This window comes from Phocoena sinus, chromosome 1 (assembly GCF_008692025.1).
Source record: "Phocoena sinus isolate mPhoSin1 chromosome 1, mPhoSin1.pri, whole genome shotgun sequence".
Classification (NCBI taxonomy): Eukaryota; Metazoa; Chordata; class Mammalia; order Artiodactyla; family Phocoenidae; genus Phocoena; species Phocoena sinus.
In genome coordinates this window covers 25,678,799-25,729,289 of record NC_045763.1, presented here as the reverse complement: position 1 = coordinate 25,729,289, position 50,491 = coordinate 25,678,799, and the positions used below count along the sequence as shown (strand labels likewise).

The 50,491-nt window shown below is 53.2% G+C and overlaps 7 protein-coding genes across 11 annotated transcripts; 2 read left to right on the top strand and 5 right to left on the bottom strand.

The window, feature by feature from the left end:
• Positions 1–224: 224 nt before the first annotated feature.
• On the top strand, positions 225–7,654 carry LOC116759495 (myotubularin-related protein 9-like). Its single transcript, XM_032643334.1, is given in 12 exon segments — positions 225–731; positions 913–949; positions 951–1,022; positions 1,195–1,320; positions 1,436–1,609; positions 2,091–2,317; positions 3,626–3,783; positions 3,972–4,117; positions 4,199–4,416; positions 6,061–6,212; positions 6,294–6,587; positions 7,455–7,654. Coding segments are annotated over 11 exon segments (1,626 nt in total). The 5' UTR covers positions 225–546; the 3' UTR covers positions 6,425–6,587; positions 7,455–7,654.
• On the bottom strand, positions 6,671–14,739 carry EIF3I (eukaryotic translation initiation factor 3 subunit I). 2 transcript variants are annotated; one of them, XM_032643274.1, is made up of 11 exons: positions 14,654–14,739; positions 14,474–14,566; positions 13,103–13,190; positions 12,741–12,806; positions 11,465–11,614; positions 11,250–11,377; positions 8,506–8,616; positions 8,309–8,398; positions 7,919–7,992; positions 7,104–7,196; positions 6,671–6,974 (listed from the first exon to the last, which is right to left on the bottom strand). In XM_032643274.1, the coding sequence occupies exons 1-11, from the start codon at positions 14,654–14,656 to the stop codon at positions 6,893–6,895; spliced, it is 978 nt and encodes a 325-aa protein (XP_032499165.1). In that variant the 5' UTR covers positions 14,657–14,739; the 3' UTR covers positions 6,671–6,892. The 2 variants fall into 2 exon arrangements, with proteins under 2 accessions (XP_032499165.1, XP_032499156.1); XM_032643265.1 differs by having other exon boundaries at positions 14,474–14,679.
• A 2-nt stretch (positions 14,740–14,741) lies between these two features.
• TMEM234 (transmembrane protein 234) lies at positions 14,742–20,980 on the top strand. Its single transcript, XM_032643346.1, has 7 exons — positions 14,742–14,791; positions 15,081–15,232; positions 16,037–16,103; positions 18,628–18,720; positions 19,000–19,058; positions 19,436–19,719; positions 20,775–20,980. Exons 1-7 carry the CDS (start codon positions 14,776–14,778, stop codon positions 20,782–20,784), a joined length of 681 nt encoding a protein of 226 aa, XP_032499237.1. The 5' UTR covers positions 14,742–14,775; the 3' UTR covers positions 20,785–20,980.
• On the bottom strand, positions 19,940–24,410 carry DCDC2B (doublecortin domain containing 2B). Its single transcript, XM_032643284.1, is given in 11 exon segments — positions 19,940–20,118; positions 20,121–20,166; positions 20,442–20,557; positions 20,975–21,074; positions 21,717–21,759; positions 21,864–21,918; positions 21,921–22,000; positions 22,312–22,443; positions 22,685–22,761; positions 23,174–23,225; positions 24,145–24,410. Coding segments are annotated over 11 exon segments (1,014 nt in total). The 3' UTR covers positions 19,940–20,071.
• Positions 24,411–24,906: 496 nt separating this feature from the next.
• IQCC (IQ motif containing C) lies at positions 24,907–27,599 on the bottom strand. The gene is given in 6 exon segments (XM_032643251.1): positions 24,907–25,392; positions 25,394–26,038; positions 26,155–26,273; positions 26,507–26,771; positions 26,988–27,131; positions 27,542–27,599. Coding segments are annotated over 6 exon segments (1,407 nt in total). The 5' UTR covers positions 27,584–27,599; the 3' UTR covers positions 24,907–25,200.
• A 288-nt stretch (positions 27,600–27,887) lies between these two features.
• On the bottom strand, positions 27,888–32,366 carry CCDC28B (coiled-coil domain containing 28B). Of its 3 annotated transcripts, none has more exons than XM_032643298.1 (6): positions 32,172–32,366; positions 30,724–30,911; positions 29,420–29,586; positions 29,118–29,314; positions 28,872–28,894; positions 27,888–28,078 (listed from the first exon to the last, which is right to left on the bottom strand). In XM_032643298.1, exons 1-6 carry the CDS (start codon positions 32,346–32,348, stop codon positions 28,024–28,026), a joined length of 807 nt encoding a protein of 268 aa, XP_032499189.1. In that variant the 5' UTR covers positions 32,349–32,366; the 3' UTR covers positions 27,888–28,023. The 3 variants fall into 3 exon arrangements, with proteins under 3 accessions (XP_032499189.1, XP_032499196.1, XP_032499202.1); XM_032643305.1 differs by having other exon boundaries at positions 27,899–28,310; positions 28,844–28,894; XM_032643311.1 differs by lacking the exon at positions 32,172–32,366 and adding an exon at positions 31,061–31,679 and having other exon boundaries at positions 27,939–28,078.
• Positions 32,367–32,866: 500 nt separating this feature from the next.
• TXLNA (taxilin alpha) lies at positions 32,867–48,394 on the bottom strand. Of its 2 annotated transcripts, XM_032643217.1 has the most exons (11): positions 48,279–48,394; positions 47,530–47,739; positions 46,124–46,462; positions 44,721–44,812; positions 43,908–44,078; positions 42,088–42,282; positions 40,208–40,327; positions 39,899–39,973; positions 39,298–39,390; positions 38,888–38,983; positions 32,867–38,158 (listed from the first exon to the last, which is right to left on the bottom strand). In XM_032643217.1, the coding sequence occupies exons 2-11, from the start codon at positions 47,705–47,707 to the stop codon at positions 37,832–37,834; spliced, it is 1,686 nt and encodes a 561-aa protein (XP_032499108.1). In that variant the 5' UTR covers positions 47,708–47,739; positions 48,279–48,394; the 3' UTR covers positions 32,867–37,831. The 2 variants fall into 2 exon arrangements, with proteins under 2 accessions (XP_032499108.1, XP_032499116.1); XM_032643225.1 differs by lacking the exon at positions 48,279–48,394 and having other exon boundaries at positions 47,530–48,007.
• Positions 48,395–50,491: the final 2,097 nt, after the last annotated feature.

The window sequence follows — 50,491 nt, the reverse complement described above, 5'->3', positions numbered from 1 at the left end:
GGTGTGGTGGGGGAGGGGTGCCTGCTACACAGCTGCTTGCATTTAAGGTGCACCAAGGGATTTCCCCCACCCAGCCTCCGATGTAGGGGAGGATGCAGACAGTCCCCAGTTTCACACCCACCCTTTCCACCCCTTCCACCAGGGTACAGGAGAAGAGACGGTATTTTTCTTTATTTTTTTTTAATCGGTGAGAGTGCCAGCACCCCACAGTTAAAAAAACCAAAAATGTGAGTGCCTCCTGCGGCCCAGGCAGGAGGTAAAGGGCTTAAACAAGAATATTCTCCCCATTTCACAGATGGTGAAATTGAGGTTTCCTTAACAGGTTCTAACCCCGGGGTCTTCACTAAGAAGTGCTGGAAATAGGAGCGGGAAATTCCTGTGAAACTGTGCGATTCCTTTCTCCAAGGGGCCTCCTTAACTAACAGCTGTCCTGCCGGCGTCACCAGCTGCCCAGCCAGTTCCTGTCCCTTTCGGAGCCCGCGCTCACCCCGCCTGACGCTCCTAGAGTCTGTCCTTCTGCCGGGTCCCAGGCCCACCGCTGGAGGAATGGAGTTCTCGGAGCTGATCCGTACGGGCCAGGCCCAAGCCGAGCTCCTGCGGAGCCCGGAGATGCCCCCGCTGCGCGGCACGCTTTGCGTCACCGGCCACCACCTGCTGCTGTCGCCAGGACCCCAGGCGACTCCAGACCTGTGGCTGCTGCTGTTGCGTAGTGTCGACTCCATCGAGAAGCGGTGAGACGTGGCGGGGACATCCCCGTAGTCTGGGAACGCATGGCTCCGCAGGGAGAGGGGGAAGGGCAAGCGCAGTTGGAGCTGGTGCCCCCCTTGCATAACGTACAATCCTAAGAAACTCCTTTCTCCTCCCCTCTGGTAGAGGTCAGGGGACATTAAGCCTAAGTTTATCCATCCCCAGGTTCGCGGGTGACGCCGGCACCATCACGCTGCGCTGTTAAGGACCTGCGAGTGCTGCAGCTGGACATAGAGGGCGTGGAAGCAACGCTGGACATCGCCCGCTCCATTGAGGTACGCCAGGGTTGCACCAGGGGCACTTAAGCTACCCTATCCCGTAACAAGGGGACTCAGCATCCAGTGTTATCGCGGATGCAGGGTGTTCTGGAGTGCGTGGAGAGGCGGGAGCTGCGGAGCGGAGGGCTGGATTCCGACCTTTCCCAGATCCCTTGCCTTCGTTCCCCAGGCGCTGTCCTCCCTGGAATCGGTCATCACCTCCTTTCCGTTCTTCTACCGTCCCAAGGGCTTGAGATTGGGCGAAGCCTGGCACTTCCACCCACCCGAACGCTACTACAAGCGAATAGCTCGCGAGGTCGGCGCAGTCGTGGGGGCCTGGGGATGTGGGAGAGCCGGGTCTGGAAGGGGCGCGGGGACAGGGCACTCACTGTGTGCCCTAGACCTGGTCTTCGCCCCTCCCTGTGCCGCAGACCAGAGCGTGGCGGCTGAGCGAGACGAACGAGGACTTCAGCTTGTGCCCCAGTTACCCCCGCGCGGTAATCGTGCCTCGCGCCGTGGACGACGATGCTCTGGCGCGCAGCGCCCGCTTCCGCCAGGGAGGCTGCTTCCCTGTGCTCAGCTACTACCACGCTCCCAGCGGAACCGTGAGCCCCACCCCTCCCCAGAGCCCGCCGCTAGGACCCTCTGCGTCCCTCTTGGCTCTTTCTCTACACTGGCCGGCTTGTTGGTTGCCCGGCTTCGGCCCGGGCTCCAGCCCTATTCTGGCCCCGCCCACTCAGCTCAACCCTGCCTTAATTGATTCTGACCCCGCCCCTCTCCCTGGTTTCCGAGTCTCGCCAATCTCTGGCCCCACCTCCGGCTGGTCTGGGCCCACTGAAGCCTTGTCCCTCTTTTGTCAACCCATGACCCGCCCACGTTCTACCCAGCGGGTTCCTTCCCCCTCTGGCCACAACCCACTCAGACCCGGTCCGACGCTCCCAGGGCTCCTGGGCTACCCCCCCACCCCACGCCCCATACAGCTCTAGACCCGCTCCAGTGTGTAAACCCGGCCTAGGGATCCCCTGAGCGAAGTCCCTGAACCGGGGCCTGGTGGGTACAGTTTCCGAGCTGAGTCCCTGTCCGCAGGTGCTCCTACGTTCCAGCCAGCCCCTGACCGGGCCCCAGAAGCGGCGTTGCGCTGAGGACGAGGAGCTGCTGCGAGCTGTGCTGGCGGAGGCTCGCCCGGGGGCCCGGGGCTTCATCGTGGACACGCGCTCGGCCCAGGCCGCCAAACAGGCCCTCATGACTGGCGGCGACACCGAGGCCAAGGCTGCCTAGCCGGGCTGGAAACGGCTGCACCGGCCCCTGGAGAGGTAAGGGGCCTTCCCATCCTCTCCTAGGTTCTTTCGTGCAGGACTCTTCATGGATGGGGGCAGGGGGAGGGCTGTCTTGTAGGAACTTCCAGGACTGTTAGGTCTTTCCTGGTAGCCATCCTGCCAGGTGGGCATGTCCCCACTGACAGAGCTCATTCCTCTCTAGGCACCCCAACTCTGCCTGGGTAGAAAAAGCACTTCTTTACATTGAACTGAAATTTCTCTTCCAGGAACAACCTCACCATATACACACACACACACACACACACTGCACTGGTCCCAGCCCTGCCCTTGAGGGCTGTACCCGCACAGTTGTTATCTGCTCCCTCTGTCTCCAGGTGCTGGTAGAACCAAGAGAAGGTCCTGAGGGACTTTTGTGCTTTGAGATTGGACTGCTCCCCTATCCAGAATATAAAACTCTGTTTATTCATTGATTCGGCCAACATTGACCCAGCACAGAGGCTGAGATGGTGGCCAGCCCAGACATGGTTGGAAGATCAGCAGTAAATGGGCAATTAGAATTCAGTGTGATAAGTAGCAGCACAGAAGAGGCGCCCCTCTGTTAGAATAGGTCATCCTAAGAAAGCTTCCCTGAGAACAGGTGAAGGCACTGCAGGTGTGCAGGAGCAGGGAGCCTAGTCATTTGTTCTGTTTTGGAACTGCAAGCACTTCGGTGAGGTGGGAGTGAGGAGTGTGAGGTGGAGGCAGGGAGAGATGGAGGTAGAGAGGCTAAAGGGGTGATGGGCCAGAGCAAAGGTCTTGAATGCCATGATTATGAGCTCAGAGCTTATCCTAAAGGCAGTGGGGAGCCACTGAAGGCTTTTAAACAAGCCTGAAAAAGTCTCAATTAGACTTTCTGGCAGGAGGTTACTGGTGATCTAGAGCATAACAGGTCCTGGGAAGTAGGAGCAGATACCAGAATCTCAGGAGTATCATGTTTCTCTTGTTAGACTGGTTCTCCCCAGGGGGTACTGTGTTGCTCCCATCAGACTAGGGTACTGTGACACCTTCATCAAATTGGGGTTTCCCAGGGCATTCTGTTTCTCCAGGGGCTATGTGACCCCTCCCCAGGCATTGCTATGCTTCCCCAACAGACTAGGTCTCCCCAAAGGGTCTTGGGTCTCCTCAAGTTTGGGGAAACATTTCCATCAGATTAGGTGGGCTCTCCAAGGGGCCCTGTGTCCCTCTTGTCAGAGGGGCTCCTCTGAGGGCTCTATGTCTCCCTCACTGGTCTGGAGCATTTGTTCCTAGGCTATGCTCACCAGAGCTTGGGCTGGAGAAGGGATGACCAGACTCCCACTTGTGCAGGGGGCGGCCCCTACAGGAGAGCTTCGTGCGCCTGATGGAAGCCTGTGGGGACCCGGAGCAGAGCATGGACCGCTGGCTTAGTCGACTAGATGGCTGCCGCTGGCTGTCACATGTGAAGGAGGCACTAAGCACAGCCTGCCTAGCAGCCCAGGGCATGGGTGGTAAGCCCCGCCCCCCACCCCGCCCTACAAGAAAGAGAAGAGGGCAGGGTGGGCAGGGCTCTCAATGTCTGGGCACAAAACCACATCTCAGTAAGCAAATACAGGTTTCAAATGGGTCCTTTCTATTCCTGGCCTGGCTACCCCAAGCAGGGAAGGACAGGCCACTGTTGATAAGCCCTGGGCCCACAGGGAAGGGGCCTGCATCCTGGTGCATGGGGCCGAAGGCACGGACAGCACCCTGCTAGTGACTTCACTGGCCCAACTCATCCTAGACCCCTTGAGCCGAACCATGGCTGGATTCCAGGAACTGATAGAGCGAGAGTGGATCCAGGTAAGTGGCCGCCCAGCCCAGCCCTAACCCTCCATCCAGAATCTGTACTTCCTTGTGCCCATCGCTCTGCCCCCTCCCTAGGCCGGCCACCGCTTCCAGCTGCGCTGTGCTCATTCGGCCTTCTCCCACACCCGCCCCAAGCACGAGGCACCCATCTTTCTCCTCTTCCTGGACTGCATGTGGCAGCTGGGCCGCCAGTTCCCGCTGTCGCTGGAGTTTGGGGAGGGGATACTGTTGGCGCTGTTTGATCACTCCTATGCCTCCCCTTTCGGCACCTTCCTCTGCAACAGTGAAAAGGAGTTGAGCTAAGGGAGTGTCAAGGTGGGTCAGAGGGCAGGCACAGGACAGGGGTGGGTACCTGCTGCATTGGCAGCCTACTTTCTTAGAAGACATCTTCAGGAATTTGCTGGGGGACCGTGGTTAGGACTTGGTGCTTTCACTGCTGGGGCCCGGTTCGATCCCTGGTTGGGGAACTAAGATCCCGCAAGCTGCAAGGCGCAGCCAAAAAAAAAAAAAGACATCTTTCCCTTTCAAACGAGTTTCTCTCTTAGAAAAACTCGGAGCATCCTCTCCTCTCCTACCTCCAGAGCTCACACTTACCCCTAACTTCTGCAAAGCCCGAAATAAATGGGTCCATGGCCAATCCTTCAGACCTACCCCCCACTCTGTCCATAGCCAAGAACAAGTGCACTCCTAGCTTAAAAACAAAGACTGAAGGGGAAAGTTGCTGCCAAAGTCATTTCTGGGGCTCTCTACCACTTTGCAGGGTTGATTCTAGTGAAGCAATAGAGTAGAGGTTGAATGCTGAGTCAAATTGTTTGGGCTCAAATTCTGGCTTCACCGCTCACCTGATGGGCGATCAAAAGCAACCCTGAATCTGTTTCATCAGTAGCAAGCAAAGAATCATAATAGTCACAATAGCCTAGAGGTGGGGTGGGGGCATGTGTGAGGACTGGCTGAGTTAAAGTGTGGAAAGCACACAGTGGGCACACGAGTGGTAGTCATTTTTATTATTTGGTTGGCTTGTTGCATATGCAGCCAATGAGCTCCCATTAGCCATCTTTCTCTCATCAGACTGAGATGATGGGAGGGAGGGTTCACTGCTCATATTTAGTTACCTTTTGTTGCCCAGTGGCCTCCTCTCCACCATGTTGTCTTTACTAACTGCTTATCATCCAGGTTAGAAACATTTTTACCTCCCTTTCCCCCATCCTTCACATTTACCTTTTCTTCTAAGAATTTATTTTTTTTAATATTTGGTTGCACCAGGTCTTAGTTGCAGCTCGCCGGCTCCTTAGTTGTGGCATGCGAACTCTTAGTTGTGGCATGTATGTGGGATCTAGTTCCCTGACCAGGGATCGAACCTGGGCCCCTTGCATTGAGAGCACGGAGTCCTAACCATTGCGCCACCAGGGAAGTCCCTCTACTAAGAATTTCTTAGCTTAGTCCTTTCCTGTCCAAGGCCCCTCCTACTACCCTAATCCAGACTTTCCTTTCCAAGTGGACCACTGGAACAGCTTCCTCACTCCTCTTATTATCTCCACTTTCATCCTTTTTTTTAAACTCATCAGTCTAGACCTATCAATATTCACCTTGGGCCCTTTCCCACTTTCTTGCTTTTGCTCCTGCAGTTCCCCCTAAGTATTTCCATGTTTTTGCACACCTGGTGAACTGTTGCTGATAGACCCAGCTCAAATGGCACACTCTTAATTAGCCTTCCCTGATCCTTTCAAAGCAAAGCTAAGCAGAACTCCTTAAGAACTAGGACTTTGTCTTATTCCTGCTTTATTGTAGTGCCCAGTTCAGGATCTGACTGGCTACTGTCATCTGTGGGAGAGGGTATCACTGCCCTGGGGGAGCTGTCAACCTACTAACCAGTGCCCTCACCTGGAGTCCCAGAGGGCAGAGCTGAGTCTGGAAGCTTTCTCTCTCACTCCCTCCAGATGCCTGTGTGAAGTGAGAACTCGAACACACTCCTTGTGGTCTGGGCTCAATCAGCCAAAAGAGCAACGAAAACTCCGGAACCCATTCTACGTCCCCAATCCCTTGGCCATCTGGCCCTCTGTGGAGCCTCAGAGCCTGCGACTGTGGCAAGGTGACCCCCTCTCCCTCCTCCTCCCTGGGGGAGTTCTCCCCTCTGCTCAGCTTCCTTACCTGTCCTCCTCCTCTTCCTCAGGCCTGTTTCTGTGCTGGACCCATCCACCTGAGCCTTCAGAGGTAGCATGGGAGAAGGTGTGGCAAATAGCAACAGATCAGAAGACAGAAGGCTCTCAGCCAACAGATTCAGCCTCTGAGCCCCAACCCTAAGTACTGGTCCTTGGATGGTGGTTGAGATGTTCCTGAAACTTCTCCAGGCCCCTCAGCACCTTTGGACCTTGAATGACGGTGCCTGCAACCCAGTCTAGCCCATAATACTGAACTTCCAGGTTTGAAGTGTCCAAAGTGTAGGGAGAAGGTCCAAATAATAAAGGTATCCATGATTGGTATGAGCTTGCTGGGGCATCACTGAGAAGGGAAAGTGTTGAAACTGATGAAATTTCTGACCAGAAACCATTTATTTCCAAACTAATTTATTTCTCAGAGTCCAAAGCCTTCTGTGAACCTGGCCCATATGGAGATCCAGCGTGTGCGTGTGTGTGTGTGTGTGTGTGTGGTGTGCAGTGGAGATCCGGCGTGTGTGTGCGTGTGTGTGTGGTGTGCTGTGGTGTGTGTGTGCAGTGGAAGCTCGGAGTCCTAATCACTGGATAGCCAGGGAATTCCCAGAGATCTGGCTTCTTAAGCCTCAAACTCAAATTCAAAGTACTGTGGGTCGAAGTAGTGGATGCGGACATAACCATCTTCTCCGCCGCTGCTGTAGCTGGAAAGAGACAGGCAGGGCCCGGTCAGAGGCCTGCCCTGGGGGAGGCAGGCCTAGCGGGCAGGGCATGGGAAAGGGGCAGAGGCAGGCAGACCAGGGCTGAGCTCAGCTCCCTTCACTGGGCCCTACCTCTTGCCATCAGGATGGAAGGCAACACTGTTGATAGGTCCAAAGTGACCCTTGATTCTTCCAAACTCTTCTTCAAAGGCCAAGTGGAAGAACCTGGAGGAGAGAGCGGGGTGGGAAGTGACAGTTCATTCATTTTCCATCTCCTTCCAAAACATGTCGAGAGGTACCACTCCCCAAACACAAACTGTAAAGTGGGGAAACTGGGAAAAGGGGAAATGAATGTGAACAGAACAAGACAAAGTTGGGGGAAGATTGGACCCAAATGTCTTCCTTACTATGTGCTGGGCAGTGCTCTAAGAGCTTAACAACTATTAAGTCATTTATTTTATTTTATTTATTTTTTTTTTGCAGTACGCGGGCCTCTCACTGTCGTGGCCTCTCCCGCTGCGGAGCACAGGCTCCGGAGGCACAGTCTCAGCAGCGCTCCGCGCGGCATGTAGAATCTTCCCGCGCCGGGGCACGAACCCGTGTCCCCTGCATCAGCAGGCGGACTCTCAACCACGCCACCAGGGAAGCCCAAGTCATTTATTTAATCTGCACAGTTTTATGAGGTAAGTATACTATCATTGTCTTCATTATACAGTCAAGGGTAATTGGGCACAGAGAACTACAGTGATGTGTAGAGCTTCAGAGTGAGCCCAAGAGTTCATGCTCTTAACTGCTGTATTATACACTTGTCACAGGAGGGCCACAAATCTGGCTGCACTTCCTAGCAGCCAATGAATTAAGGGCACTCTCTTTAGTTTTATGGTTTGTGTCCATCATGAAAGACATTTCATGAAGTTTCAGTTTGGAAGAGCTCCTTCCCCCTTTACCTGGCCTCGAACTTGCCAATCCTGGTGGAAGTGGTGGTTACATCCATTGCTTCCTGACCACCGCCCAGCACCACCTGAAGGGAAGAAGAAACTCTAGACAGGCCCAAAGGGCAGGCAAATCCATTTTCTGTTTTTTCCCCCCACCCCATAAGCCTTTAATTATCTCCCACATCAGATTAGGAATATATTAAGGGTAAGGAACAAACATCCTTCAGCCACCTCCTACCCTGTCCCCTGGGGCTTCCCAATCATTCAGCCTTGTTGCTGCTCTGAGAATCTCCTCTCTGCCTGACACCATTTTCCCCCAGAGATCTTTTCTTAATTGCTAGACAAACTAGATCCTGGAAACATTCTGAGGCTTTAGCAAGAAGCTCGGGTGGGGTCCCTTACATGGTCATAGTTGGGAGAGAGGGCAGCTGAGTTGACGGGACGTTCTGTCCGGAAAGTCTTCTGGTGTTCAAGGGTTGTGGAGTCAAAGAGCTAGAGAAGGCAGGGGAGAAATCTGTAAAAGGAGCCTTCTTGGGGGGAAGTCGAGAGCCAGGCTGGAGGGTGGGATCAGCCCCACCAGACCCCTTGCCCAGGCTCACCTTGGCTGTGTTGTCCTTGGATGCAGTGACAAACATGGTCATGTCCCTGGATAACTGGATGTCATTGATCTGCCGGGAGTGCTCCTTAATAGTCACCAATACCTCCCCAGACTGCAAAAGAAAGAAGAGTGAGGCTCTGACCAACCTGATCCTCACTACCCCACTGCTCAGCCAGGGTTCTGGACTGTTTCTTGTTCCATGAAGGGGAGGGGTCTGGGCTGGGGCTGCCTCAGTGTCCCCTGAATCAACATTTACTCCCACTCCCAAGCCCAACCTGGCCCAAGTGTGCAGGTTTTGTAAACACTGCTAGTTTACCTAGGAAAACACACACTTATGGTGACAAATCTACAGACCTATTAATTAATCATCATGTAACAGTAGAGAAGTTTCCGTTTAATCCTTCCAACAAATATTTATTGAATGGCTACTATTTGCCAAGCATTGTGCTAAGCACTTAGCGACACCTATTTCCTTTAGTCCTCACAACGATCCTATGACGTACGTATTTTAACAGAAATTTTAAAAGGAATAAACTAAGCTTCAGAGAGGTGATGTGACTGGAGATCCTAAAGCCAGTCAGAGGCAGAATCCACTCGCATCTCCTTCCCTCGTAGGGTCTTGGTCACAGTTCACGAGGACCACTGCTCGTCCATCCTTTTCTTAGGTCTTTTCAAAAGGCCGTCTCATCTCCTGATTTCCCTTCCCACTAAAAGAACCTGCTAGACTATGTAGTACAGAGTTTTAGAGTCTGCCCTTAAAAGTACTTCTCGGGGCTTCCCTGGTGGCTCAGTGGTTGAGAGTCCGCCTGCCGATGCAGGGGACATGGATTCGTGCCCTGGTCTGGGAAGATCCCACATGCCGCGGAGCGGTTGGGCCCCTGAGCCATGGCCGCTGAGCCTGCGCATCCGGAGCCTGTGCTCCTGTGCTCCGCAACAGGAGAGGCCACAACAGTGAGAGGCCCGCATACCGCAAAAAAAAAAAAAAAAAAAAGTACTTCTCTGTAGGAGTTCCCTGGCAGTCCAGTGGTTAGGATTCTGCGCTTTCACTGCCAAGGGCCCGGGTTCAATCCCTGGGCAGGGAACTAAGATCCTGCAAGCCAAGCAGCGTGGCCAAAAACAAACAAACAAAACTTCTCTGTGCCTCAATTTCTCTATCTAGAAAACAAGATTATTAAAAGCCCTGAGGGCGGACTTCCCTGGTGGCCCAGTGGTTAAGAAACTGCCGGCCAATGCAGGGGACACGGTTCGAGCCCTAGTCCAGGAAGATCCCACATGCCTTGGAGCAACTAAGCTTGCGCGCCACAACTACCGAGCCTGCGCTCTAGAGCCCGCGAGCCACAACTAATGAGCCCACGTGCCACAACTAATGAAGCCCAAGCGCCTAGAGCCCGTGCTCCACAACAAAGAGGAGCCACCGCAATGAGAAGCCCGCGCACCACAACAAAGAGTAGCCCCCACTCTCCACAGGTAGAGAAAGCCCATGCGCAGCAACGAAGACCCGATGCAGCCAAAAATAAATAAATAAAATTAATTAAAAAAAAAAAAAAAGCCCCTGGGGTAATTCCCTGGAGGTCCAGTGAATGACAGGCACCTGGCCTGTGCTCTGTAAACATTTGTTGGATGATTAAAAGGCCTCAAGCATTAGGCCTCAAACAGAGACCCTCAGAAAACTGTTATTTCCTTTCCTGAGTTACTTTCACCTATTCTGAGGGAAGAGTGTATTTCTGTCTCCTCCATTAATTTGGACACATGGTAGGGACGTATCTGGCTCTTACATTTCAGGGAGCAAGTACCAGCTTTGCAGTCAGGCCTACCTGGGGGCACAGATCAGCTCACTGTTTGCTATCATCAAGCATTATTTATGTCTTTGCCCTTGGTTCCCATTCCCTTCCTGCAGGTAGGCCTGGTACTTTAGTGGACCACAGTCAGTGCTTGTTGAGTGACTGACTAACCTTTATGGTATTATAGTCCAGTATTCTTCAGAAACCCAGGCACCCACATCTGAAATCCGAGACAGCCTGGACTTTACCCTTTGCTCTTGTGGGTCCATCTCATCAGTCACCTCTGAACGTCTCCTGACCGTCAGGTAGTCCACATCCCCATGACTACTGCCTAGTTTATGTCCATTCTCCAAACTAGCCTGCGAGAGCTTTCTAAAGAGAAAACCTGATCATCCATAACCATTTGAAGATTACCTCCTGCCTAAGGGAAAATTACAACTCCTTTGTCTCCTGACCCGCAAACTATCTAGTCTTGGTTCCTCTCTTCCGGCTTGAAGCTCCATTTATTCTTCACAGATTAATGTACATGCCACCTCCTCTGTGACAGAGGGCACTTTCTGTACTTGGCTGAGACCTCTGTGGTGGCAAAACTCACAATCTGACCCACGTGCTAGCTGTTTGCCAGTCTGTCTCCCCCGGGGCAGGGCCCATGTCTGATTCACTTCTTTGTCCTCAGAGGCTAGGATGGGGCCTGGCACTCAGTAGTGGCAGAAGAATGCTTAACCGTGATCATTAGTAACATATCCTGAGTACTCTGTGACAAGCTTTTCAAACACCTGATGTCATCTGATCCTTGAAACACCTTACAGATAATAGGCTCCGTGAAGTTATGTAATACGCCCAAGATCACATAATGAGAAAGGGGTGAAATCTGTATGTGAATCCAGCCCTCTTAACCACTGGGCTTATCCTGCCTCTCATAGAGAATCATTCTGATGGGCTTAGGCCTCACCCACCCCCTTACCTTGGCACTATACTGGTTGAGCTCTCCGCCCTCATGGCCTGCAATGATGCACTCGCCAAGAGGTCCCCAAACAGCACTGGTGATCTTGGAGTCGTTGCACGGGATCTTCATGTAGGGCTCGTTGTTGTCTGTGTGGGGCAGCAGATGTCAGGCCCTGGGCTCTGGAGTCGAGCCCTTCACCTCAACTCTAGTCCTGAGCCCCAGCACCGGCTCACCAATCTGGCTCGGATCCCGCAGGTCGAAGAAGCTCACGAAGCACTGGTAGCCCATCTGCTTGTCCGTGGAGAACATGATGATGTTGCCCCCGAAGTCAAAGCCACAGGTCCGGACTGCTGAATTGGTCTTGAGTAGGGCCAGCTGCTTCCCTGGAGATAGGCAGAGTGTGGGCTAGCCCTTGCCCACTGCAGGGAGGACTCTCTCTACACTTGCCTATTGGGATTTCCCTCGTGGCACAGTGGATAAGACTCCGCACTCCCAATGCAGGGAGCCGGGGTTCTATCCCTGGTCAGGGAACTAGATCCCACATGCATGCTGCAACTAAGAGTTCATATGCCACAACTAAGGAGCCCACGTCCTGCAACTAAGGAGCTGGTGCAACCAAATAAATATTTTTTAAAAGCAAAACAAACAAAAAAATACACTTGCCTATCGTCACGTTGCACTGTTTCTCCTGCACTACTGACTCTAGTGCCCTCCCCCACTTTTTCCCTCACTGCTGTGCTTTGGCTCAAGTCTTTAACTTCTCCCCACAGTCCCTCCTCAGTCACAGTGGACTGCATTCTATCTGTCTCTGCCTCAGAATGCACTCTTCCACAGCAAAGTCCTGCTCTAATTTCTCTGTGTGTCCCCAGTGCCCAGCAAAGACCTGGGAGATCTGGATTACCAGTAAACATTTACTAAATGGAGCAGCTTAATAGGCTCCCCTGTCTTCTGTCTGTTCCTCCAATGCTCCCCACTGCTATCTGGGCTTGCTAAACACGCTCTTCCCTGCTCAGGGACCTCCACGGCATGCCAAATCCTACAGAACAAAGCCACGCTCCCGAGTTTGCATTCAAGGCCTGTTCTGGCCCTTGCCTGCCTCAGCTTCCCCACTGCTGTCTATTTCATCCCCCAAGAAGCAGGAACTCCCGCCAGATCAGATGGCTTGGATATGATACTTGCCCTGCTTTCATTCCTGCATGTTCCAGAGCGATGACCTCTTTCTCATCCTTCAAGCCCCAGCTCATATGACATTTACTTTGGGAAACCTTCCCAGGCTGTTCCCACCCCCATTCCAGGCATTCAGTTGCCCACCTCCAGCCTTCCACAGTGCTCTTTGCTTCCTCTAACATGGCTTATGTCTCACCGTATGCCTCTTTTCTCCTCTGTCTTCTTTATTTTCTTGTCTGTCTCTTTTTCCCTAGACTAAGAACCATCTCTGGATTTATCTCTATTTACCCAGAATCTGTAGGTCCTCACTGTTTGCTGTAAAAGTGAAGGATTCAGGCTTACCTGTTTCACAGTCCCAGAGACGACAGCTGTTGTCAGCTGAGCCGGTGAGGACATGCTTGGTGTCCCCTGAAGAGGGTGTTAAGAAGCATGACAGAGTTCACCTGAGCCCTTGTCCTCCTGGAAGGCCAACTGAATCACCTCCCTGTTCAGCACCAGAGAGCCTTCCTTCTTCTCTCATCCTAACCTCCTCATCCAGAACTGGAACTTGTCCTAAATGCTCCCCCAACCAATGAACAGACCAAGGAGGCAGGCAGCATCATTCTCTAGACCCACAAGAGCAACCCAAACTCCCAACTCCAAGTCAGCAGCCTCTCCATTGCTGGCAGACCCTGGGAGCACAGACTCAGCAAAGACAAGGATACAGTCAGCGTCCACACACCACACAGCTCCGGTATGGCCCATATAGGTGCCCAGCCTCTCACCATTCACAGAGTACCATACATTGACAATCTGGAGGTGTCAATGACAATATGACAGGGTGATAGGCATCTCAGGTAGAGCAACGGCCTCCTATTTTGCCCCAGGAGCCCCCAGCAGCCTCTACCTAGGCCAGATTCTGCCCTCTCCTGCTCATCTCTTGGGAAACAGCAGGTTGCTGGTAAAAAGACCAACTCCTGGATTCTCCTCCTTCCCACAGGTAAGCAGCAAGGGAGTCAGGAGGCTTGCAAAAAGTCTCCATTTGCCACTATACCGGCCCTTTCCCAGACCCCTAAACCCTCAGAAAAATAAAAGGTCAAGTCAGGTGCGAGCCTAGCAAAACATTAGCTTTGGTGTTCTGTCCAAATGGGAGCAGTTGGTAGTAGGGAAGCCTGGGTTCCCATCCCTGCTCTGCTACTATCTCACTGTATTATCTCAAAATTAAGTGCTTCTCCCCTCTGAACTTCAGTTTTCCCATCTGTAAAATGGTCAGGACAGTAATGCCTTCTTCAAAGGGTAGCTCCAATAAAATACTGTCTAAGGAATTTAAAATATAAGTGACTAACATTAATTAGGCACTCACACACACTAAGCTCCTTACTTGAATAATCTCATTAATCTTAAAGACAACCCCAGAAAGAAGCACTATTACTACCCATATTTTGTAAGAAGGGACACTTTTAAGTTTATAAAGATTAAACCACATGCTCAAGGTCACACTGCTAGTGAACGCAGCACTCAGGATTCAAATCAGGTCTGTTTGGTTTCAGAGCCCTCACTTTCAGGCACTCGAGTTAACTTCCTCCATATGGAGGTGCCTCAAAAGGCAGTACTGTGAGGCGCTGTCTGCAGTCAGTAAGCGGCAGGAAAGGACTGACTGAAATGATACCAGGGACGTCTTCATTAAGGCCTCTGTGTCCCTCGCCACCCAAGGATCAACTTTCCCTTTCTTCAGGTGGTCTGTTCCCCTATCCTTGTAGAACAGTTTTGTTCTTCCCCAGAATGGTCTCCTCTCCGCTCCCTGAGCAAGCTGACCCTCGTCCCCCTTCCCCTTCCACAAGGTCCCTTGCTTTTCTTCTCCCCGGCTAGTCCTTCCTTCTACCAACAACTGAGTCCTTTCCCACCTCTCCAGGTTTAATGTTCTCGCCCTCCTAATCCCGGGATGGTCTCTCCCTACTTCTCAGAATGGGGCGCTCTTTGGGTTCTCTCTCACGGCAAAACTGGCCTATCCACCCTTCGCCCCGGCAGAATGAACTCGCCCCCTCCCGGGCCCCCTCCGCACTGTCCCGTCGGCTCGCCCTCCGGCCGACGCTCACCGGGTCCTTGGCCACCGTGAAGAGGAGGTCTCCCTCGCGGTTGTACTTAATCTGCGTAATGGACCGCTCATGGCCCTGCAGCAGGATCGGCTTCTGTGGGGACAGGACGGGAGTGTCAGCGCCCAGAATCGGCCCCGGCCCGGACCCCCAGGGCAACAACTCTAACTCAGGGGAACCCACCATGCCGGCGGTGACGCGAGGAAAAACGCAACGCGAGCAGAACCGGAAGAGGCTTTGGCACCACTTCCGGATTACGGGTCTCCGCCCCTTCGTTCCCGGAAGTGGAGAGGAGCGGCGTTGCCATGGCGGCGACCCTGGGTAGGCGGGCCCCGCCCCTCCCCAGGCTTCCAGACTCCCACCCGGAATTCATTCCTACTCCACCTCCATCACCTAACCCCGACCACTGCTGCAACCCCGAACCTGGGCTCCTGGATCCACCTCCCCGGCCTCCCGGGGTCTGTCCTACCCGCCAATCACACCCGGGGCGTTGGAGAGCAAAGAAGGGCTGTAGGGGCGGCGGGCTGGGGATGGGAGGCCGGAGGAGGGCTGGGGCCGTGCCGTGGGGCGGCGCGGCGGGGGAGGGAGTGTCACTCGCATCTCCATCCAGGGCAGGTGCTGGCTCTGGTGCTGGTGGCCGCTCTGTGGGGTGGCACACAGCCGCTGCTGAAGCGGGCCTCCTCGCACCTGCAGCAGGTTCATGAGCGGACCTGGGCCCGGCAGTTGCTGCAGGAGACGAAGACCCTCTTCTTGAATACTGAGGTGCGTCGGTGAATGACCCTTTTCTCGGGCGTAGCCGCTAAGAATTTGGTCTCTGGAGTCAAACAGGTCAGGGTCAGAATCTGCATTCCACCACTTACTCGCTAGAAGCTCTTGGATGAATTCCTTGTCTGCCTTGAGCCTCAGTTTCCTCATCTGTAAGATGAGGGAATAATGTAACCATCTCATGGGGCAGTTGTGAGTATTAAGTGAGGTGAGGCACATAAAGCACTTAGCATTGGGCCTAGTACATAATTAGGGCCCAAATCTATGATGTTTTGAGCTGCTATTATTAATATTTTATTATGGTGATCCCTCCAGCAGACCTTTCCGGAGGGAGGGCTTAGGGCTCAAATTGGCCCTGGGGAGGCAGGATATGGAGAACTACCTCTGAGCCCAACGCTGCCAGTCTAGGCTAGTGGGAAAGACAAGACATAGACACAACCGTCTCTTAGGGCTAAGGGCTTTGAGAGAGGTACAGATAAGTGCTGCGTGAGTTCACAGGAGGGAGGCTGGAGCTAGGGGACCAGGGGAGGGCTTCTTGGAGAGAGTAACACTGGCATTCAGGGACTTGCAGAATGGGGAGGATAGGAACCAGCAGGGCTGAGGGGGAGGGCATTCAGGGCAAAGGCATGGAATTCACTCAGTGACGTTCCCTCTGCCCTGGAAGGGTTCTTTTCAGAGGGCTTAGGCCCTAGGCCCTTATAGCTACCCCTCCCTCCGAGGAAAGGCATATCTCAAAGCTCAGAGAAGGCAGCACTGCTCAGTTAAGCAATCACACTGACTGCAGTTTTCCTCTGTTTCCAGTACCTGCTGCCCTTTTCCCTCAACCAGTGTGGCTCCCTTCTCTACTACCTCACCTTGGCAAAAACAGGTAGGTCTCTGGGTTAGAACTACTATGCTTAGTGGTGGAGGCCACCCGGAGAGTCACTGTGGGGAGGGTGTCTAAAACACCTTGTTGCCATGAGTGAGGGAGAGCCCCCTGTCCCTGGTTTCCGAGTTGCACCCTCTTCTCTGGGCAGTAGGGCACAGTGGGCTGGTTATGAGTATGCTGCCAGGCACGAGAGTTGGTTTGAAGCCTGGCAGTCTCATGCAGTGGCAGAGGAAGAAAGAAGGTTCATTTTGCTGTGCCAAGAGCTGGCTTTGACACTCTTGCTTCCACTGCTTGCTACCTGCCTAACCTTGAGCAAGTCCCTTATTTGAACCTTGATTTTTTACAACTGGCTTCGTAACACTGAGAGCATTAAATTCAGTGTATGAAAAGCGTTTGGCAGAGTTCCTGGTGCGCACTGTACCAGGAGGAGCTCAATAAACATAAATTGCCTTTCCCCCACTGTTGTTGACTGCCCTCTACTGCGTCAGATACTGTTCTAGTTTTCACATTTAAAAAAATTCTCATCTCAACCCTATGAAGTAGGCATGATTGTCTCCACCTAGGAGATGAAGTTACAGAACTTTGGGCAACTTACTGCATCTCTCCTTAAGTCCCACTGCATGTCCGTGCAGAAGGACTTGAAGCCACATATTACTAAAGTTTATGCTCTTGAACTTTGCTATGAGAATTTCGCCTCTCCTGGAGTCTCACCTAGGCCCCCCAGAGACTTGACAGAAGTTTGGGTCCCAGGTAGCCCTGGGAAACCCCTCAGAGGCCATAGGAGGGTGAGCGGATAGGCCGACCTCCAGACCTGCCACATCAGCTTCAACTAGAGTCACTCCGCTTTCATCTGTCTTATATTTTGGGCTTCTCATAAGACTTCATTTAAAGGAAAGTTTGAAAGCCTCTGGCACTCCCTGCTGCCCAGAATGCTGAGCCCTCTGGTCAGCTGACTGCAGTTAGCCATTTACCAAGTTTTGAGCAAATTGGAATTTTAGGATCCTATTATCTCACCACCTACTCTGTATCCTTTAATGCCCACCCATTCTAATAATCAGAACAGTGGTCTCTGTTTATTAAGGATACATTCAGCCAAGGATATACACACGTTATCATATTTCATCTCACAACCCTGTTGTAAGGTGACGTTGTTATCCTGCTATCACTGTTGTTCATGTAGGGCACAGGCTCAGAGTGTTTGAATGACCTAACCAAGGTGACATAGGGAAACCTGGGTCAGCCTCACTCCAGTGCCCTTGCTCTTCCCTTGTACCATGCTGCTTCCCTCCCCAATCTACTGTTGCAAACCAGACTTTAGCAGCCACTGCACTCGATGTAAAGTGTGAAAGCTTAAGGAAGGAGCTCTGAGTAGGTAGCTGTTGTGTCAGTTTCTTGGATGGCTAATGCCAGCCTCGGTGGGGCCTCGCAGGGGCTGAGGAGCTGCACGGTTCTCTCCTCCGCTACCTGAAGCCGGTGAGGCCCGGGAGGGCTGGGAAAGAGTGTGCTGAGAAGCCAACATGCACAGTCTGCCTGGCAGTTATGAGTCTTGTAAACTAGTAACTCAGCTTCTGATTTCGTTTTTTGTTTTGTTTTTTTGTATGTAAGAACTCTTAACGTAAAATCTATCTTCTTAAAAAGCTATAGGTGTAAAAAAAAAAAAAAAAAAAAGCTATAGGTGTACAAAATTTAAGTGTCATAAATTTTAAGTTAACAGTGTTCTTAACTCCATTAGTCTTCTTGAAGTTTGTTTCTTGCAAGTCAGTCCCTCGGGGCTTCAAAACTAAGGAACAGACCCTGGACTGTGGTGACCTCTACTTAAGGCCCAGCCTTGTGGGGCCTGTCCTGTACCTGGCTTCCTACCGCTGACATTTTTTCTCTTCTGTAATTCCCTAAGGCCCAAGTCTGAGCTGAAACAGAAACAAAATGTGCTTCACCTGCAGTTTTGGTTTGTCCTTATCCATCTAAATAGATTCAATAAGGGCACAGGCTTTGGAGTCAGGCAGACCTTGGTTTAAATCCTCAATTTGCCTCAATTTATGTGATGTCTTTGAGCCTCTGATTCTTTTATCTATGCGGAATGATGCTAATGCTCTTCCTGCAGTGTTTTTGTGAAGATTAGTGAGATGTGTGCACAAAGCACCCGGCACATAATGTATACTTGATAAATGTGTTTGGTGTTAATAGCTACTGCATCCTATGGGTTTTGGGTACTTGTCTGTCCAGATGTCCTTGAGATCTCAGAAGTTCTCTTTGAGTGCAAAGATCTCATCCTTACCAGCAAACCAAGGTGGTCCCAGACCTTATAGTTCAGGTCTTCATGCTGGAATCCTGAGGGAGCACTGAATTTAGAGTCAGGAGACCTGAGTTGGAATCCTGAGCTTTGCTGTGACTTCATCTGGAAAATGGGGTCATGAGATACCCTTTTTAAAAGACTGTCTTGATGATGCAGTGAAAGTGTTTTGTGCCTAGAAAGACTTTTTTTTTTTTTTGCATCTCAGAGATTCTTTTCCTTCTGATCACTCAGATCTGACCCTAGCTGTGCCCATCAGTAACTCTCTGGCCATCATCTTTACACTGATTGTTGGGAAGGTCCTTGGAGAAGATATTGGTGGAAAACGTAAGTCTGGTCACTGCAAGTTTGGGGAGCCACTACTTGGGCTTTGACACCCCTGGGTTAGTTTTTTCCAGAGCCATCTCCCTTGGCTCGGTGAGGAGAGGAGCTTCCCCGATCCTGCCCCTTTCTTCTGCAGCTCCACTGCTTCCTTGTGGCCATCAGAGTTTCCTTCCCCTGGGTAGTCTGGGGACAGACCCTGTCTGAGCCCTTCCCTCAGCCCGGCACCAGCTCCTACTGACATGGCTGGTCTCAGAGCCTCTCAATTTCTGCCCATCATCCCAGGAGCATTCGCAGGCATGGTGCTCACCGTGGCAGGAATTACACTCTGCATCACAAGCTCAGTGACCAAGACCCAGGGGCAACCATCTACGCCTTGAGTGGACCAAGGCCACCCTCCGGCTCTGCTGTCTCCAGGACGCCCCTGGGCCACGAGGTAGAGGCAGTGAGCATGTGGACTTAGCCCTCCCACCCCCCTCCACTCCCCAGCCTCAGCTTCCTCATCTCTTGGGATAATAGCTACCTCATGGATCATAACAAGAGAACAAAAGTGAAAGGGTTTTGTAACTTCCACGTGCTGTTCACCTGCTGCTCGGATTTAGCACAAGAGACTTCACACGCACCCTCACCCTCAGCGACCTTTCTGTCCCAGCAGCACACTTCCTGCTGTCATGTCAGGCCCCAGGCCCCAGGCCTGCCACTGTTCCCGTGCCTGACCCAGACTATCCCAGCAGCTGGTTGGTGGACCGCAGAACTCCAGCCGCAAGAAGAGAGCCAGCTACAGTCTTTGAGCCAGAAATGCAAACAGGAGGGCTCCAGGGCTCAGCCTTGGCTGGCTGAGGAGGGAACTGAGGGGAAGGTGCATAAGAACAGCAGACGTTGGGGAGAGGAGTTCGCTGTTAGCCTTGCCTGTCCCTCCTGTGAGGTGGGTGCCGGCCCCTCTCAAACAGATCGACATCTATGGGCCCCCGTACTGCCAGACCCCAACGTATGGAGCAATGCCAGGTGAGCGGAAGTCTGTAATAAATGTGTAGTAGACAGATGGAGGTTGGTAAGTATTCTTTTATTGGGACGACCCGCTCCCCAGTTTGTGTTCTTTCCCTGAAGCTCCGTTGGCTACTCATCTCTCTGGCCAGAGAACCTCATAAGGAAATGGCCTCTGTGGCTGGGCTGCTCTGCTCGGAGCGGAAAGGAGGCTGGGCTGTGGGTTTAGGGGCAGAAGAGGGACTGAGGGGCTGCAGCGCACCCTGTGAGCCCAGGGGAGGCCCTGGCTCCTCGAGAACCGGCCGCTGGAGGCTGAGGATAAATGGTGGCCGCAGAGTGGCGGTCCCCAGTTCCTGGCTGCAGCTGCTGGCTCTCAAGATGGCAGAGCAGGGGCCAAGGCCGAGAGAGCTGCCCCAGCTCTGGCCAGCTTTCCAGGAGCAGGGCCTCTTCCACTACCTGTGCTGCCCTCTGGAGGAGGCAGAAGGCCACACAGAACGGAGCCATTAGCACCCCACATCCAGCCTCCAGTCCTCAGCCTGGGGTTTGCCCACCCCAAGAAAGGAAGAGACCAGAAATTAGCATCTGCCCTCTCATTCAACAAGGTAGGAAGTCGGGCTCTGAGAGGTTAGGAGATTTGCTCACAATCACAAGGGAGAAGAATCGTTTCCAGGACCTAGAGCTGCCTGTTTCCAGCTCAGAACTCCTGTCCCAACATACGGCTTCCGGCCCCGGCCCCAGCCCACCTGATCCAGGGGTGCCTCTGTCCAGGTGGCTTCATCATGTGCTACTCCCTGGGCCCCTGCTGTCTCCGTCCTTGCATGGGGAGCCCCATACACTCCCTTGACTCCTGATGTGGGAAGTTACAGGCCGATGCCTAGGCTGAGGAGCCCTCACATTCTTTCCCTTGACCCTCTCTACCAGCCCCCTCCCCTCCCCTCCCCTCCCCCTCACCCAGGACCTCAGAGGATGGCAGGTTAGCTCAGAGGCAGGCCTTTGGCCGCACCCCCACCCCTTCCAAATCCCACCCCTGAAATGTCATGGCTTTGAGTTTCCATGTGCTTCTTTTCATAAACCAGGTCCCTGTGAAGAGGCAAGGGACTGGCTGTGCACACGGGGGAGTAGGAGACAGTCGTCCTGAAGTCCGGACCAGCTCTGAACCTGGGCATTCTGCCCCCATGGAACTCCCTCAGCATAGCAGGGACAATCCTATGTCACTGTTAGAGGCTGGCAGAGAAGGCCTTGGATTCTTGGGTCCCCTCAAGAGAGTAGAGAGCATGCTGAAAAGCTTGCTGGGGGCTGGCATAAAAAGCAGATGGCTCAATTTGCCTGGCTTCCTTTGGAGAGGACTGGGTAGCCTGTGCCTTGTGGCCATCGGCCTGCGGAGGGAACACTGGGCTTGAGCCGTGGGTGCAGGCTGGCCTTACCTTCTCCACTCTCAGTCCAGGTTTGAATGCTCCTGGTGGGAGCTTGGAAGAGGAGATGCCATCCATCTTCACAGCCTGCATCCTCCCTCCCTGCTCCCTCTTCCATCAGGCTGCCTTATCCAGGGACACGGCAGATGGTGCCTGGTATTCTAGATGCCCAGTGAAACCAGGCCGCATCCCCCTACCCCCCACCCGATGCTCACTGGCTCATCTCTTGGGAGGGCTCAGGCTTGGGATAAGATGGGGAGTTGATAATCATCTTTGGACCCTGTTGTGCCAGATATGCTGATTCCGTCTCCAAGCATCCAACCTGGCATTAGGTCCAGCGACTCAGAGTCCTGAAGGTCTTCACAGAGCCCAGATAAGCTGGCTTCGGACCAGTTTCTGGTCTGGCCCCTGGCAATAACTGTGTTAACCTGAACGAATCACTTCACTCCTCTGACCTTCAGCTTCTCCTCTGGAAAATGGGAATAATAATCTCTGTTTCACAAGATTATTGAGAGGATGCAGTGAGATAAGGTCAGAGGCTGAGCTGGAAGAGGACTCGGCTAGTCACTCCTTTTCCTTCCCACCCCCCATGAGCCCCTGCCTCACCTACCCCCTGCTGTGGAGCCTGGACTTTGGGTCTGGGGGTTGCCTGCAGTGAAAAAAGAGAAGGCTTGTAGGAGGCAGAGCAGGACATGGAGTCAGGGTGGCTTCCTCTGCTCTAACCTGCTACCCTTCCACCTCACACATACATACCAGCAGCCCCTGGGCAGTGAGGGACGAGGCACCAGATAGGGGAGGGCCTTGAACCATCCTCTCCGACAGCCACCTAGTAATGGCCACTCACCAGAGCCTCCCTTGCTGACAGTGGGAGCCCATCCAGGGTGCAGAGTCTGGGAGAGAGAGGTGAGTACACAAGGGCCGGTGAACAAGATGTGTCTTCATATGCAGCAGACTACAAGGGGGAGGGTACAGCTATTTCAAGGTGCCCTTTGGCTGCTGGCCCTCTGGGCACCAGGGCCAGTCACCCAGGCTCTGCCCTGGCTCCGAGGGCTGGGCTGGAGGGGCCTCTCCCTGAGGCACAGAAAGAAGTCCCATTTGGGGAAACATGCTTTCCTTTTGCCTTTTCATCCTCAAGGGCAGCGAAAAGCAGTAGGGAGCCTCCCTTTGGGGACAGTCAGGTCTCCACAGTCCCCAAACTCACTTGCGCACAGCCCCGTTCTGTAATTTCACCTTCTCAGGCAGGAGTTTCAACACTGCTTCCCAGTCCGTGCTGGCAGCCTGGGACAGCTTCAGGCTAAATGGGGGGCTTAACAGGTCCCCATTCCTGAACACACTGGGACAAAGAGCAGCCTGGTAAGGGGAAGGGTCCCCAGAACTACCTACGTGTGAGAGGAAGAAGGATGGCACAGCGGCCAGAAGATGGTCCAAGAACCAGTGCATTGTTTTTCACCCATTAAGCATGTTGGACTTTTTATATCCCAGTCGCCAGGGGCTCCTGGAACAAATCCACCCACTTTCCCTTGGTCTCCCTGAAGCAAAAACCTCTGCCCCTGTTCCCCAACACGAGCACTCACTGGATACAGCAGGGGGAACCTGCAGGTAGCCGCTGTCCAAGGGCCCCATCACATGGCTGCTGAATCACAGGAGGGCCCTGAAACCCGTCAGGCCCCCAGATCAGGAGCGAGTTGAGGCCTTTTGTCAGGGATAGGTCAGTCCAAGGTGGGTAGGGTGAGGGAAAGAAACCAGACTGGGGCAGAAGAGGGGGCAAGGAGGGATGGGACTGGTCACGCCTTTCACCGAAGGGTACTTCTACCTCCCCTAGGTCACATTCTTAACCCCCTCCCATCCATCTGTTTTATGGCTTCCTCTTTCCTCTGAGGACCATAGCCTGGAGCTAAAGTAAAGTAAAAGTTTGGGAACAGCACAAGGAACAGTGTCTTGAAATCCTGCACCCGAGAAGGCTCCAGAGCTCCAGGGCTCCTGACTTCCCAGACCAAAGTGGGGGCAGCCCCCAGGGGGATGGGAGAACAGAGGGCTGGGGGCTGGTCGGCCCCAGGACTTACTGGTAGTCTGCTGCTCTTCCCACCTGGATCCTCCCCTCTAGGGTGTAAGGAGCTGAAAGGACAGATAGGTCACTGGTCACCTTGGGGAGCCTGGGTCCTCAACAGCCCGGCAGCTGCCAGAGTCGGGGGCTGGGGCCCAGTTCACCAAGTCTTCCTTCCCACTGGAGTCGTCTCAGTCATCTCGGTCTGGAAACAGATGCTGACACCTGAACCTGCCTTAGGTTATGCCTCAGGCTGGACATCCAGTCTGGGGTCTCAGACCCAAACCACAAGATGAAAGGTCGAGATCCTCCTGTATCTCAGAAATTTTCTCATTCGTGAGGTGTGCGGTTTCATCTCATTTTGTATGAGACCGAGGGCAAGTTAAGTGACTCACCTAAGCAACATGGAAGTGACAGAGCCCTGTCTGGCTCCCAACTCCTGGCTCCTTAACTCTCAGCAACCTCAGCTGAGAGCAGAGGAGGACCTGGAAGCCAGATCTGAGCTGGAAGCTCAGACACTCAAATTATTTATTCTCCCATCTTGAAAAGCATAGCCCCACCCTGTAAAGGATAATCCCAGCCTAATGGAGAGCACGGGATGCCTAAACACAGCAGGGAGGAAGTGATGGATGGATTTAGAGTACTTAGTGGTGGTGGTGATGGTCATGGTGGTGGTAAGGACCCAATCAGGAACAGCCTTTGGAAAAAGGGGCTCAACCAGCAGAATGTTCTTCCCACTGGTTGGTCCTGGCTGGATGGGCATGAACATCAGTGTAAGACTTTGACTTGAACTGTGGCTCCACGTGTTATTTATGTACTCTTAGGTAGGTTATTTCACTATCTTGATTTCCCCTTCCAAAGAATGGGGATAAGACCACCCCCTTCAGAGGATTGCTGTATTCCGTGAGATACACAGGAAGTACTGAACACATGATGTTGCTATCGCTATTACCTCTCCCCAGGCTCTTTGACCAGCTCCAGCCCACTCACGGGAGCTTGCGGAATCGTTCAAAGCCAGCAGCCACATACTGTCCTTCGTTCTGCAGGTCTGCCAGGTCGGTGACAGAGTGGCCATGACAAGGCGTGTAGAGAGCATGCACGGCCAGTGGGGCCTGCACAGCCGATGTCACATCACAGAGGAAGGTCTCCAGGGTGGGGAAGCAGTGTTGAGTCACCACCAGCTGGTGGCCTGGGGAGAAGGGGTCCCCATTCCGGTACACCACTACCCTCTTGGCTGCTGGACTGCCACCTGCCATAGCGTGTCCCCAGCTAGAGACGCAGAGCTGTTGCCAGGCAACTAAGGCAGGGCTGGGAGCAGTGCCAATCAGAGGTGGAGTCCTGCCCTCTCACCCAGAAAGGCAGGGAGGGCCTCCATAGGAGCATCTGTCTGCATTCAAGGTCTCATCCAATCTGCTCTTGGTGGGGCCTCGCAAGAGTACGGCGGGTCTGATCGCTATATATGAAGAAAGAGCCTGGGGCTCAGTGAGAGAGGCAGTGGCAGAGATCACACTGAAACACAGATGTTCCAGTACTGGGTGGAGCGAGGGATTCTCAGCCTCCCTGCCACTCTGCAGCCCAAGGGCTGAGCTTAAAGGAAGATCAGCTTTGGGGGCTGTTCCCCAAGGACGGCTAGTCTGCTCCTGGGCTGTGGCTCCCAGCCAGCTCTGGGGAAGATGCCCCATGTCAGCAGGAAGTGAACAGGAGGGCCCAGAGTCTGTCCTGACCAGAGGCAGAAGATAAATACAACCAGGCTCAGAATCTAAGGAACACCTTTATTCTCCATCAGCCCCCCAACTTTACTCACCCCAGGTGGCTCCCTATCCCAAAATTCGGGTTGAGCCACAGGCAGAGGATGGAAGTATCCTCCTACCTCTACTGATGCCAGCTCTGTGCTCCAACTTCTCTTGGCCTCATTAGCCACCAGTACCTACGGGCAGGGGCAGGAGGTAGAGCTGGTACCAGGGAGCTACAATGAGGTCTTGTCTCCCTCATTGCCCTTTCATAGAATCCCCCTCTGGAACCTGGTCTTCCCTGGTTCCCCAGGGTCTAGCCTGGTGGTCCTGTTTTCCACAGTCGTCCCCTCCAGTGATCCTCTCCTGTGTGGTCTGACCCTGTGGAAGACAGTTTCTCAGGTGGCCTTGATCTCCATGGTACAGTCCTCTGGTTTTTCCATCCTTCATGGCTAGATTCATTGGAGGTTCTATCTGTGGAGCTTTTATCACTGGGAGTCTGGCCCTTGAGGTGGTTTAGCCTTCCAGAGATCCAGGCCACCATGCTCTGCCAAAGTCCCCCCATCACAGATGACATGGTCCTCTGAGAGGCCCAACTCTCGTGGCCCAGCTCTTTGGCAATCATGCTCTTTTTGGCCTGGCCCTCTGGGAGAGTTGTCTTCAATGTCTGGGTCCTCACAGAGTGCGGGCAGCTGTGTCCTGGCCTTTCCAGAACAGTAGCCCCTAGATTTGAGGCCTTTGTGGGTCTCGTCCTCTAGAAGTTTTGTCAGCTGCAGGCAGGTCCCTCCAAAGGTCTGTTCTCCACACTCTGGCTCTTTGGTGAGCCTTTTCCCTATGGCCTGATTATCCCATGGTGTGGGCAGCTGTGGTCCTGTCTGTCTGTAGCATAGGTCCCTGTACTTAGCCCCAGCAGTGGTTTTGTCTGTAGTGGCCAGTATTTCTGGGGTTTTATGGGGTTGTGATTTGAGTCTCCAGCAGGAGTCATCCATGTGGTCTGGCTCTCTAGTAGTTCTGTAGGACTGGTCTTCCAGTGGTGGGCCTGGTCGTGACCCAGCTTTCTCACAGCTCTGTCCCCCATGGTCTGCGCACAAGCTGGGCTCATCTCTGGCCTGGTTCGCCTCTGGGGATCTCAGTGTTTGTTTAAGAATTAGGTACTGTTGGAGAAGAGAACACTGTACCAGGCAGGCCTGCTTGGGCATGGCAGGAGGCTTTTCCCTAAGCCCCACCCTTGGCCCTAAATGTGCAGAGAGGGCTCCAAATTAGTGCCTACCTCCTTACGGCTATTGATGGCCTGTTGCAGCCACAGCAGCTCCATAGCCAAGTGGCTGCGGTGGTACTGGAGCTCCTGGAGCTCAGTCTGGCTGTGGGGCAGTCCTGGACCTGCAGCTTCTGTGAAGGAGAGAAGAATGAAGGGAGAAAGCCTTGAGGGGGCAGACAGTGGGCACTGGCCTAGCACTAGACCCTGGCACCCTCCCCCTGCCCACCCATGAGTTGCCCCCAACCAAGCAGAGGGAAGAAGGAAAGGGATGTAGCTTATCTAGCCCAAGCCTTTCACTTTTCAGATGGGAAAGCTGACGCCCAGAGAGGGTCAGAGGCTTGCCCTGATCTAGGCAGAGAGGTACCTGGGTTCTCCATCTTTGACATGTCTCTGGTCTCCTCTTGGCTCGGTTTCCTGGTCCTCCTGCTCTGCTCATCCTGAAGCCATGGGCTATCATCTCTGCAGGGAAGACTGCCTGAGTTTGCTGAGCTCTCTCCTGACTTCTTCAGTATCATCTCCTCCCAGATGGCCTCTTTCTCAGGCTCTTTACATGGGAAGCAGCTCCATAGTTCCTGCTCTGGATTTGGTACCCTCTCTCCAGCTTTCCAGGTCTGATGGGATTTTGCCTTCTGAGAAATCAGAAAGGTATGAGAGCCCCAAGGCTAAACCCTCCAAGTGTCTGGGTGCCATGATATAGCATACAAGTTAATGAGGATTAAGGACTGGGGTGTGAGGAGGTTCAGTCTGCTGCCTTTTCCAATGAGAATAGCTTGTCAGCATGAAGGGTGGAATCCCCTGCCCAGGTCCCTCTTCCCCCTCTCTTCTACCTCTAGGGTGTGTAGTACCTTTGGGAGAAATCGGGGCCTGGGAATCCAGCCCTCAGTCCACTGAAGCGTGCCCAGATCACCCTCGATCTCTCGTACAATAGCCTCATATTCAGCTCGAAGACTCTGGAACTGGCGTCGGACCAAGAAGCCCCGGACGCAGGCCTGGTGTGGAGAACGAAGGGAAAGAAAACCCTTACCACTGCAACATGGGGGCATCTTGGGGGATCTCCTGGAGAGGTCTGCAAGAGAGGACCCGGCCCCCGGGAGAGGACAGGTGACGCTGTGTGTTGGCGCTCTGGGGGTTCGAGGGAACGTACTGGGCTGGATCCACCTCGTCGATTAAAGGCCCTTCCCTTAATTTCCCTGATCCCGTAGGAGTGTGTAGTGGGAGTGGGGGGCGCGTGAGGGTCCGTGGGGTCCCCGCATTCTTCAGGCCGGTGGGGCTGGGTCGGTAGGTTCAGAGGTGGGCACGCGGGCAGGTTACTAGACGTGACAGCCTCATCTTGTCCAAAGGTCCCAGTCCGAGATCCCGTGGTGGGGAGGAATCATGCACACCCCAGCCCGCCCCGCACCTGCAGCGCTGTCACTTTCTGATCCAACCGTTCCCGCTCCATCCGGGCGCTAACTGACCCGCCCGGCGCCTGCGCAGTGCGTCACCAGTCTGCGCCGCGCTGGCCTGCTCAGGCCCCGCCCCGCCGTCTCCATGGCAACCTTTCGGCTCCTGCCCGGGGCTGGGCGCCAACTGGCACCTGTCCCCAACTCCCACTCCCAGAGCAGCACAGGGGAGTCCAGCACCGCGACCGGGACCTCCCAAACCAGAAGTTTGTTGCAAAGGGGCGTTCCCGCGAGAGCTGGGGCCCGGGCGCCCCTGCCGAGTAAAGGCGCGAGGAGGGGAGGGAGGACACAGAGCCGCTTTCTTTCTTTATGGTTTAATTCCATCCAATGCCCCCCTCCCGCATAGCACCTGGGGGGGCCGCGGAACACCCAATCGAGTCCGTAAAAAGTCACAGTTTGAAGGGAATGAAAAGGGGCGGTCTGAGCCTGGGTTCGACACCTACACAGCTGACGGCTCCTCAGGCTCGGCGTTCTCAGCCAGGTGCAGCTTCTGTCTGTGCCGGTCAAGGATTGTGATGCTCTGGACCCGGGTCCTTGCAGCCCTATTTTCCCAACCTGTACAGGCTCAGTTTCCCCGACTGCGCAAAGGGGCGGGGGCCAGGGACTCTGGAGTGCTCCGTGGTCTGGGGCTGCAGTCCTCACCTGTCCTTCTTGCTAGGTGCCTTACCCCCTTCGCTTTTGCTTTAGATCATGCAGGAGCGTGCACCCGCACTACTTCTGATAGAACTAGATGCGGAGATAATTTAAGTCAGTAAAATTAATTGTTCAGTGCTGAAAGAATAGGAAGACATCAGACAAGCTTTGCCATGGATTGGTGTCGGCTAAAGTACTTGCTAAGATTTTTTTTTTTTTTTTTTTTTTTTTTTGTGGCCTCTCCCGTGGCGGAGCACAGGCTCCGGACGCGCAGGCTCAGCGGCCATGGCTCACGGGCCCAGCCGCTCCGCGGCATGTGGGATCTTCCCGGACCGGGGCACGAACCCGTGTACCCTGCATCGGCAGGCGGACTCTCAACCACTGCGCCACCAGGGAAGCCCCTTGCAAAGATTTTGATAAGCAAGTAAAACATATTCCCTGCAACCACCTTTCTTTCTCCTAATATTTGGGGAATTCTTTCTGCACCCTCTACCTGGGTAGGGGGAATTTGTGGCTAATTCTGTAGGACTGAAAGGGGTGAGGATGTTGGTTATCTGTAAAGATTCCTGCAGGGTGGTGGGGAGGCCGAAGCTGATTTTATCTCTGGGAGGCGTGCACACACTTACACACTGTCAAGTCCCCTTGAAAGGATACATAGAATTACTAAGATCTTCCAGCTGTCAACAGAGAGAGAAAGGGAAGTTTTTGTAAGGAGGGGCACCTGGTCAAACTCCAGATGCTCTGGGGTTCATCTTCTGGTGGGGGGTTGAGAGGCCCAGAGCTTTGGGCTCCATGCACCCCCAGCTTTTCACCCAGGGGCCAGGAATGGTCTTAGAAGCATGTACCCCTCCACACACCCTCTGGTGCCCCCAGGAACTGAAGCACCCAGCCCTGACCCACATTGCTAAGCAGCTGGTCCAGGTTGCGGTCAGCCATCGTCTTCTTCTGCTCCTCAGGTAGCCCCTCAGTGACCCCGTCCTCCTCCTCCTCCTCCTCCTCCTCCTCCTCTCCACACACGTCCAGGCTGAAGTGCAGCCGGGCCAGCTTCTCCTGCATCTCCCGCACGTGTTCCAACTGCTCAAAGGAGCATTCCTTCCCTGGACAACACCTGTCAGCTCTGGGAGCAAGTCCCAGCCACGCCCCAGAGACCCAGCCCTCCAGCCCCACCTACATGCCCTCTAAGCCCCGCCCCCAGGACTCACCGAAGGCCTGCAGCCGGCCTGAGTGGAAATCATTGAGCAGGTTCAGCAGCCCACCTTCCATCTCATAGACGTCGGTCACCTCGGTCAGGAACGAGTGCTGCAGGGGGGTGCCTGCAGAGCCACCCCCACCTCCTGCCAGCACTGGGCGGCATTTCTCCTTGCTGACCCTGGGTGGGTGGGCATGGCCATGGTCACAGGGTGAGTGGCAGCCAGGTAACCCCAGGTCTTCTGTGCCATCTGTCTATACACTAATTCACCCTTCTATCCACCCACCAACGTAAATGGATGTTTCGCCCTGTTCTGGGCACCGGGATGGGTAAAGGGAAGGGAGTGGGTGAAGAAGGGTGAGGGTGAGAGGTCAAAAGAAGTCTTTTTCTGCCAGTGATACATCCAGAACCATGCCTGGAATGGGGCTCCTGGGTTCCAGTCTGAGCACCTCACTCATTCTTCCTGTGACCCTGGGTGAATCACTTGTCCTCACCGGTCCTCAGTGAACTTGGGGACAGTTACTCCCTTATTACCATGAAAGCCATCTTACCTCTTCCAAAAATATCTTTCTGCCCCTCTTGTTTGTAAAAACCTTTTCTTTGAATTTTCCATTGCCCTCGGGATAACACTGAATGATCTTTCCAGCTTGGCCCCACTGCCCTCCAGTTGCGTCTCCTACTATCCCTGCCCCAGCCCTGAGCTTCAGCTACCCCGACTTGGCCATCTCCCAACATGCCTCTCAGGCAGGTGGTGCCAAAGGCACAGGGAAACACAGTAATCAGAGAAAGAACGCATGGGTAGTGGAAACAAACACAGACACTATAGGGTAGGAGGCAAATTTTCAATCATTAAAAAAAGTAAGCGGAGAATTCAAATTGTTCACCCGAGTATCCCCTCACCATTTCCTACCCCATGACAATCCAGGACCACCAAATCACCTGTGGTTCCTGGAACCTTCCAGGCAATATTTTCCTACCATACTTCTGCCAGGCAAGCCCCTCAGCTTAGCACATTCTCCCTCTCCAGTGTGCCCAACAGCCTTCTCTGACTCACTTCCTGGAAGTTTGCTCATTCCCTGCGCTGAGGTGCATCACACTGTGTGATCCCGGTGACCCACCTGGCCTTTTCCCAACACACCTGAGAGTAGGAACTGGGTCTGAGTTCTCAGGGGCCGGTGGGGGGTGGGAGGAGCCCCAGGGAAGGCATGGATTACTGCTTAGTAACGGTAGGCTAAGGCCCCCTTTACCTTCCTGCCCACAGGGCTCAGCCCAGAGTTAGGGTCCCTCCCTCCTTGCCCTCTTCCCTTCTGTACCCACCTCTTGAACTTGGCCCGCTGCTTGGGGGATGGCAGATGAGGGAGTCCCAGGGCCAAGGAGCCGCTGTGGCTGGTGGGCACTGGGACCCTGCGTAGTGTGCCTGGGGGCTGGGCTGGCTGGGTCAGGCAGGGCTTGGGACTCCTTTTCTTCTTCTTGTCCTCCATTGGACGCTGGCTAGGCCTCAGGCCCTGGGAGGGAGGCAGTCCCACTGAGATAGTGAGGGGCAAAGCCATCCCTCCACCTAGCAATCCCTGAGAGCTGCAAAGGATGGCCCCCAGACCTTCCTAACTCTCCCCTCAGCTGCCCAGTACGGGCAAGGCCAGGTGCCAGAACCTACTGCTGGGGTCACAGATGTGTATTTGAAGGAAGTTCTGTGGCCCACCCCAGGTCCTTCTTGCCTTCCAGTTTTAGCCTGAAAACCTAGGCCCTGCCTCAAAGGGCTGGACCAGACACTATTTTCCTGCTGCTGCTGCTCCTGGGGTTTCCTGTCCCTGTAGCTGAGGGGGCGGAGCTGGCAGAGGAAATGTAGGGGGAGACAGGGTGGATGTGAGCTGGCAGGAGCCCGGCTGAGGATTAGGAGTGTCTTAACTCGGCTCCGTTCTATTTATCAACTGCCTGGACAGACGCTGACAAACCTCAGCATGGAAGGTGACAGAGGTGTGGATGGGATCACCTGGGAACACCCCGGTGTCAGGCAGTAACCCCCTGAGGATGGGCAGCAATGGCAGAAGCCGTGGCACGCTGGCAGGGCTCAGTGTGGTTTCCCCGCACTGGCATCCCTCCTCTTCCACCCCACCCCCAATGGCAAACACCAGGAGACTCCCAGAAGTTCCCTGGGACAGACTTCCAGCCGCTTCACCCTCCCCAGTCAGGAAGTCCCCGCTTGGCTTCAGCTGCAGCCAGAGAGGGCCGCGTGGTCGGGCACGTAGCAGGCAGCCTGGGCTTCCAACAAAGGCTGCGCCCGAGGCTGGCACCGCTGGATCTCCCGCCCGGCCCCGCCCCTTCAGCCCCAGGTCCGCGGAGCCCCCCCCCCCCCCCCAGATGGAGGTCTGAAGGCCCTTTACGGGGTTTCCTCAAGCTGCTTACTCCCAGTTTCCACCACCAAGCCCGACTCCGCACTCTGGGATGGCGGTGGCGCTGGGGGCATAAGCATTTAAATGGTACGAGGCTGGCTGGCACGGGTGTGGGACAGCGGTGGTGGAGGGGAGACAGAAGCGCGTCAAATGCCTGGCCCAGCAGCAGCTTGGTTCAATTAAGGACTCGATAGAAAAACTGCAGCGGGAGCCTCGGCTCCCCAGGAATGGCTGGGGGCGACCTGGGATCTATTTCCCACAATCTCCAAAGCCGTGTGCCAAATGGATCGCTCATCTCGGGAGCCAGGATCCGAAATGGAGCATCAGACCCGCGTCATTGAGCCTCTGCACCCACTCCCGAAGTGGGTAACTGACCTGGAGGTTTGGGTCTGGAGTGATGCTTCCGTGGGGGTTCCCTCCGCCCTCCGCAGCACTCTCCAACTCGGGAACGGAAAGGGTGGAAGCTGAGCTCTCAAGAGGTAATTTGCATTTAAAGAGAAAGTGACCTTTTTTAGAGTGGGATGGAGTAAGATGGGAGGAACATCCCCACATTTATTAAGCTGTCCCTTTCACTCGACTTTACCTCCCCAGCTGAGCTAAGGTGATGACATTGGTTGTGTGATGGCAATCTAAAAAAAAAACCCTTTCACTTTCCTATCAGTTTTGGAGAGAAGTTACAGTCCCTTACCAAACGGTGGCAGCTTTGTCAGAAATGGAGGGGAGGAGGAGGTGGGGGGCAGAGAATGAATGCATACATATATATGGCACGTAAGAAGCACAAGAAGCAGCAGCAGCAGGAAGAAACTGCAGAAGACAACCATCTTTCAAGTGAGTCCCGGTCCCCTATTAAGCATTTTATGTACATTTAATCCTCATAACCCTGAAGGAAGGTAGTCATTTTACTGAAAGTCAACAATAGTCTTTTTTAAAAAATATATTTATTTATTTGGCTGCACCCAGTCTTCATTGCGACATGCGGGATTTTCAGTTGCGGTATGCGAACTCTAGTTGTGTCACGGGGGATCTAGTTCCCTGATTACAGATCAAACCCGGGCCCCCCACGCTGGGAGCCGGGGAACCACCATGGAAGTCCCAACAGTAGTCTTCTGAGGTAACACCATTCCCCCACAGCACCCAGACACTCTTGGCTGGTAGGTGGTGAGGGCTGTATTCAGTCACTCATGAAATGACAAGACCAAGCCGACCCTCTCCCCACACCCAGGCCTACAGGCCACCTGTGGGGAGCATCAGGTTAGAGCAAAACCAGTGTGATTACCCAGCGCTTGACACCAGCCCCCAGGGGGGAAACTTACGTGCCTGATGGGAGGCTGACCCAGCATTGCTGGTGCCGCCCCAGGAGGCCAGACCAATGAGGCAGCTAACAAAAGACCTGGCAGAAGCACCCAGCTCAGGTCCCCAGAGAAGCATCTGATGCAACAGGAGGCTGCCCTGTAGTCTCAGATAACTGCCCCGGGGCCAGCGCACAGTGACCCTACCTACCTTCCCCTCCCACTGGGCAGGAGCAGAGCCTCCCTGGGGCCGGGCCTCCCCGAGGTCCAGAGGGCTGGGCACTCTTTCCAAAGGCACCTGAACAGGGCTCCTTCCCAGATGCTTCCAACACCTAGACTGCTCCAGAAGGGGAGACATTACTTTGGGACTTCCACAACCAGGGGTCTGAGGGAGGGGTCTGCGTAGGTAGGCAGAGGGGACAGCTGGAAGTCCCTCTCCTCCCCTACCAGGGCTGCTAGAGAGTGGCACAAAGGCTCCTCCAGGAAAGTTGCAGAGTCCAGGAGCACCTCTAGGGTGAAGTTATTCTCAGAGCTGCTTTAATCTGGAGCTCCAAGAATTGTGGCAGTCTCCCTGGACCCCCTCCAAAAGATATTTAACTGGAACCAACCCATGTGGCCAGCACAGAAACATATCAACCCATTATGATCCTGGCCTGAAGGGGCAGAGGTTTTGTGGGGGTTGTCACAGCCAGCGTGGAAATACCTGCCTGTGGAGGCCTGGAGGGAAAGGCAGCTTGCCTCTGCCATTTGGGGGGCATTCATATATAATCCTTTGAGCCAGATCAGCCCAGGGAGGGCAGAGAACAGGGTGCTGGGTGAGGCCACCAGTAGGATGGCTCCCTTATAGGAGTCTCAACTTTTACACCTAGCCTTGGGGTGGGTGAACGGAGTTAGAAACAGCCCATTCTTAAGGACTACGTGCAGTTTGGGTCTTGTCATGGAATGCCAAGGAAAGGAATCAAAGGAACCTGGAGGTTCCTGTGTATTCCCTTGGGTGGGCCAGTGCCAAAAGGATGCTATGCATGGCAGACAGCTCCCAGTGGCAGTGATGACAGTGTCCCCTCATCTTAATTTGGGCCCCCATTGGCCTATGCCCAACTCTCTGGTCTCCTTGCTTTTTTGTCTTCCTCATGGACTCGACCGATTTCCTATCTAAACAACTTAGGCGGTTGCCTGTGTCTCCTGGATCTAGCACGAATTCCTTAACCTGGCACACAGGCTCGTGATTTGGCCCCTGCCTCATCTCCCACCAACCTCCTGTGCACCTGCATTGTCAACCACTTCCTCACTAAATGTCAAACTTCCACTTGCCCTTTGGGTCCTAAGGCCCTTCCAGGATCCAATTCTATCCCCTTGCTGAAGGGAACAGGACCTCTCCCATGCTCCCATATCACAACCAACCTTTCTGTATCTAAAACCACCTTTCCCCATCACTAGCCTGTAAACCCTCAGGGGACAAGGACAATTCTTTTTTTGACAGGGACAACTTTTGATTGAGAAAAATCATATATATATGATAAGCAGCACACCAACTTTGCCAAGGGCTCCACTCAGGCAGCTGAAGTGTATTTGCTAGTGTCCTGAGCCTGCGGTGACTGTTGGAAGGCAGAGCCAGAGACTTCGTAGCAGATGTGGACACATCAGTGTGGCTGGATGGATCCAAAAGCAGCAAATGACCACGAAGGTCAGGAGAGAAAAAAGTTAAGGCAACAGACTCTTTATTTAATGTGGTTTTAAAATACATCAAAATCAAGTCCCTGGCTGTTGTGAATACCAAACAGAGACAAAAAAAGCTGTCAGCACAGCTTCAAACAAATCTGGACAGCCAGGTTGGGCCATAAGGGAAGCAGTTACAGGGACAGAAGGCAGCACCCTTCCCCCAGGCGGGTGCCTGGACGTCCCTAGGATGACCTCCTCTGTGCTGTGCAAGGTGGGAGGGCTGGAGCAGCAGCTGGAGAACCAACTCAGCAGGCCTCGGCCCTCCCCCATAGACACCAGGGCAGCTCCACTGGCCTTTTGGTCAGCCCTCCGAAGGGCCACCAGGGTGGGGGTGGAGGAGGGGAAATAACCATTTTTATAGACATAACATTCTCTTATAGAAAGTGCCTGAGCGCAGCCCATGGTCCAAAAACCTCACGGAAAACAAAATTTTTAAAAAGTGCTGCTGACACCTCTCAGAATCTGGTGTACATGAAGCTCTCAGCTGGACAAGACCCTGAGCACAAATTACTGTCAGCAGAGCCTCACCTGCTGTGGTCCCCTGGAGGAAAAGCTAGCAATCTAAGAAACCAACACAGCTCTTGGTCCTAAAACTGAGGTCATGGGCATGAGACCTGCCCCAGGGAGGAAGGAACTGGTTTTCACTCATGGATAGGTCACCTCTTCATCTGGCCCAGGACCCTGGCCGGTGTGGGCAGCACCCAGAAACCTGGGCTGACTTTGGGAAGCAGAGCAAGCAGAGCAGCTGTAGTGATCGGTTAAGATTTGGTCAACGAACAGGAAGAAGAATGGGGTCCCCAATTATAGCCTAGCCTGGATGCCTAGAGACAGGTGGCTGGAGGTGAGAGCAGAGGTTCTACCCTGCACTGCTGGGGCCACCTTGCTCACTGTAGATCCTCAGCAGCTAGACTTGGTTTCTGAGGGCTATAATTTCCCACACCACACTGGGCTCCAACAGTCCCCTCCCCACCAACACTATGGGCTTTAAGAGGTAGCTGAAGTGGGGCAGGCAATCATGTGGGTCACTGCAGGCCTTCCTGCTTGTTTTGAAGGGGGCAGGCAGAAACTTCTGTCTCTTCTCTGTACTTCCTTAGCTCAGCAAACCCCGTATGGGGTTGGCAGCTCTTACGTTCCTCAGCAGAGCAGTATCTCAGCCAGGGATGGCAAATAGGTCTCAACACTCATACTGGTTGCTGGGGGAATCTTGAGAAATGATATACCAGGGATTTAGCAGGGAATACTCCAAAGCAGATTAGTGGTACCTACCATGGGGGGAAGAGGAGAAATGCTGTGCCATTCATTTGCCATCTCTGGTCTAAGTCCTAACATAATTCAGGAGTACTTAGCACTCTTCATGAACCTAATTATCTGAGGAATTTAAGTTAAGGGCTGAAAAGAGCGGGCTATTTGTGGAAGATGAAGGGACTTATAAGATAATGAATTAACTTCAAGGAAATACAGCAAGAAGCAAAAACTCAACTCTCCGATCCATCTTGGTCTATGGTTCCCTCAGCTATACTGAAGCTGAGGCCCAGCTGGAGATGGGGTTATAGGACCCCAAACGCAGCATAGCCCTGCTTCCTGACCCAAGACTCATTCTGCTGTTCCAGAACATTGTTCTGTACAAAGACTGACTAATACACTGGCAAGTTTGCCACCAGCAGGACTTTCAGAGTATAGAGTAGCATGTATGAGGGGTGGGAGTGGGGGTAGAGAGGAAAACAGACGCAACTGTCTGCAGCCATTCTGTGGACTGCTGGGGCTCAGTCAGTGGCTGAGTCTCATTCTTACCCATCAGCTGTCAGATAAGAGCTGGGGGCTCCCACACAGGAAGAAATGTGATGTCAAGGGGGACATATCACAGCTCTTACTACTTGGGCAACAAAATCATGGCAAACCTCAAAAGAATGCACACTGGTGGTGTGGGTGCAGGAAGCAGAAACAGACTCATGAAGCCAAAGGGACAGTCGGACCCGGGGCCCAGCAACTGCTGCATGGAGACAGTGGTGGTGGCACCAGCAGTGGCCTCCCAGGATTGTAAGCTTGTGACAAAGCCATCAGAAGCCCTTTCCTTTCTCTCACTATAAACAAACAATCTGACTTCATCAAGCAGGAATCCTGAGCACCAACATGGCAAAGGTGCCAGGTGGGGTGGTGAGGGGGTAGGGCACTGGAGGCCAGGAACCCAGGCACCACCACCAATAGCACCCCTTCTTCCTCAGAAGATCCTCAAAGCAAACACTGTCATGTGCAAAACCGAAACAAAACCAAAGCAAACAGAACAAAATCCAAAAACCTTCAGAAAGAATCCTTTTGGTGATCTCTTGTCAATCATTTGTGCAGGCTACAGAGGCACCTGTGAATGATAAGGCTACTGCGAAGCATCATTGGCCTGGTCCTGGCACTACCGGAGCGCGGGGGAAGCTGAGGGGCTCCCTACCAGCACATCATCCTGCACAGAACATGCTCCAGGTCCCTTGTCCTAGGCAGGGAAGCAGTCTGATCACTGGCTCTGAGTGCCTTGTCAATGCTCTGCCTGGCGACCCCTTTTCCAGGTTAAGAGAAGCAAGGAGCTTCCAGGAGAGCTAGGAGAGCCAGAGCTGCCCAAGTCCCACTAACAGGAGAACACAGTCATGGCCTGGGTGTGTCACCTGTCATAAACCCTGAAGGTAGCAGGGAGGGAGGGGCTGAGCCTCAAATTGGGCAGGGAAACGCTCAAATCACTTCTCCTGCCAGCTTACTGTGACGGCAGCCACAGACGACAACTCCGCTTTAAGACTCTTCAGCTCACAGAAGAGCCACTGACTTCATCTGTACACTCCCCCACCTCTGATGCAAGCCCGTTTTACACTTACAGATATAAATGTATGAGGCCTTGCACATATGCCATATGTACGTAAAACTGACCCACAAAATCCAAAACTGCAAAGAGTCAGATGGCAGCCAGGTCACAGCACCCTGGGCCTCAGCGGCGGGAGCCTCACATGGGCCAGGCCTGGCTGGGCTGCTCGCTCCCTTCCCAGCTCCCTAGGCAGTGATGGAGGCAGGTTCCTGGGGCCCAGTTTGGCCTGATGCTTCCATGCTCGGTGCTCCGGGGCAGCAAGGAGCTTCTGTGACCCTTGGGGAGCTAGGTGCTTGGACCCTGGGCCCCTCGCCACCCTGTTCCTTGGAGGTATTGGCAGCCTCTGGCCTTCGCTCAGGGCCGCTGTCAGTGAGGGGAGCCTGGCCTCCAGCACTTAGGTCCTGCACCCTCTTGTTCAGGTCATTGCGCTCTGACTGCAGTGCCCGACACAGCTTCTCCAACCGCTGTATTTTGACCTGCAGGCCCTCCAGCTCTTTGTCCCGGAGTGTTTTCTAGGGAGAGACACAGGGCCTTCAGTTCCATGTCATCAACGCCCCACCCAACACTGCCACTTGGTAGAAAACATTCACAGTTTAACAACGCTGGGCACCGATCAGAGTAAAAAAGCTGGCCGCTTTCAAGTAAACAGCCCTGGTTTATGCTGAGACTTGGCTGTCGGTTGGGGGCAGTGTGGTGCAGAGAAGGGGCATGGCTTGGAGACAATGGATTCCTCTGTTTATCCACCAGATGGCCTTAGCAAAATACTTGGCTTTTGAGCCTACTGCCTTATCTGTTAAACTGGACTACTAATGTCACCCTCACAGATCTCAAGAGAGCTCAATGAACTGGCACATCTAAACACTCAGCAGGGTCTGGCACACAGCAGCCTCTCCGTCAATTAGTTATTTTCTCCTCCTACATCTCAAGCCACAAAATCAAATTATCTGGGCAGTTCTTCAGCTGCATGCAAGCTATGCGCATCACTGGCACCCCTTGCTTTTTCTGCTCCTTTCCTCCTTTCTTCCATCTGCTCTCTTTGCTTCCCCTACAGACCTATCACTAAGCTCACCACCTCCCTCGGGGAGACAGCCAACAGTGCCTTTGGACTTGGATGGACATGTATGTGAATCCCAGCTCCACCTCATGGCAGCTGCATCACTTCTCGGTACAATGTACAGGAAAGGGCCCAGTACTCAAGAGCCGCACACTCCCAGCCCAGATGCAGGTCACACTCAGCCCACCTCCTCGGCCATCTCAAGCAAGGCCTTGTTGCTGCTCTCCCACCGGGACCGGTACATGGTGGTTTCTTTTTCCAGCTTCTTGATCTTCTTAGTCATCTGGGTTATGTGACACATAAAAGGAAATGGTCAGGGGTCCAGGCTGTCTGTGCATCTGTGTCTCCGAAGTGGGGAACGATCCCAAGGGGGCAAGGTATTACTGGGCGCAGTCAGTGCCCTCTGTGCCACCCCAGGGTGTCTCCAGTTAAATACAGCCCACCCAGACCCTACTTATGGTCTCAATCACACTATTACTGTAAACAGCTCCCCGTGAAGCACTCCAGGGAGGGGCTTCCTGAAGGCAGGCCCAGTGTTCAACTCTGAATGAAGCTGCTGATGCCCCTGCAGCCACACCCGGTCTGGACCACTGTTACCTTTTCCATCTCCTGTTTGAACGTGGTGAACACCTCACTGCTTTTGGAAAGAGTGTTCTGGAACTCTTCAAACTTCTCCGTGTATAGGGCAAGCTGGGTGAGAAAGAAGCCCACAAGTAAGACTGGGTTTCTCTGGAGGGCACTTCTGGTCAACACACTCAGACTCACCCTTGGCCCTCTGACCCAACAACTCTCTTGAGATACCAGTTTTCTTTAAAACAAAAACCATATATTTGGAAGGATATGATCTAAAATGTTAAGCCTAAAAAGTAGGATTTGGGGGTGACTTGTATTTTCTTTTATGTTTGTTTTCAAACTTTTCTTCCAGAATGAAGTCTAACTAATGTAACTGAAATCACCCATTCTGTCCCCACCTCCTCAAAAGCAGCACAACAATTCTGACTAGGAACCGAGTACTTCGAGCTCACCTAGCCACCTGGTCACCACCACACAGGTGCTGGGAGGGCCCGGGGAGAACAAAGTCTTAGGAAGGTCACACAGGAGTCAAGGTGGTCCTAGAATGAGGGTTCCATTTCCCTCCCCACAGGATGGGGCTCAGCGTGGGGACCACGAAGGCACGGGGGAGGCTACACAGTCTCACCTGCTGTTTCAGGTGGGTCTCCTGCTGCTTCATCAGCTCGCACATCCTCTGCGACTCCACAGCCTCTTTGAGGAGCTATTTCCGAGACAGGACCCCAGATCCCATCAGAAGCCCCCAGAGGCTACGTCTGGATTTTCTTCGCCACACGCACCATAACCCATCAAGGCTTCCTGCTCTCAGACTTGTGTCTGAGGAAGCAGTGCCCTGGTCTGACCAGACAGCAACCTCTCCCGTACAAACTTGACTATAAGCTGAGCCAGAACCCAACCTGCCTCCTCCCAGACCCCCACCCCGGGGCCTGAGCCTCACAAAATCCTTCTCCCGCTGGTGCCTCTCCTCTGCCTCCTTCAGCATCTCCTGGGCCTGCTGGAGCTTGGCGTCCACCAGCTGCTGCTGTAGGTCCTTGTGTTTGAAGACTTTGTCAATGTGCTGCAGGAAAGCATCATGAGAGGGGTCCATCTGTCAGGAGCTCCCTTTCTCAGGGAGGCCCAGTGGCTGCAGGGATGCCCCATGTGCAGAGACCAGGGCACTGCCAGCCTGCCACCTCAGTCTGACACGCTGGACTCCCACGTGTCCCATAGGATGTGGGCCCCAAGTCCCTGGAAGGTCTACTGCCCAACCTTACCTTGTGTCTTTCCCACTGAGTCACTCTAGAGTGAGCACAGGGGTTTAAGGATGAGATCAGCTCCCAGGAAGCCAAGTAATAAATATACTCCAATCTCTAGCCTTAAGAAAGATTACATACTCCATTGGACTGAGAACCCTTACTTCTGGAGCCCAACTCCCTTGTAAATGAGAAGAAAGGGCAAACACGACTTCTCTACCAACATAACAGCTTAGCTCAGTTGGCAGAGATCTGCTGTATCTGTAGGTGAAGATCAGATGTGTGGATCCCAAGGAATGGCTGTCCTGACTGCTGGAGGAGCCCCGGGAACTGGGACCAGGTGAGAAAACAGTGACGGAGAGAAGGTGATGAACGTGAGTGCTACTTCAAAGGTCAAAGCAACTGAAAACAGGGAGGTGGAGAATGGGATATATTTTTTGGATGGGGGAAGAGAAGGTGGCTTTGAGACATGTCTAGTTTGAGACATGATGAATTTCAGTCACCTGTGACCTACGGTTGGGAGGCCTGTGGGGCAGGATGGGAGTGCCTGAATCTGACTGGGGACGGGGTGCACCTCCACTCCCACAGAGAGAACCAGGGGGAAAGGAGAGGGAAGAGGAAGAGGGGCCTCAGCTGCTTGAAGTAGGTGCCTCACTCTGGTGGCTCAGGAAGCCTCCATGTCTCTCAGCGCTGAGGGACAAGAACCAAACCAACTCCTCTCAAACCAGCCTTCATCCCAGAGGAGGAAGCACAGGAAAAGAGGTGGGTCAGGGAAGGCCCCTCCAGGCCCTGCACACGTGATCACTACACTGGGCTGTGAGCCCAAGAGGGCAGGGTCTTGCCCACCCCACCCACCACCACACCCCATGGTCTAGGAAGGGGCCTGGTCCCGCCCTGTAAGGTAGCTGCCAATCTCCCTGTTCACAACATTTAAGAAAGAGAAGTCCAGAACGCCAAGGGACTGGCGTGTGGGGACCCAAAGAGAGGGATCTGAGCGCCTGGGACAGCAACCAACACCAGCCAAGGGACTGATATCCTGCCCTTTCAAGTGGCAGGGGCAGCAGAGCAGCAAGTAATCAGAGGACACAGCCCCTAGAGTTGATCACTGAACCACAGTTCCAGCGCCTCAAATTCTAAAATACTCTGAAAACTGAAATTGCCCTAATCAAGCAGATAAACTTGTAAGGCTAATAAGCATTGTAAGGTTAATTATAAACCTAGGCGAGAATACTCAGAAGTTTTATTGCATAAGCGTTAACGTGTCTGATTTGGGGGTGCTGCCACAAGGCCCTGCTGGGGGTGCTACGTAATACCCAGTCCATGAACATAACTCTAGTCTAAAACGTGGACAGTTCTAATTCCAAGACACCTGGCCCCACCGTTTAGGACGAGGTGCTGTGGGCCCGCGATTGTGTGGCCACAGGCGAGTCTCTTCTCAACACCTCAGCCCTCATCTACATGAGGATGTACAACATCGCTCCCCTCCCGAGGAAAGGAGGGAGAATGGGGGAAGGGACGAAGCCTAGAAAGCGCTGCCTGGCACCGGCATCCACCCAGAACCCACAGTGCCCTGGCGACCCCTCACCTCCTCCCGTAGCTCGTACTGCTCAATCAGCTTCTTGAGCCTCTCAGCCAGCTCCACGTTCTCCTGGCGCAGCTTGGAATTGCGCTCATTGTGCTGTTCCATCTGCAGCTGGATGTCATTCAGTGTCACCTGGAAGTGCGAGGTCACCTCCTTGCGTTTCTCCTCCTCCTCCCGGGCCCGCTGCACGCCTTCTTCCTGGGCAGAGAAGTCAGCCCCAGCTCCATCATCCACTGTCCCCTGGCCAGACTCACAGGGCTCCCCCACCAGTTCAGGTATGTACTCTCCCAGTAGCCCTCCCTGCTTTCCAAGTGAGGAGTAGCCAGGATCCAAGAGGTCATGCAATGGGGGCTCCTAATGGACCCCTCTGTATATCGGGTGACATCGAGCCAGAGACTCCCTAGAAAAATGCAGGCATACACGTAAGTGCCTTTCTAAAGAAATCTAGATTTCCTGAGGCCTACTCTTCCAGACCTCAGAACAGGATTTGGAAGACCTATTTGTCCCAGTTTAATATGCTTCTATCTCTGACCCACCCCCTCTCCCCTGACCAAGTAGTTAAAATTCAGTAATTCCCAGGGTTGGCAGGGCTGTGCAGAATTAGGCACTCAGACACTGTTGGTGGGAAGGTGATCTGGCAAAATCTATTAAAATTTGCATATTCTTTGACCCAGACATTTCACTTCTGAGATTTATCCTATGGATAAATTCCATGTAATTAGCCAGGGATATATATAACAAGAATTTTCACTGTAGCTCTATACATGTAACAGTGAAAAACTGGAAACGACACAAAACACATTAACTAGGGTACTGATCAGATGCAGCATATCCATACAATGATGCTGTTAAAAAGAATGAGAGAGGCTTATAAAACTGATAGGGAAAGATAAGGCATTGTGTAAAGTGAGAAAATGGAATAGGCTATGAAACAATACATGTATAATAATTTCATTAAAAATACTTTACGTAAACTTTTATATGTAGACAGGAAAGTCAGAAGGCTGCACTTAGACTTACATATAAGTAGGTTTACTTCCCATTAGTTTCTGCTGGGACCGGGACCGGGGTCAAGGAGGGTGGGCAACAATTACCTTTGATTTGTTAGACTTTTGTCACCTTTGTATCTTTTACATCACATTTATATTAAATTTGTAATGTTTTTTTTTTTTTTTTTTGCGGTACGCGGGCCTCTCACTGCTGTGGCCTCTCCCGTTGCGGAGCACAGGCTCCGGACACGCAGGCCCAGCGGCCATGGCTCACGGGCCCAGCCGCTCCGCAGCATGTGGGATCTTCCCGGACTGGGGCACGAACCCGTGTCCCCTGCATCGGCAGGCGAACTCTCAACCACTGCGCCACCAGGGAAGCCCCAAATTTGTAATGTTTTAAAAAATAAAATACAATTGAGAAAAACAAGTTGCAAAATATATTTACTGATGCAAATTTTTAAAGAAATATAAAGGCTATATATACAAAAGCTATCTGGAGATCACAGTAATGACCAGACCTTAACCAGACTGACCCCACCCTAGGAGAAGCAGAGGTTGGAGAAAGGCCCCAGCACTCCAGACTGATGACCCTCTCCACCCTCCAGCTGCTCACCTGGGACTGCTATGGGATGGAGAAACCTAAAGCCCTGCATCCAGGTTCCTTCAACACCTTAGCCTTTATCTCATCTAATACAAGTGCATGTCAAGTGGTTACAAGTAGCTCTCTAAAGTACGGCATCATTGGGGAAATCTCTTTCTATGCCGAAAGCCTGTGCTGCTTTTAGGGGGAAAGCCACCAAAGACAAGTGAGGTCAGGGAAAGCGGCTGGCCCACCTTGAGGGAACGGTTGTGGCGCTGCAGCTCTCGGCACAGGCTCTCGAGCTTGCTGCGGGCCAGGACAGCCTTGCTGTGCTCGCCACGCAGGTGGTCCTTCTCCTGCACCAGCTGGCTCTGCTTCTTCTGCAGGAGCTTCATCTGCTTCTGGGAGTTCCGGTGCTCCTCCAGCTGGTAATGGGGATGGGGACGGCAGGTAAGAGCCCCGTGGGGACCCAGGGTCTCCTGAGCTGACCCGACTCTAGCCACCACAGCTCAGGCCGGACACTATAAGGGTGCTTCACACACTGCCCCCAATAACCCCAAGGGCCCCAGCTCAAGGATACAGAAATGGACGCTAAGGACAAGCAGAGGTGCACAGCCAGCAGATGCCAGTTTATCTCTGAGCTTTGACTGCAGATTCAAAGCTCGCAAGACTCTCAGACCATGACATTCCCCCAACTCTTGGGACACCCATGCCCTCAGATGAGCCCACCCGCTACCCACCTCCTTACACTCAGCAATGGGACACCCATGCCCTCAGATGAGCCCACCCACTACCCACCTCCTTACACTCAGCAACAGACCCTGGTTCACCATTCCTCTCCTCAACATGATTCCTAGAGTCAAGGTGGCCTTTTCATTATCGACAGATAATCCTTCTGGCTTCACAGACCCTCACCTCTTCCTCAGACCCTGTCCTCTCTCAGCTCAGGTCCCCTCCCATGAGCCTATTCAGCACTGTACAGGAGAAATACAATGCGACTCAGAGTAATTGAAACTGTGCTGACCTCCCAGGGCAGGGAGGGTACGAGGAGAATGGGGAGAACTGACCAGCTCAGCGTACTTCTTGCACAGAGCCGCGAGCTTCTCCTCTGGGGTACTCAGCGTGTTCAACGTCTGCATCAGTAACGTGATCTCCTTTCCTGCAAAGCACAGGGAGCAAAGGCATGTACCCCCTTCTCTGGGGGCCCCCCTTCAGGTCTGGGCCCACTCTTCTGCCTTAAGGTAGCCCTCCCCTATTCTCCAGCACCCATCACAGAGGACATGCTCAATAAATACTAATTAAATGAATGACTGAGTCTCTGTCAAATCCCCGTGGTGAGCACCACGAATGGGAGAAAGAAAACTGCCTACTCTACCTACAGGTGAAAGAAAGGTGTCCCACCTGCGAAGTCAGTGTTGTTTCAATGCAAGGAAGGCCCTTCTCAAAGAGGAAGGATGCAAAAGGAAGAGGTCTCCTTAAGAACACTGCACTCCAGTCAACAGAGGCAGACAAGAGTGCACCTTAAAATGACTATCCTCCCCAATTAATAAATATAGCTTTCAATATTTGATCCTAAGATTAAAATAACTAAAAAAAAAAAACCCTTTAAATTAGGGCAACAGGTAGGGGGGTGGGGGAGTAACGACTAAGACATGGGTGTAATACCACCTTTGATTCTCTGACACACACTAACCCTCCATCCCCACCCAAGTGACTCCCCCATGCCTGTGCCTGAGTCACAGAGAGGGCCACCGTACATAGCACTGTGCCAGGCTCCTGAAGTGTCAACCCCGGGAGGCTCTGAGATCAATGCAGAGAATGCAAATCATGGGCACACAGGCCAAAACAAATCCAACCCACAGATGGGTTCTGTTTGGCTCCTATCGCATTAGTTGCCAACTATTAAAATCTAGAGATTTCACATAGTAACTCTAGATTTCTGGCTTAAAAAAAAAAAGCCAGCTACAGGTTTTACATGCTGTCAACTCACTGGGACCAGGTGGCAGTCAAGCTTTTGGATAAAGGGGGCATTCTCTTGGTCTCATGGGGCCCTCTGGCTAGCTTGGTTTATTTGAATTTTCAACCCTGGTCTAGTCCAATTCTCTTACTGTGCAGAGGAGTGAAAACTAAGGACCAGAGAGGAGAAACGTCTTGCCCAAGGTCACACAGCAAATTAGAAATGGAGCTGGTCGGCACAGGACTGCCGACTCAGGGCTCCTGCTTTCCATCTCTCAAAGAGAGCAGGTTGGATCTCGGTTCCTGCTTGCTCCCAAGGCCAGAAGCCCTTGTGCAGTGAACAACCTGTACACCTCTATCTATGGCACCACTGTCCCGGCTTTGATTAAACGACATAGTTTGACAGTTCTGGAAGTAGGGTTTCCTCTGAATCCTGGCAGAGCAGGCCAGCCCAGGATGTCAGGTCCAAACTCCCTCCCCTCACCAGCCTCACAAGCAGCTGCCCTCTGCTCACCCAGACCCTTGGCTTTCTTCTTCTCCTGTGGCCTTCGGTGGTCTCGGTCTACGACCTCGTCACTTGCCCGGCTCTCGTCTGTGCCCGGCTCCCCCTTGGAAGTCTCTTTCTCACCATTGACTACTGGGGTCTCTGGCTCAGGCTCCCCATTCCTCGAGGCATAGGTCCTGGACTTCTCTGCATCTTCGGGTTCAGCAGGCTCACCCTGTGCCCCATCTTCGCCTGGGCCCCCCTGACTGTTGTCAACACAGTATGTACTGAGGATGTCTTCCAGCTGGCGGCTCAGCTCCTCAGAGACATCCTGGAGGGCCCCAGACTGAGCAGTTTTGGCTTGTGCTCCTTCAGCAGGAGAGGATGGGGGGCAGAGAGAGAAATAAGATGGTTATGCCACTGGTTGGGAGTTTTCAGGCCCAAACGTATTGGTTTGGGTTGCCTAACTTCTCTAAGGCTCAGTTTATTTCCCTGTAAAACGATGTAACTATTTCTCACTACTGCCCAACCACGCTTGTTGTGAGTATAAAAGAAATAAAGTAAGTAGACCATCCAACACACAGGGGTGGCATCATGTAGCAGGAACTCTACGTCCAGTCCATCCCCTTCTCCTCCCCGCCAATGTCACCTCTTGCCATTAAAAAAGTTTCAGGGGGCTTCCTTGGTGGTGCAGTGGTTGAGAGTCCGCCTGCCGATGCAGGGGACACGGGTTCGTGCCCCGGTCCAGGAAGATCCTACATGCCGCGGGGCGGCTAGGCCCGTGAGCCATGGCCGCTGAGCCTGCGCGTCCAGAGACTGTGCTCCGCAACGGGAGAGGCCACAACAGTGAGAGGTCCGCGTACCACAAAAAAAAAAAAAAAGTTTCAGGGAATTCCCTGGCGGTCCAGTGGTTAGGACTCCATGCTTCCACTGCAGGAGGCATGAGTTCCTGGTTGGGGAACTAGGATACTGCAAGCTGCTGGCGCCACCAAAAAAAAAAAAAAAAAAAGTTCCAGAGGAGACACTGCTTTGGGAAAGCAAGTGTTCTCCTTACTTGCTGCAAGTAATAAATCCTTCCTTCTCTGGTGGGGCAAAAAAAGTCCCAGAAATGCCTCAAATATAAACAGCAGTTACCCACTGGTGAACGACGTGTTTGCAACCTGGATTTGCTGGTTGGGTGTCTCATTTGACTGCCAACCTGACTTGATCCTGTCAGAGCCTTCTCTCAAGAGAGTCTGTCCCTGTGCTTAGAGTGGGAGCCTCTATCAACTCCCCAGCAGCCAGTGGGGACTGCACAGACTCAGCGCTGTCCTCCTCTTATTCTACATTTCCTCTTTTCTGGGTAAACAGTGGCCTTGGCCTCTAACTCCAGAAGCTGGACCGGCGCACCACAAACTCCTCCCCCTGCCCGCTGGAAAAGCAGAGCTGGCACACACCCTCAGCCTTCCCTGGAGCCTGGATGGTGGAACCTTCAGCTTCTGTCGCAGGAGTCGACTGGCTGGGCCGCCCCTGGGCTCCCTCGGGTCCAGCTTCCGGTTGCCCCAGGGTGTTTTTTGGGTTGGAAGTGTTGCTTGATTGCTTGGCAGCCCCATTCTTTTTGTCTTGGTTCTTCATTGTGGTTTGCAATGTTAGGTTAGGAGCAGATCCTATAGAAACAAACACACTTGCTATTTTCCAGACTTTAAAATTCTTCGCAGCCTGGATCAGAAATCCCAACACCGGGCGCGCAAAGCTTCTTGAAACAAACCGGCAGGCCTTCCCTGGAGGGAGCCAGCGGTTCTCCCAGTTTCCGGTCCGTCACCGGCGCCTGGTGTGCCCAGGAGCGAGGGAGGAGCGGCCTCCTTTTTCCCGAAGCCACTTCCCGGCACAACACGGCCCCCTCACCACAGGCCGCGCGCGGGATAGGTTCAGGGCCCGGGACTGACGTGGCGGGACGCTGGATTCCCGGTCCCTCCCCGCCCCCCACGCCCCACGTGCCGCTCCCCCCCCAAACCCGCGCCCAGCCACCCACGCCTCGCGCGCCCACCAGCCGCGCGCGCGGGGCGCGCGCATGCGCACAGGCCTCAGCCCTGCCCCCCTGCCCGAGCCCTAGCACGGAATCCGTGCGATTCCTCGCACCGGCCAGAAGCGTCTGGGACCACAGACCCTCGGCTCGCTTCGTACCCCTAGCCGACGCTGTACGCACCTCACCGCCGACGCCCTGACGGCTTCGCCCTCTCTGCCCTCGTACCGGAAACCCTGGGTAACTGCTGCCGGCAGAGCCTCCTGCTAGCGCCGCAGCCAATCAATAGCCGGCGCTCGCGCGAGGCTTGCTGGGAAAGATGAAGTGAAGGCGGCCTCCGAGGCGGGTGAGCTGGGAAGGGAGGGGAGGGAAAGGACTACGCTTCCCTCCATGCACCGGGGCTGACCCCAACTCCCAAGATGCAATAGGGTTTTTAGTCCTCGGAGCCGCAGACCCAGGAGGTCCGAAAGGAGCCAGTCATTCTGCACAAATACTCACGTCAGCCTCGTTTCTGTCTCGAAGGAGCTATGATTCAGCTCCCAGAGCCTTGCGCCTGGCTGCTTTTTCCGGCACGCCTCCACCACCCCTTCCCTCCTGCTGTGAACATCTACGACTATCTAGGAACCCTGAGGACGAGGGAGAGAATACACTGGGCTGGGCATCAGGCCTGTATTCCAGTCCCAACTTCACTAATTTGCTATGTGACGGTATTCTTTTCCCTCCCAGGGCTTCAATTTCCGTATGCAAATAGAAGGTTTTAATAGTTTTTTGAACAGTAGCTTTCCCGGTTCCTCGTAAATACTGTACTGTTTGTTATTGCCAATTTACAGCTGTGGACTGTAAGACAAAGGTTAGGTAACTTGTCCAAGGTCACATCGCTATTGACTAATTAGAGCAGATTCAAAGCTAGGAAGTCTGGCATCCATCTTAACTACTGGACTACCCTGTCTCTTACTCAGAAGAAACAACCACCACCGTAGGCTTTCCTTGAGGATGAATCAAAATAACTTGGGAAAGTAATTTATTTTTCCATCTTCATTACCAGCTTGAGCCCCTCTCTGAAAGGTGCTGAGGGGGCCCTGCAAGGGGGACTTTGGCCTCAGCAGATTCCTGAGCCTTTTCTGACTGGCCCACCCTCTACAAAGTCCCAATTGCACTGGGGCTAAAGGGGAAAAAAAGCCAAGCTTTTCTCCAAGTGTAAGATCACAATTCTTTATCTGTTTGTCTATAGATAATGGGATAAAACCCATCAACCCATGTGCCTGGAATTTAATGCCTAAATGGTTTGTTTGGCTTCTGTTTCCAGCCAATCCTGCCCAATCCCTCTGCCTTTTTTGTTACATCTCTACTTTTACTATCTCCAGGATTTCCCAGGTTTTTGCAGGTGCTTTTCTACCTTCCAAAATTCCCTTCTTGGTGAAACAAAATCTTTTGAGGCCCACTGAGCTCAAAGTTCACTTCAGAACCTTTTCAGTACTCTGCAGTCTGTCCTAGCTCCCTGGGTCTAGACAGAGTTCTATTACAGCATTAGTGATGAGGTGTTGAAATTACTTACTTACAACTCACTGAACGTTCAAGAACTGTTGGCTAAATACTCTAGTCCTAAAGCCTAGCAACAGTCTGGGGGCTGAGAAGGCAGAGAATGTTTTAAATTGTTGTGCAAATTGGGCATCTTTTTAGGGCTCTTAAGATGTTAAATATTTCCCCTAGTTGAAGAGACTTCAGCGCAGTGCTCTTTCCCACCCCTTAGGCAGTGTCTGCCAGGTAACACTGAGAGGCAATATTGGTATAACAGTATAAAGGTGGAACTCAAGCTCAGAAAGTGTTGGAATTCAAGTCTCTCAAAACCAAGGCCCTCATTATTTCCAGAAAAGCATGTGGGAAATCTCTTGAGGAGGTAACATATGAATCAGGCCTTCATGGATTTCCATAGGAAGAGGGTGTTCTAGGCAGAGATAAAGAACATAATATGACAAGGTATACATGGGGTGAGAGGTGGAGTGGTGCACCAGGAAGGGTCAATGGTGGTCTCCAGGGGCCAGCTGGGTAATGAGAAGAACAGACAGGCAAGGAATAAGAAAATTTGATAGAAACATGGGTTAAAAAGTTACTTTCTTCTTTGCTGTAAGAGAAAATGGCAACATTAGCGCCTGCCAGAGTAAGGGAGCCCTCTGGGAGTGGTGGTTGGGAATGGTGGTGATGGTGATGGGTAATAGAGCTCTTGCAGATTGTTTTCATGCAGAAACTCAGGCCCAGGAGTGCCAGATATTTTTAAAATATAGAAACATCTTTTAATATTGGCAACGAATTAAAACTTAAAACGTACTCTGTCAGCCAACCAAAACCCTCCTTTTTGGCTTGTATCAACTTTTTGGCTGCTAGTCTGTAATCGCCGC

Coding starts and splice junctions, on each gene's coding strand:
- TMEM234 (XM_032643346.1), top strand. Junction 15,233..16,036: donor CCCTCTTCTTGAATACTGAG/GTGCGTCGGTGA, acceptor CTCTGTTTCCAG/TACCTGCTGCCCTTTTCCCT. Junction 18,721..18,999: donor AGAAGATATTGGTGGAAAAC/GTAAGTCTGGTC, acceptor CCATCATCCCAG/GAGCATTCGCAGGCATGGTG.
- EIF3I (XM_032643265.1), bottom strand. CDS start 14,656: ATGGTGGGTTCCCCTGAGTTAGAGTTGTTGCCCTGGGGGTCCGGGCCG. Junction 8,399..8,505: donor CCAAGGACAACACAGCCAAG/GTGAGCCTGGGC, acceptor TGCCTTCTCTAG/CTCTTTGACTCCACAACCCT. Junction 7,993..8,308: donor TCTCTCCCAACTATGACCAT/GTAAGGGACCCC, acceptor TCTTCCCTTCAG/GTGGTGCTGGGCGGTGGTCA.
- TXLNA (XM_032643217.1), bottom strand. CDS start 47,707: ATGAAGAACCAAGACAAAAAGAATGGGGCTGCCAAGCAATCAAGCAAC. Junction 44,079..44,720: donor GCAAGAAGTACGCTGAGCTG/GTCAGTTCTCCC, acceptor CCCCATTACCAG/CTGGAGGAGCACCGGAACTC. Junction 38,984..39,297: donor TCAAACAGGAGATGGAAAAG/GTAACAGTGGTC, acceptor CACATAACCCAG/ATGACTAAGAAGATCAAGAA.
- CCDC28B (XM_032643298.1), bottom strand. CDS start 32,348: ATGTGGGGATGTTCCTCCCATCTTACTCCATCCCACTCTAAAAAAGGT. Junction 30,912..32,171: donor CTCCAGACCCAAACCTCCAG/GTCAGTTACCCA, acceptor CCTCCCTCCCAG/GGCCTGAGGCCTAGCCAGCG. Junction 29,587..30,723: donor CAGCGGGCCAAGTTCAAGAG/GTGGGTACAGAA, acceptor CCACCCACCCAG/GGTCAGCAAGGAGAAATGCC.